Source organism: Salvia miltiorrhiza, chromosome 8 (assembly GCF_028751815.1).
Source record: "Salvia miltiorrhiza cultivar Shanhuang (shh) chromosome 8, IMPLAD_Smil_shh, whole genome shotgun sequence".
In the NCBI taxonomy this organism is placed as follows: Eukaryota; Viridiplantae; Streptophyta; class Magnoliopsida; order Lamiales; family Lamiaceae; genus Salvia; species Salvia miltiorrhiza.
In genome coordinates this window covers 32,409,076-32,481,164 of record NC_080394.1, presented here as the reverse complement: position 1 = coordinate 32,481,164, position 72,089 = coordinate 32,409,076, and the positions used below count along the sequence as shown (strand labels likewise).

The 72,089-nt window shown below is 38.3% G+C and overlaps 2 protein-coding genes across 2 annotated transcripts; both read left to right on the top strand.

The window, feature by feature from the left end:
• Positions 1 to 48,609: 48,609 nt before the first annotated feature.
• LOC130998342 (uncharacterized) lies at positions 48,610 to 52,374 on the top strand. The gene is made up of 4 exons (XM_057923768.1): positions 48,610 to 48,837; positions 49,337 to 50,554; positions 50,790 to 52,192; positions 52,251 to 52,374. The coding sequence occupies exons 1-4, from the start codon at positions 48,610 to 48,612 to the stop codon at positions 52,372 to 52,374; spliced, it is 2,973 nt and encodes a 990-aa protein (XP_057779751.1).
• A 17,927-nt stretch (positions 52,375 to 70,301) lies between these two features.
• LOC130998341 (uncharacterized) lies at positions 70,302 to 71,605 on the top strand. Its single transcript, XM_057923767.1, has 3 exons — positions 70,302 to 70,426; positions 70,641 to 71,297; positions 71,377 to 71,605. Exons 1-3 carry the CDS (start codon positions 70,302 to 70,304, stop codon positions 71,603 to 71,605), a joined length of 1,011 nt encoding a protein of 336 aa, XP_057779750.1.
• The last annotated feature ends 484 nt before the right edge of the window (positions 71,606 to 72,089 follow it).

Here is a 72,089-nt window from a genome sequence, read left to right as displayed (position 1 = left end):
TCAAAAATAAAATATTCCATATTAGTTCTTTTCAAAAAATAATTCGTTGAACTTTTTTCTTCTTGCATATGGATTTTTTTTCCCTACTTTTTTCTTCTTCTTCCACCCGTTTTTCCTTCTTCAACGATTTTCTTGTTGTTTTATTTCTGTTCCATTTTTCGTACTAATATCTTATTGTCTTTTCGCTTTTCTTCTTCATCCCCCCCCCCCCCCCCCAACAGAGTAAGTAATAGATTTTACAATGAATAAAATTAATTATGCTGAAGCCATTTGCGATGGCGGGAACATTATAGTAATTCTTTGCAATTTAACTGGGGTCTCCCTATAGCCCTTATTTCTCCCCATATCTTGGATGTTGATTATTTAGATTTGTCTGTTTATAAGCTTAAATTAAATATGATTGATTAATGATGAAGTTTGGGATTAGGTATTTTTGGTGTAATCTGCATACAGTGTGGCTCCCACTGGAGTATTCATCGTCCGTTTACTCACAATCACAAGTCAGAACAACATAGCAGTAGTGGTGATGCAGAGGGAGGGACACAAGTTTAAGGATAATTTTGTCAAAACTAATTTTACATATATACTTTTCATAATCCTATCAAATGTTCAGATTTTTCTTTTTATAAATATAAACAAAATTAATTTTAGATAATTAATACTATGGCTAGTATTGCTATATTTTTATTCTTACTGAATTTCCACTCAAGCAAAGTAGTTAATTTAACATTTGCCTCTTTGATTAAATTGTTATTTTTAGCATACAAATAGCTTTACGTGTTTTGTTGATATTGGAATAGCGCGGTAATTAGCATTTTGTAAGAACGCATGACATGATAATATACTCGGAGGAGTGGCTGCCAATTAATAGGAGGTAAGCTTCGTTATTTTAACATCAATTTAGTTGCTACCTAATTTCTTAATAATTGACTTGTGAATAGGTAATATATATAATTATATTTGCAATTAGTGAGGAATGGGTCCACGCACCAACAAGCCAACAACCTAGTATTGGAAACAGGCAAAAGTAAGTAGCACCACGTATAAGGGTACTGCTATTTAATTATATATATACTTTCTTCAATATCTGTACGTAGTTAGTTTTTGAATTTATTTGAGTGGATGCTTACGGGCAGGGATCTCAATATATCCATAATTTGAGAGGATTATGATTGAAATTTTTTAATTTAATAAAATTATAGTTTAAATAATTTGTAATTAATAATTTAATAGAATTGATCTAAAAATAATTTGATAGAATCCCCCCAACCCAAAAAAAAGAAGGGATTTGCGAATCGGGTGCGCGCACCCACGAATCGGGTGTGTTTTGGGTTCTTTTGCAATTTTTTCAAGGGGTTATTGCCAGAAAATACATATACTTTGTCAATTTTCTGGTTTATATCATGATCCTTATAATTTGGCCAGAAAATACATCAATTTCCAATTTAATTGCAATTATAACATGACTTTATAGTCTGACCAGAAAATACACAAAGTTTCAATTTATTCTCAATTATAACATGACCTTGTAATTAATTTAGTATAATTATTAAAATGCGGTTTTATATAAAAGGAAAAAGAAAAAGGATCTCATGAAAGCACAAAGACGCAGACTATGAGATAGAGACTCAAAAAGAGATCAAGGTAAAACAACGAACAAAGAACTCCCAAGCCTGAAACAAGGGGGCCGAAGTTCAAGAAGGAGCTCGTCAAAAGAAAGAAAAAAAATAAAAAGAGGAAACGCAGGAAGCCTAAAACTTCAGCGTACAGAAACTCAATCTCAAGAATGATCCATGTTGTTGCAGAAATCGTCCATCTCCATTTCATCCGACCAACGTCCTTTGGAGATATTATTCATAACACAGATACTAGCACTTCTGCTATTATCGATAACAAACTCCCTCGGCTTCGCATGACGGAGTCGATTCTTTATGCTATCTTCCAAAGGTTGTGGGACGCGCGGGCGCTCCATACCCTTTGGAGGACGTCCCCGTCGTTTAGGCGGTGATTGATCAACAAGTAATTGTATTCCCTGGCTAACCTGCTCCTCTAACCGATTAGAACGACTTGCAAAATCTGTAGTAGGATAGTCTTTAACATTCTTCCCAGACGGGGTCTCCATCTCAAGATCCTCGTTCACCTCCTCGTCACTATTAGCTGGCTGAATAATCGGCTTCAAAACAGCCGTATTCGGCCCGTAAACTGTAAGGTCAGCCATCTCGCTTGATTGCTCCGCCGTCACCAAAGGGGCAAAGGAATTCCCAGACTTCTGCTCTCCCGTGGTCTGCTCCACTTGAGCACGCTCCGTCAGAGCAGACTTCACCTCAAAAGCTTTAACAGATGCAACTTGCAAATGATCCGAAGAATCATTATTATCTACCGATTCCAAATCCTCAGTGTTATGCAATACCGAAGCTTGTACCACCGCCTTCCCGATAGCGTGCCATTCCGGTCCGTTGTCCCTCTTTTCCACCTCATCTGTTGTCTTTCTCTGTGATTTGTCACCCTTGCGACATTTCTCCATCGAATGGCCCGTAATCTTGCATCGATGACAAAAAATAGGTATATATTCATAACTGAACTCCACCGAAAACTCGTAGTCCCCTCCATCAATATTAAGCGTCATCGGCAAAAGCTGTGCCAAATCAATGTCCACCAACATACGCACAAAGTGTCCAACATCTTCAGTCATAGAATTTCCATCAATTTTCAACGGTTGTCCAAGCCAACTTCCAATACCCGAAATAATTTCAGGATGCCAAAACTCCACAGGCAAACAATAAATCCGAACCCACACCTGAGCGAGAGAAGAGGATTCCTTGTAGGGATTAAAGTAACGAACCCAATCACGTAACCGAAGCGATCCAATAGATAAATTCCATAAAAGATTAGCTTTGGCAGTGGCTTTATCCTCTTGCGACTGAAATCTAAGAGTATAGTAACCCTTTCCCATCGGCATCAAGTGCCAGGGAGAAGAAATTTTCCAAAGCGATTGAAGTTCCGCCTTTAACTCACGAGATTGCCTCGGCTTATCGCCTTTATTTAACAAAAGTCTGCCTATAAGAGCATGCTTAAACTTCTTCAATTGAGAATCCTGAATATCACGTGGTATAACAAGAGTACCTTGATCACCATGCCTAACCGGACGAAGGGCACAAAAATTATGCGCTGGTAAATCCGGCTGTCGAACCGTTTGAGGGGCAGTAATCCGAGCGTATGAGACGTTTTGTTTTTCAGTCAAATTCACAGAAACAGGTGCAGCAGGGACATCCACCGTGCTCTTGAGATTAACTTGAAAGTTTTGCTTAGAAACCTCATTTGAGGGTTTCAAATGATGTTCAAAATTTGCAGAAACCGAGGGGAGATTGAGGGCTCCTCTGTCTGATGTCGGAGCGGAAGCAATCGTCGCAGCAACACGAAAATCGGCGCTGGAGTCTTCAGCCTCACGCAGAGCAGCAGGATGAGGGAACTTCTGGGGAGAAAGAACAGTCGGGGGACGCTGCTGGGGAGACGCTCCCGATGTTCGTGGAGAAACATTTCCGGAGACCTCTGCCGTCGAAACCATCGGAAACTCGGCGCTGGAGCGTTCTGCCTTACGCAGGACCTCCGCCGTCAGCGGCGCCATCAGATCCCGAAGGAAAGATCAGATCGGCAGCGGAGATTGCAGCGGCGACGTCGAGTTCTAGGCGATGAGGCATCTAAGGTTGAGAGAGAGCAACGGGCGTTGAGCGACGCCCGCAGCCTTGTCGGAGCAGCTCGCGGTGGAGCTCGGGAGGAAGACAGATCGGGCGAGAGAGAGAGCAACGGGCGTTGAGCGACGCCCGCGGCCTTGCCGGAGCAGGTCACGGTGGAACTCGCGAGGAGACAGATCGGGCGAGAGAGAGAGATCGCGGTCAACTCTCTCCAAATCACGATCAGATCTCTCTCTGCGTGCAGGCTGCGTGCAGATCGTCTCTCTGCGGTGGCTGGGTGTGTGCCGATCGCCTCTCTGATGCTGCTGCTCGGAGGCAACGGAAAGAGTCAGGTGTCGGGGCGGCGAGGCTCAGAGGTGCGGCGGCTCGACGACTGTAGTCTCAGGCTCAGAGATGGCGTGCAGATCGGTGGCCGGCTGCGTGCAGATCGGTGGCCGGTTGCTAGCAAAGCCGGGCTGGTGGCGAGCAACGCCGGACTGGTGGCAGATCGGCGAAGGCGGGGTGGTCAAACGCCCGCTAAACTATTCCCATATCCTTGATGTTCAGATCTCAGCTCAACGCCGGATTGGTGGCAGATCGGCGAAGCCGGCGAGCAACGCCGGGCTGGTGGCGAGCAACGCCGGATTGGTGGCAGATCGGCGAAGGCGGGGTGGTCAAACGCCCGCTCTGTTTTAGTATAATAATACCAAGTTTAATACATTAAATATTTTTAATTTTATTTTCATCTCACAATATACTATACATAAATACATATATATTTGATAAATATACATCTATATGTAAATAATATATAATATTATTTACTTTTTAACATAGTTTCTATTATATACGTACGTAATTTTTTTATTGGTCCTAATATTTTATAATTTTATAATTTAAATAAATAAATACTTATTATATATATAATATATTAATAGAATATTAAAATCAAATTTATATATATATATATATATATATATATATATAGATATAACAAGATATTATATATATATATATATATATATATATATATATATATATATATATATATATAACAAGATATTATATTGATGGCTTAAAAATACATACATATACATATATATATATTATGAAATAATTAATCATCTAACTTAATTTTTATAAAAATTAATCAATCAATTAAAAATATTTTATACATAACAATTTAATATAAATACAATAAATATTAATACATCTATGATGAAAATAAATCTAAATAAGGTCATGTTATAATTGAGAATAAATTGAAATTTGGTGTATTTTCTGGCCAGACTATAAAGTCATGTTATAATTGCAATTAAATTGAAAATTGATGTATTTTCTGGCCAAATTATAAAGTCATGATATAAACCAGAAAATTGACAAAGTATATGTATTTTCTGGCAATAACCCCTTTTTTCAATCATTTTTGGGCTCTTTTGCAATTTTTTGACTTATATTTGCATGCAATTTGAAACTTTTACATGCAATTTATTGAAACTTTTACTTTGACTGTAATTTTTGAAAGTTTTATATTTACATGTAATTTTTACTTTGACTTATATTTGCATGCAATTTTTAACTTATGTTTGCAATGCTACTTTTTTCATTATTTTTGGGCTCTTTTGCAAATTTTGAAGAACTTTATTATTGAAACTTTTATTTTGACTTATATTTACAATGCAATATTTAATTTGTGAATGTTCTTTTCTTTTTTCAATTTTAGTGGTCACATATAATAATAAAAATATATAAATATAACGTACGTATCATTCACGAATCGCACCCTAAAATTTTTGAAAATCCGTATCCAGCACCCGAATCGTATCGTTCCCGCCCGCCCCTCGCACCTGTGCAACATAGTCGTAGACCAAATCAAACCAAACCGTATTTATGCGGTTTGGTTCGATTTACGGTTTAAAAAATATGGTTTGATTTATATTTTTAAAAAAATATGATTTACAGGTTTAGGTTTGGTTTTTTAAAATTATAGACCGAACCAAACTGTAAACTGTATATATTTAAAGTAATTATTATTAATATTATTATTATTACTCCTTCCGTCCACTAATTCATGACCTAGGAGAGGAAACACGAGTTTTAAAGAAAAAGTGTATTGTTTATTAATTGAGTGAAGAAAGGGACTCACAAAGTGTATTGTTTATTAGTTGAGTGGAGAAAAGGCGATCCGAGATCATTTTGAAGCTCAATTCAAACAAGGAGGGGGAATCAAACCTAATCTCCCGGTTGATTTTGTTCAAAAAAAGATCACAGCAGACATGAAACAACTTTTGGATGCTCAGTTCACCGAGGAAGAGGTTAAAGCGGCTGTGTGGAATTGTGACGGAAATAAAAGTCCCGGACCCGACGGCTTCAACTTCCATTTCTTGAAAAAATGCTGGGAAATTGTTAAAGAGGACCTGATGAAAGTTTTGTCTGATTTTCACACACATGGCACTATTCCAAGAGGATGCAACCCTTCGTTCACTGTTCTTATCCCGAAAAAAGAAGCAGCTTCGGTTTTGAAGGATTACAGGCCAATCTCACTCATCAATTGCCTCTACAAAGTGATTGCGAAAGTGCTCGCAACCAGATTGAAACAGGTAATGAACTATATTATTACCGATTGTCAAAGTGCCTTCATCGAGGGGAGATTTATTTTGGATGGGGTGATTGTGTTGAATGAAATTATTGAGGATGCCAAAAAGAGAAAGAAAGGGGTTACTCTTTTTAAAGTGGATTTTGCTAAGGCATTTGATACAGTTGATTGGGATTTTCTGGATTTTATGCTCGAGAAAATGAACTTTAGTCAAAGATGGAGAAGGTGGATTTCGGGGAGTCATAGATTTGCCACGACCAATGTTCTGGTGAACGGGAGCCCGTCGGGCGAGTTCCAAATGGAGAGAGGGCTCAGGCAAGGTGATCCCATCTCACCTTTCCTTTTTCTTATCGTGGCGGAAGGCCTTAACATTATCACGGGTAGAGCGACACAAAGAGGTTTATTGGACCCCGTTGTTATTGGGAACAAGGTCAGAATCTCTCATCTTCAATACGCCGATGATACTATTTTTGTGGCTTCCGGGAAAGAAGGAAATGCTTGGGCTTTCAAAAGCATCCTAAAACTTTTTGAAGTTTTATCGGGCCTCAAAGTTAACTTTGAAAAAAGCAATGTCTTTGGTATTGGGTTACCCAGTCCAGTGTGCTCCCAGATGTCGTCGGTCCTCAATTGTAAAGTCGGAACCTTACCCACAAAGTACTTGGGCATTCTCATCGGGGCTCGAAAGTCTAGAGTGGCAGATTGGAGTTATTTGGAGGAGAAGATAAAAAAGAAAATTGGCATGTGGAAGAATAGAAAACTTTCGCTGGCAGGAAGGATTACTCTAGTCAGATCGGTTATTTGCTCCATTCCGATCTATCACTTGTCGTTCTCTATCATTCCAAGACGCATCTTTGCAGGTATTCGATCCCTTTTGAGCAACTTCCTTTGGGGAGGGGATTGTGGAGAGCTGAGGAAGATTCATTGGATCAAGTGGGACACCATCTGTGCCGATATTGAAAATGGAGGACTTGGTATCAAAGATCTTGAAAAGTTCAATAAAGCCCTCATGGTCAAATGGATCTGGAGATTCTTTACATAGAGGGAGTCTCTTTGGGTTAGGGTGATGAGGGCAAGTAAAGGAGAGATTGAATGGGATGAAGATGGTTTCAAACTTCAAAGAAACTGGGCTTCAAATTCAGGCTGGTGGAATAAGGTGTTGGGTCTGAGTGCGGGGGTTGGAGGGAGTTGGTTTAGGGAGAATATGTCGATACATGTCGGGGAGGGAGCTTCGATCCTTTTTTGGCACCATTGTTGGGCAGGTGATAAGAGGCTGAGAGATCGTTTCCCTAGATTATTCCATCTTTCCAATAATCAGGGAGCAAGTATAAAAAACATGGGGGAATGGGTTGATGGAGTTTGGGTGTGGAAGTTGGAGTGGAATCGGGTGATACGAGACAGAGACGCACATCACATTAATAACCTCCAAGTTTTTCTTGATAATTATTCTGTGAACGTTGGTGAAGCAGATGGTTGGAAATGGAAGCTTACTTCAAATGGAATTTTCAATGTCAACTCCGCTTACAAAGCGATCTGCCAACACTCTTGCTCAAACACCCAACAAATTTCTACTCCAGAGTGCAGGAGCATCTGGAAAGCAGCAGCCCCTTACAAGGTGAAGGTTACAGCTTGGAGAATCTTGATGGGTAGGATGGCTACTTGTGATAATTTGATCAGAAGAAAGATCGAAATTCCAGCGCTGGAAGCTGTTTGTGTGTTCTGCCAAAACCAGGTTGAAAATAGCAATCATCTGCTCTTCTCCTGCCACAAATCCGCCGAAATCTGGTACGAGGTTATTTTTTGGCTTGGTAAAAACTCAGTTCTTCAATGCTCTGCTCGTGAACATTTCACCGCTTTCATGAACATTGGAGAAAAAGGGGGACGGTAATTTTCTGAGAAGTGTTTGGCTTTGCATTGTTTGGTGCATTTGGAAGTGTCGAAATGAATGCAAATTCAACCAGGGTCAATGGAACAAAGACAAAATGATCCGAGAGATTAAGACGAGGCTGTGGACTTGGAAGATGGCTTACAATCTGAAAAACTCAGCTGGCGATTTCAGATCTTGGCTGTCAGGTTTTGGAGTTCTGGGATAATTCGAACTGGTTGTTGATGCGGTTGGAGCTGTTTCTCCTTTTTCTTTTTGCTGTGGTTTTGTTTGTTCTTCTCTTTTTTTTGCTGCTGTACCTTTTTCCTTCTTTGGTACCCCTGGTACCTTGAGTTCTATATAAATTTGTCACCTTTTCCTGATCAAAAAAAAAAAAAGTTGAGTGGAGAAAAAGTGTACTCCCTCCGTCCCAGCTGAAATGTCTTGTTTCTTTTCGGCACGGAGATTAAGAAATGTGTATAAAGTAGATAAAGTGGGTTGATGAAAATTATTTAAATATTAAGTACAGAGAGAGAGTGTATTGCCAAAAAAGGAAACAGGACATTTCAAGTGGGACAACCCAAAAAGGAAAACAGGACATTTCAGCTGGGACGGATGGAGTATTATTTATCGGGACCCACCAATTAAAAAATGTATAAGTAGTTACTAAAAATGAGTAGGACATGAATTGATGGACGGACCAAAAAGGAAAGTACGTAGGAGTAGAACATGAATTAGTGGACGGAGGGATTATTATTATTATTATTATTATTATTATTATTATTATTATTATTATTATTATTATTATTATTATTATTATTATTATTATTATTATTATTATTTTTAAATTAATATATAATAAACAAACCTTAATTACCTTCAGTATATTACGAAAACACATATAATATTAACATAATTAGTTATTTGCAATAAACAAACTTTATATTAGCATTGTTATTATGTTTAATGCAATACTATAACACAGTAATTAGACTACAGAAACGACCCATGCATAAATGTTCTTAAAAGAATGATAATAAAATTGCTTATCCAAAATATTACCATTTAACACGTAGTATTTTGAAGGGAAAATTGCACCTAAATACACAAAGTTTGCCGAAAATCCATTTTTGACGCCAATTTTGAAACTTACATTTTAATACACGAATTTAATAAGTTGTTCAATTTTGACTTATTTTTCAACTCCGGTGACCGGCATTTCTGACGTGGCATATACAAAGCGAGGCGGCAGTCTTGACGTGGAATATTCAATTTTGACGTGGCATAGGAAGTCAGCCGGCAACAAAGAGGCGGCAATCTTGGCAGCGCCGGAGAAGGTCAGCCGGTCTTCCTCCAGATCCAGTCGGCCTATTGTCGGCAGGTCTGACTCCAGCTCCAGCCGCTCCTCCAGATCCAGTCGTGTTGGAAGGGCTCATCTTCCTGAGGAGCTCAACTGGATTTAGAGAGAGATGTTGGGCGGCGACGTGAATTGTGTGAGAAGAAGGGAGGGCATCGCCTAGGCCGAGAGGTGGCAACGGCGAGGTAGGACGTCTCGGCCGGACGCGGCGCTCGCTGGAGCATCTTGCGGCGGCGCTCGCGAAGCAGATCAGCGAGAGAGAAAAAGAGGTCGCGAAGTAGATCGGCGCTCGCGAAGCAGATCGATCGAAAGTGGAAAGCACCTTGGAGATGGAGAGACTATACTTCGCTGAATCGACCTCCATGTACACCTTGGACACACACACACTCCAACTTGCAGAGACTACTTCGCTGGTGGTGGGGAAGAGCAAGGGCGGCGGTGGAAGAGGCGGTGAGAGAGAGTGATAGTGGTGGGGAAAGCCGGTGAGGGAAGTGGCGGCGGGTGCGACGCGGTTCTAGGAGGGGGAAGTGGCTGACGGCGGGAGGGAAGGTTTGCGGATGGGGGCTCGACGACGGCGGTGCGACGCGGTTCAGGGGGAGGGGGAGGGTCCGACCGGGGGGGGGGGGGTGGGGAAAGCTGACGTGTGGAGAGAGAGAGAGAGAGTGGGGTGTGAGAGAGAGAGAGGGTGGAGTGTGTGTGTGTGTGTGATGTGGCGATTCCGGCAGCCACGTCAATATCCCGGTCGCCGAAATTCAAAATTGTGTCAAAATTGAAAAATTTATTAAATTCGTGTATTAAAATGTAAGTTTCAAAATTGGCGTCAAAAATGAATTTTCGGCAAACTTTGTGTATTTAGGTGCAATTTTCCCTATTTTGAAATGTCATTTATTATTTGAGAGGTAAATGACTGATCATCAATTCTGTCTTCTTCGTCTTTTTCTTTTGTAATCATAATTTTTTATGTTATTAATTATTATCATTTTTGTTTTTATTTAATATTCATGTTGGATTATTGGTTATATCACTGAAGTTGAAGATATGAAATTTATGCAACTGCTTGATCAAACCTTAATTACCTTCAGTATATTACGAAAACACATGTAATATTAACATAATTAGTTATTTGCAATAAACAAACTTTATATTAGCATGTTATTATGTTTAATGCAATACTATAACACAGTAATTAGACTAAGTAATTAGACTATAGAAACGACCCATGCTTAATGCTCTTAAAAGAATGACCAAAATAATAAAATTGCTTATCCAAAATATTACCATTTAACACGTAGTATTTTGAAATGTCATTTATTATTTGAGAGGTAAACGACTGATCAATTCTGTCTTCTTCGTCTTTTTCTTTTGTAATCATATTTTTTATGTTATTAATTATTTTCATTTTTGTTTTATTTAATATTCAGGTTGGATTATTGGTTATGTCACATAAGTTGAAGATGTGAAATTTATGCAACTGCTTGATTTTTTGTAAAGCCTACTAGTTTTTTCTTAAAAGACTCATGCAGTCATTTCATTTATGTCTTAGAATAGTTCTTAGTGTGTTTCGACTTTATTATTATTATTAAAAAAAATTCAATGACATTTTATTTTTATTATTTTCAAAGTTGTTAGATATTTGTTTTTTTTATTACTTTGAATCAGGAAAATAAAAAATATAAATAAACCGCAAACCAAACCGCATCAAACTGCAATAATACAGTTTGTTTGGTTTTTATATTAATACAGTTTGGTTTGGTTTCAAAAATTATCAAATCGTATTTTACGGTTTGATTTAGTTTTGCTGCCAAACCGCACCAAACCAAACCGTGAACACCCCTACATCCATATCCTCTAAGAGTTTCATATTAATTATTTAAGTATATCGATGTTGAAATATCATTTATTTATGTGTGTATTTGTTTGTGAAAAATATAAATTTGTCAAGAGAAGAATATTAGTAGTTATTTTTTTTATAAATTTTCTTGAGCCCGATACGCCCGAAACTCGAAAGTTTAGAGTTAAGATTGATAACTTATAGCTTGAAAAAATTCAACCCAAATAGCCCGCAACTCGTATAGCTCGAAATTCGATAAGATTGGCTCAAAATTTGATGGATTGATCCGATTGACATTCATAATTATGAGAAACACATATATTGAATTAGCTTAGTTGTAAAAGTGTTGGGAACTTAATGAAATATCCTAATCCTTGTTTAGATGATACCAAAATCAATAGGTTTCTTTTGTAATAGACTAGAACTGCTTGAACTCAAGTGTTAGAGTTCTTTTTCTAGTTTAGTTGTTGTTCTGAAGACTGAAGACTGAAGAACGAAGGACTGAAGACTGAAGTTGCCGACTGAAGCATAAGTCGAAGAATCAGTTTTGACTGATTACTTAATGCGAGCCACGTGGAATTAGCGAACTGATACTAAAGTCAAGTATCAGTTAAACATTCTTCCTCGGACTGAACCTCCAACGTTCAAAGGAAGCCACGCACTCCAGAAGTACAGCCGCATTAAATGCAGAGATCTCAAGATCGTCCTTTCTCTGCAGAGGTCATTCCTCTTTGGTGATTACCTTTTCAGAGATGTCGCATCTCCTGCTCTTCAACATAGCTGTTCTCACCAAACAAGGAACCTCGAAGATTGAAGCCTCAGCCCAAGTTCAAATTACTCTCTAACAGAAGAAATCTTGAAGACCTTCTTCGCCAACGTATCTATTCAAGACTTCTCCTATAAATAGCACTCGAGGATCACTTCAATCTTCATCGATTCAACGACATAAGCTGAAACGCTGCCAAAATTGTTTCTCAGCTAAAGCCCAGACTCTCCAAAGTTTGAATCGAAGAAGAGAATCCCAAAGCCAAAAATCAGTCACTGCTGATTACATATATTCTCTTAGACCTTAGGCAGATCTTGTTTATCCAAAGCCTAGGTCAAACTAACTCCAAAGAACTTGTTCTTTGAAGTTTAGTTGGTAAGTTTTCAAACCTCCCTTCAACCTACTGAATCGAGTGTTTGTGTTGTAAAGTAGTTTAGAAAGGTGTTCTGTCTCCGTGAGATCCTAGTGCCCAGTGCGTGCTAGGAGTGAGAAATCCAACAAGGTGTGTTGGTACTGAAGATTGGATCTTCAGTTGTTTCGGTTGTGTGCACCCGCAAGCACACGTTCAGGTTTGTTGTGCACCCGTAAGCACTTGCCGGTGAAGTTGTTGGTCTGATCAACCGACTGTGGATGTAGGACGTGTTTTCCGAACCACGTAAAAAATCTCTGTGTTATTTACAGCTTTCAGTATTTACTTTCTTACTTGTGTTATTCCCTTCGTAAACTGAAAACTGATTAATCGCAAAGAGAAACCTAAAGACTGACAACGTTCTTAACTCAAGGGTTATTTCGAAACAAAGTTTTTCGCTGCGTGTGTTATCAGTCTAACTGATCTATCTTCTGATAGTCAGTAAGATTTATAACATCTCTTTTTATCAAACTCGTCTGAAGCCTTACGTGTATCAGTTAAGGTCTTTGACTTACCTGATAACTCTTTACTGAAGAGTATTCAGTATCAGTCGTCAACCTTGTTTTGGTTAAAACTCTTTTCAGTAAACAGATTGTGTGAGTTTATGTTTTGAAGTTTCGTTTTGATCTCTTGTAAAGATAAAAAATAGCCTATAGGTTTATTCCCCCCCCCCCCCATACACCTATTCGAAACCCTCCGGACCTAACAAAAAGCTTAATTAGGACATGGTGATAATTCAATAAGTTTAGAGATCGGTGCAAAATTATACATTGTGTTGATGGAATTAGAATCTTAAACTTAGAATTATTTCAATTTGAAGGGAAGAAATAGATGTAGAAAATTAAAACTTATGTAAATTCCATAGAGTATATAAAATATATATTGCAATATGGAAAAAATTTAGTTTATCAGAGCATGTACAGTGGAGCTCGATCGATGCTAGTCTCTTCGCATTACCGCCCCTCGGGGGTTGAATAGGAGCTCCAAGGATTTATGTGGGACGTGTGCATAGCACGCGTCAATTAAAAAAATTAAAAATTAAAATCTGAGAATGAATTTGATCGTTTGAGTTTTATTTTTTATTCTTTTACTAAATAGCATTGTTGCAACGACAATTTTTACTTTTTTTAAATCTAATTTCTCCTATAAATACCTCCTATTTTCATTCATTTTTTACACCACATCTTAATCTATAATTTTTCATTTTTTCTTCTTCTTCGAATTTAAGTTTTGCTCTTGTTATTTGTTGGGGTCCCGGAGGGTTGACTGGACAGGTGTATGGGGGGGGATACACCTGAAGGGTAATTCTTTTTGAAAAACTGATTTACGAAAAGATAGTGAACTATCAGTTTTCAAAAGAGAAGGCTAGTGACTAATACTGATGAAACAATCAGTGAGTGACAAGTTAGCGTGCCCTGAAACTCTCGTGTCCACACAGCAAAACACTAAGGTCTATGGAGACAGAACCTTTAATCTGAACTCTCACTTTGCTTTCTGGGTGCCAAGGTAACCGAATCTGTTTAGTTTTAGATCGGTACTAAACAACTACCACTCCAACTCTCTTTTCGCTCGGTTGAAAAGGGATTTGGATTCTTCCAACTAGGATTATTGAGAACAGGCTCTCAAGTAATCAAAATCTTAGGCTTTGGGTAGAACAAGGATTTGCCTAAGAACTAAGAGAATATGTGTAATCAGTGATCTGATTTGAGCTTTGATGATTCTCTTCTTCGATTCAAACTTCTAAAGCAGTTGAAGGCTGAGTTGCAATTTTGGCAGAGTTTCAGCTTATGTATTTGAATCGGTGAAGATTGCAGAGTTTCTCGAGCTCTATTTATAGGCGAAGTCTTGAATAGATCTGTTGGAGAGATGGTCTTCAAGATTTCTGCCGTTGTGAGAGTAGTTGTGAATCTGGCTGAGTCCGCAATCTTTGAGGTTCCTGTTTTGTTGAAGAACGGTGTCTCACAATACGTCCGGTAGGGTGCCTCTGAGACATGTTGCATCAAATAGGAACTCTCTACATAGAAAGGACGATCTTCAATATCTCTGCATTTAATATATGCGGTTGCAGGAGCATTTAATGCCATCTTCAGAGTATCAATCCGATGAAGAATGTTAACGGATACTTGTCAGGAGTATCAATCCGCTAATTTCAGTTGCTCCGCATAAAAGCATTAATCATCACTGATGATTCAATGAAGCTCTCATACAGAGAAAACTGATGGATTTTTACTTGTCTTTTCTAACCTTTCTCAGTCGTGGTCTTCAGTCTAACTAAGGGCATGAACTCTAACACTTGAGTTCCAAAAAGTTCTAGTCTAAAACAGGAAGAACAAAGAGTTTTGGTATCATCAAAACTAGGGACATGATATTTCAATAAGTTCCCAATAGGGGGAATGCACCTATATGCTATTTTTCGCAAATCAAAACAAACTTAACCAAATTTCAGTTGGAAATAGGTTATAGACTAATACTAAAAAGACTTCAGTAATTTGACATTAGTTGAGCACTGAGCTTAACTGATATCCACGTAAGGCTTCAGTCTATAGTTTGTAAAACATAGTAGAGTTATTAATCTCACTGACTATCAATTGAGTTGTCAGTTGGATTAATAACTCAGCAGTGAAATTTAAACTTAGTGCGAATAGCCTTTAGAAAAGGTTTGTTACTCATAAAATCCTTAGTTGCACTTTTTAGTTAATCCAGTTCAGTTGAAAACAGTTTTAACACAGATAAAGAACACAAGGATTTTTACGTGGTTCTGAAATAACTTTCCTACTCCACGACCAGATGATTAGTCTGACAAACACTCTGGGCTAATGCTTCAAGGTGCACAGCAAACCCACCAATCCACTCTGAATTGGATTTTTCTCTGACACTTAGCACGCCCTGACACACTCGTGTCCAACCAGCGTCTCACTAAGGTCTTTGGAGACAGAACCCTTGGTCTGAACTCCCTCTTGGATTAACTGGTGCCATGGAAACTGATCTATTTAGTTTCTTGGTACTAAACAACCACTCAAACACTCTTTTCTCTCGGTTGAAAAGGGATTTGGACTCTTCCAACTAAGACTACTGAGAACAGGCTCTCAAGTAATCCATCATAGGCTTAAGATAAAACAAGAAGTGCCTAAGAGAGTTTAGGTAATCAGCTAGACTGATATTACAACGATTAGTTACTCTCTTCTTCGATTCGAAATCTATCTAAGGAGATGCTGGCTCTCGAATTTGACAGAGCTTCAACGTATGTCTTCGAATCGGTCCCCCAGATTGAAGGTGTTCCTCGAGCTCTATTTATAGGCGAAGTCCCGAATATATCCATTGGAGAGATGGTCTTCAGGATTTCTACCATTGTGAGACATTCCATGCTTTGGGCTGAGGCTTCAATCAGCTTGGCTCCTAATTGGTTAAGAGTTTGAGTCCTCTTTGTCCTAGGAGCGTGGTGCGTCTGTACTTTAGCACCAAAAAGGAAAGTTGGCGTACTGGAAATGACGATCTTCAAATCTGATGCATTTAATGCTATTGCAGGAGCATTTAATGCGGTTCACTGAGCTTTAGTCTGAAGAGGAAGGTTGGCTGATATAACTTCAATAATCAGTTATGCTTTTATCGTTTACTCGACCAGTCGTTTACTTTAGTAAAGTTTTCCTTTGTATCACCAGTGTCTTTCCTCAGTTGTTCAGTCTTCAGTCTTCAGTCGAGTTTAGATCTTCAACGTCTTCAGTCTTCAGTTTATTCGTTCTTTTTCATAGAGAAACTTCAGCTACCAGTCACCTTCAGTCTAGCTAAAAGATTGAACTCTAACAGTTGAGTTCAAACAAGAAGTCTAGTCTAGAGAAAGTAAATCCAAGGGTTTTAGGATCATCAAAACTGAAATATGATATTTCTTCTACTTTTCAACATTATTTCTCTTGAAAGAATGGAACATGACTCTTTAACAATTAGTTTTTCAAATCAACCAAATTCGTCACTGATCTCAAATTCTTTTCCTTTAGGCTTTTTGCCATTTTCTCAAACATCCAATGCATTCAATTCTCAAGGTCTTGAGACTATTAATTTGAATGAAACTCAATTTGTTCAAAATGATGACGTCGCCGAGATTCATGCGCTCCCCAAGATGATGAAGTTACGCACCGTCTACACCCCATTGGAGACTGAGCTAATTTGCTCATTATGGGCTGAGGCGATCCTCAACATTGTCAATGGTGGCGATCAAAAGACACTCGTCTATTGGGGAGAAATCACGAGGCACTTCAACGGATCTCATCCTCCCAATGCACCGACATGTGACAACAAATAAATAAAGTCACACTTCCAATGTGTGCAAAAGGACGTGAAGGTTTGGGAGATAGTTTACTACAAATGCCGAAGCAATTGGGGGAGCAGCATGAGTGATGATCAAATCACCCAACAAGCCCAAGAAATATATCAAAAGCAACATTGTGGCTCGTTTCAAATACATCAAGGCGTGGTGTATTCTCCATTCTCCACAAATCTCAACGATTTGCCTTCATCGACGATGACGTTCATTCGACGAAGCACACGGAGAATACATTCGAGGAGGGTTTACACGACGACATCCTCCGATTCGAGCATCACGACTATGCCTATAGGCCAAAATACGGCAAACTACGACAAAGAGAAAGTAAAAAGGTTGAGCCATCGTTGGCAGCCTCGGATAAGCAAAACTACATCAATATAATGGAAAATGTTGCTGAGAAGCTCGACGATATGAATAAAACGAAGTACGACATAATCGACACCCAAAGTATAACCCTCGACATTAGGCTATAATACTTTTTTGGGTTAATTGTAGTTTATGGCCTCAGCTTTAAAGCTATCTGTAAAAATAGTCCAAACTTTAAAGAATACAAAAAATTAGCTTGAACTTTGAAATTATTTGTAAAACTGGCCCAAACTTTAAAAATACAAAAAAATAACCCAAATTTTGGAGTCATTTATAAAAATTGCCCGAACTTTGAAGTCATTTGTAAAAATGCCCCGAACTTTAAAATTTACAAAAAATAGCAAGTTATTTATAAAAATGGCCTAAACTTTCATAAATACAAAAGTGGCTTGAATTATTTTCTTTCACAATTCTTTATCTTCTAGCATAAAGAATTTATTTTCTCTTCAATTATTTTTTGTCATGCTCGTGATAATCCAATGAATAATTTATAAAATAATTTATGTTTTCAACACAAATTTTCCTTCTTTGTCTGTGTGTAATTAGAATTTGATGAGCTCAAAATTTAAAATATATATATTGTCCAGAATATTTTGCGAGAGAAAAATTGCATGTGCCAGATTATGATTCATATGAGAACGAGAATTATTATATTTTTTAGGAATATTCCAAGCGAATTTAGAATTTCTACATAATTTTCAGTCAATTTCGAGTTTTTCATATTGTCATTATATGAGTCTAAGAGTGTAAACTCATGTCATTTTTATAACTTTTTTGAAAATTGAAACAATTTGTTGTAATTAATAGAGCTTGTGCAATTTTTACAAATAATTTTAAAGTTCATGTCGTTTTTACAAATAACTCCAGAGTTCATATTAGTTTTCTATATCTTTTAAAGTTCATGTCATTTTTACAAATGACTTCAAAGTTCATGCTATTTTTTTGGGCCATAAACTGCAATTAACCCTATTTTTTTCGTTCCAATTCAATGGTTCATAGTGTCTGGGCATTAATGTTAATAAATGAATAATTTATAATAAAATAAAAGAGAGAACATAATTCTTTTTAATTGTATATTTATCAGAAAAGTAGAAGAGAGAATGAAGATATTCTTTTTTAACTGAAAAGAGAGATAATTATTTATGGGCCACAATGACATTTGATATAAATAATGAGCAAAATGAGAGTGTTTGTCATATACTCCCTCCGTCCACCATTTCTTGACCCATTTGCTAATGGCACAGTTTTAAGAAATTGGCGTAGTATGTTGTGAATAGAATGAGGATCCCACCTTATTGTGAGTGAAAAAGTTACTGAAAATAGAATGGGTCAAGAATTGGTGGACGGTGAGGGAGTATAAATTTTTTATTTTAAGAAGTGACTTATTGAATTAAGACATTTAAATAAGAAAATGTGGCTTATTGAATTAGAACGAAGGGAATATAAATAAGGGTAAATATTAGTTTTTGGCCCATCATTTGGGCGTTTTCTTAAAAATATCTCACCCTAAGTATAATTACAAAACAATATCAACCGTTAAATTTTTTTTCTAATTTATGACCCGCAATAATAATCTGGCAACCGATATATGACGCGTTTTGGCCAAATGCCATGTAGGTAGTACACGCGGAATTTAAAAGAAAAGGAAAAAAACTTATGAAATCCACGTATTTTAAAATACACACCTCTTCATCTTTGAAAAAACGATTCTTACTTTGAAACTTCTCATTCCCCCTTCATTCAACTGTAACTCATAATCTGTGGAAAATCACAACTAATTCTTCCTCCATATCGTCAATTTTTACTGCAACTTCAGTTAATCCCTTCCTCCATTAGTAACTACCGCTGCATTTTACGAAATTTAGGCATCCTCATGACCGATAGTGATGACTCGGTGTATCCAAATCCAAGAGTTTAATAAAGTTTGTTATGATTCAAAGATTTAAAGACATGATTGTACATACAGTTAGCGGATGATGAGATAGCAGCAGGGAGCGGCGAACGAGATGGCACCTGGAATTAGCGGCGAATAAGATGGCGGGGGAGGGAGGAATCGACGGAAGAGATGGCACCTTTCATGGGGTGGCAAAGGATGGAGGAATCGACTGAGAAGTTGGCGATGGGTTGAATGAGCTAGAATTGAATGAGGGGGGAATGGAAGGAAGAAGAAGCGCTTTTTTGGGAGGAAGAAATCGTTTTTCAGCTGAAATACGTGGATTTTTGTTCTTTTTTTTTCTTAATTACGCGTGTACTACTCACATGGCACTTGATCGGAACACGACAAATACTGATTGTCGGATTATTTTTACGGGCCATAAATAAGAAAAATGTGAAACGATGATTATTATTTTGTAATTTGCTTAAAGTGGGATATTTAAAAAAAAACGTCCAAACGATGGGCCAAAAATTGATATTTACCCTATAAAAAATGAAATCAGCTCATACTGATCTAACGAAATCCAAAAAATAAATCATCGACAAATTAATTTGAAATTGAAAACTCACATATGATATTGGTGGAAAATGAATATTGATCAAACTCGTTAATTTAATTTTTTTTCAATTGCAAATTGACATTATAATAAAATGTTTTAATAGTGATAATTTTTTACAAATAGTGACACTTATAAATGTCACTAAATAAAATTATGACATATTGTAGTTGGATAGCTATTATGGGCGTCACAAAAATAAAGACATGTCACTAAATTTAGGGTGTTTGGCTGAGCTTATAAACTCTTCAAAACAACTTATAAGCTATTTAGAAGCTTATGAGCTACTTTAAAATGTTTGGTAAAATAAGTCTTTGAACAACTTATAAGCTCTAAATTAATATAAGTTCCCCAAAAAAATATTCTTCTACCCCAACTTATTTTTTTTTTAATTTTACATGCAACAATCATTTTACAAATATTTTTCAACTATAATTTGTTATTTTCATCATATACCCTTTCAAGTTCATTTCTTTCGATTTTTCCTCTCTAATAAAAAAATTCTCTGTCCAGCTTATAAGCTCAATTATTGAAATACTATGACAACTTATAAGCTCTTAAGAAAACAAATCTTATAAGTTGTTTAAAGGGTTATTAGCGCCTAAATACACCAACTTTGGGGATTGTTTGGTTTTGCACATGAACTTTAAAAGGTTTTAAAAAATACATAAACTTTAATGTTGTAACAATTTTATCACAAATTCAAATATTAGATATTCGAACTCCATAAAAATCTTACGATTTGCGGGTTTAGAGATGTCTTGTACGATATCTTTTAGAGATGTTTTATACGATGTCACAAATTCAATTTTTGCTCAAATTAAAGTTGACGTGGCAAGTCGAAATATCGATGTGTATTCATCGGACGTTTTAAAAAATGACATCGTATAGGACATATCTAAAAGATATCGTATAAGACATCTCTAAGCCCATAAATCGTAAGATTTTTATAGAGTTCGAATATCTAATATTTGAATCTGTGATAAAATTGCTACAACATTAAAGTTTATGTCTTTTTTTTACACCTTTCAAAGTTCATGTCCAAAATCAAACTATCCCCAAAGTTGGTGTATTTAGGCGTCAATAACCCTTGTTTAAAATAAGTTTAGCCAAACACCCTATTAATGACATTTGTAACTGTAATTATTTTTGTAACACGTAAAAGTGAAGTTATTTTTATGATGTGAAAGTATAGCTAATTTTTATGGCAATATATTTTAATTAGTTCTTTGAAAAAATTAATTTTATTAATATTAAAGTAATATAATAATATTAGTGTGTGTATGCATGAATTTGTGTGTGTGTGTGTGAGAGACACACATAGAAAATATATAATATATGAAAGCTATGTGTAACAAAAATATTTTGTGATAACTTTAGATGTTACAAAATTTGTTACATTTTCAATGTAATAAAATTTATTTGTATTTTTATGTGTAATTAAAATATATAAATACATGTGTGAGTGTACGTAGTTAAACTTTATTACACTTAATAATGTAATAAATTTTATGACACCTCTTTTGACGTCACTAAAATTATATCCTAATTAGATATATTTTTCTTCAAAAAATACATTTTTTTTTGAGAAAACACTATAAAGCGTGATCATCTAAATTTTGGGGAGTCTTCCCTTGTATTAATTTTTATATTTCAATCAGAAATTTTATTTTGACAATAATTACAGTTTATTTGGTAAATTAAAATACGAAGAAAAAAAAATCTAAATTGAATGGGAATATCTCATAGTAGTTGTTTTTTATTGAATTCTGATACTCCTTTCATCCACTAAAAAAGTTCTACTTACCCTATCTTTTTTACCACAAAAAAGAGTCTTATTTAATTTTTTGAACTATCACATCATATATTTTCGCCTATATTTAACTATAAATTGATTTTATTTTATTTTTTATTACTAATATATTTTTATTCTATTTTTTTGTACTAATACTATCTTTATAAATTGTACTTTTATTTTACTTACAACAATTTTAATAATTTCATTAAAAGTTGTGTCCATCATTAAACGGAACTCTATCTCGTGGATGGTGGGAGTAATAATCTTTTATTGACTTGTACAGTTAATTTCTATGTCAGCGTCTACACCCACTCCCTCTGCTGAAGAGGAAATTGCTAATCGAATTAGCAGGTTAGAAGAACAGATTAGTCAGTGGATGCAACTCCTTGTTGAGTCTTCGCAAGCGCCGTCAAAGCGCGGACGGAATCGTCCTCCAAAGGGTATGGAACTTGAGCACGTGCAACATGCTACAGAAGATAGCATAAAAGGTCACCTTGTTCGCTAATTTCTTAACACGCCGTAAGTGCACGGGTGCAATTATGTACAGTAGCAAGCAATGTTGTATTCCACAGAGATTGATTATGATTAACTACTACCCTAAAATGCTATTCTCTATCTGGAAAACAAGAAAAGATGGGTTTAGTTTCAACAAAGAAAATAAATAAATGGAAAGAAAAATAAATCAAGCTGCCGGAAAAAAAATCAAATGGAAATAAATTATCCCAAGGTAAAGGTATCAACAGATTCAGATATCCAACAGATTCAATTCAATAATCAAGATAAATTCTCCTAAGACAATCTCAAAGCTAGTCTGTACCCACTCTCGTGGCATACAAACAGTTGATTATAACATGCAAGACTACCGTCCCCAAATCACTCTTAAACATACAACTCCAAAAAGTCCTTAGGATTAATGTCCTCACACTGATCTCAACTCTCTCACGAATATCAACAAGTATGTTCTATGTTTTTAGTTCAGGTAATAATTATAATCTCCCGATATCAAATTAAAAACCTAAGATTATGCTAAATTGGTGGCCAATCAATTAAGCAAACAACTTGTTTACGCTCACGAACTTGTATTGAGAAGATCTACAACTTGTATTTCAGAAAATTCTTCCAAATTCTGCTTCGTTATTTCTGAAAATTCGCTCAAACAACAAGGAAGTAACAAGTTCTTGACAATAAATAAATATAAGCTCAAATAAACCATCAAACACACAAAATCTTCATAACTAAACATCAAATATGACACACCAAGAGACAAAAATGTATATTTTGTCACGCCTTAGAAATGCGGTGAGGTAGATTATAAGTCGATGGATTATGTTATTGATCATAGCAAATTATAATTTGAGGGCTATGACTAATATCGTCAATAAATGTTGATCGAATATCAATGAAATAGAGATGAAATAGAGATGGACGATATTCACACCACTACTAGCTAACACTTTTTATTGGTTAGTAATTTTTGTAACTGAGCACTTGGCGTACTGCAATTTTCGTTTATTTAAGAATATTATGTAATTTATTTCTTTTGGTGTTTTTGTTAGGCTTCTTTGTTGATTTCTCTTGATAGAGACCCTATGTCAGCACGCGAAATGTCAAATTATTATGGAGGTACTCTCCCATGCAATCGGTTGCACCGTGCAATTGGTTTCTGAATGACACTTGAAGTTTCAAGTGTCGTTTGTATGTTTCAAGTGTCATTTGTATGTTGAAGTAGTATCATTTAAAAATGTTCAAGTGTTATTTTCGGAATAACGGTGCAGCTGGTCGCACATGAATATTTGTGATTATTAGGTTTAGAATAAATTTAACTTGAAAAATGTAGATCAACGTTATAGTTGCAATCACACCTCCAACCACTTCAGCAATTTTCTACTGATTTGTATATTTTATTTTTTGTAGCCTATAAGCTTTAAAATATTTTAATATTATTTTTCCACGAGAATTAATAATGATTGGGTATAGATTAAAGAAAAGTTCCTGAGCGGTCAGTGGTCCCTTTGTCGCTGGGGAATCTATGTTATGTATCCTGCACCTGCATAGCATTACCCACACCTAACGTACATCACATTATTATTTTCTGAAATATCTTTCTGCTACTTCTTTAATTTTCTCTTTGGCAAAAACTATAAAAACTATATATATATATATATTATATGGAAGAAAGTTCAATAAAAAAATGCAAGTATTGTTAGAATGGAGAAACAATCTCAATCATTAAAGTAATTCAATTAAACAGTCAATAATTAAGAATAAATTCTGTGTCCAAATTTTGATTAACATATCAATAATTATGATGAATATGTCAATAATTATTATGAACGTGTCAATAATGTGAACGAACATATTTATTGAAAAGATGTATTTATTGAAAATCTCGCACTCAAATAAGTTTTTTGCGAAATTTAGAAACATTGAACAAATCAATAATTTTGATGAACATACCAATAATTTTATTGAACAAGCATTTTGGTTTGGGTTCGAATCTTGGAGTGCGAGATTTTCAATAAATACGTCTTTTTGATAAATACGTTCGTTCATCAAAAATCTCGCACTGCCAATTAGGACTGGTTGAAAAATATAAATTATTCAAAATAATTATTATTGTGATGAAAAGTAATAATCGACCTGAAGAAAATAATGTTTTTGAAACATTACATTTCTTTATATCAATAATTACTTTTCTTATAATCATAATTACTTTTATGGCCCGCTCATAAAATCAACCCACGACCCGCCCCAGCCCCAATCTCATCTATCTTTTTCATATACTTGAGGCCAACTCTAATAATAATAATAATAATAATAATAAAGACATAACATTTCCTGCAACTACAATATTAATTAGTAAGATTATTTCTCAGGCACTAATTTTACGAATAAAAAACTCCAAGATACTTCACACTCGACAAGTCTAATTAGTTCGCTAAATAATGGGATAAGATAATAATCTTTCTTCTTTGTTTGGCGATGTGACCTCAGATACAACTAAGGATATTGAAATATTCAACTGTTAAGTTTTGATTTGGATGCACTCCTTTTTTTCTCTTTTTTGGGGGTCCATTGCTCGCATTGGTATACGAAAAAATACGTGTAAAAGAAAAAAAGTAAAAGTATATTCCAATGTAACAATTATAATTGGCCATCATGCAACCAAAAGAAAAAAAAAATTATAATTGGCCCTCATCGTATATAAAGAGATGACGATGGCCTACTAGAAAAGAACTTATATTGTTGGGATGCGTAATCAATACTGCAAAATTATTATTTGCATATGTGGGGGAATTTCTAAATTATTTAACGACAATCGGAAGGTAAATAATTACCGATGTACTATATTGTCGCCAAGAGGGGCCAGGACATATACGGTTGAGTAGAACCGATCACCTACCCACCGTGGACAAGAATAACGTGTTCATCATTGATGTGACAATTATAATTAGAGTAAGATAATTTTAATTAGAGTAAGATTTATTAATTATCCTTTCTAATTAACATTGCCACATCAGTGATGGGCACGTTATTCTTGCCCACGATGGATAGGTGATCGGTTCTGTACGGTTGAGTCCCCATCGTTTTTACTTTTCATTTATTTGGAACAAATGTCTTTAGTGTTTGAAGAAGACCAAATTTCATAATTTCTTGTCTAAACCTTTTCTCCCCTTCATTTTGATTTCGCAACTTGTAGGAAAATTACATTCTCACTGGTTATATTTCCGTCGTCGTCCTATTAATAATATCCTAATTACTAAATCCCACTGATAATATCTCATATTATTTTAATTCAAAAAAATTTATCCCATATCATTTTTAATAAAAAAAATAACTATTTGAACAAAACTTACTTTATACACCAATTCACTTAAAATAATTATTAAATATCTTTCACCAATCCACTTTATACACTGCTGCCAAGGAGCAGCACTGTTGCCTCGAGTGATATAGCTTGACTATTGTTGCCTAGAGGCAGAACTACACACTCTAGATTCGATATACCATGCAGCAAGATCAACCCAGATTACGACTTAACTAGACTCCTCAAGAAGACAAAGCTTATTATTTGGAATGAGCTACCAACGACACATATATACTGTTTTGAAGCGCTCGATAAAGCCTAAGAGATGTTATGAGATGTTCTGATAGGGCTCAAACACCTTTTGGAGGTTTTCCACTATAGATGTAATAGGATTTGTCGCATCTCGCATAAGAATATCTTCTGATAATGTCACATAAGATTCTCCATCATCAAGACTTTCACCAGCAATACCATCACCTACTTTAAGTACCCATTTTGCAAATTTTTTTGTTTCTTCTACATCCGAAATCAAAAGCATTTGCCTGATTTTATGAAAAAATAATTATATGTAATATGTATATATAAGGGGTAATAGTCGTAAAATACACAGAGTTTTTTCATTTTCTGATTTATATCATCACCTTTTAATTTGAAAACAAATTACATAAATTTTTAATTTGTTCGCAATTATCCTACAACGAGGGCCTCCGACGAAATAAAAGCTAATGTGTCACTTATGTGGCAAAATCCTAACTGATGTGTCAATATTTAGATGAAACGACATTGTTTCATTTAAAATTAAAAACAAATTATATCTAACTAATAATAAAACACAAACAAAAAATTGGATGTTGTTCCATTTAAAATTAAAAATAAATTATATTTAATAATAAAACACAAATAAAAATTGGACATTGTTTCATTTAAAATTAAAAACAAATTATATCTAATTAATAATAAAACACAAATAAAAAATTGGACTTGGTCGACGAGGGAAATCAACAACAACAAAGGCTTTGCGGTAGAGGGTCTGCGGCGGCGGGCGGAGGAGGTTCCAAGGTTTGCTGGGAGAGGAGAGCGGTGGGGGAGGAGCCGTCGAGAGAAGGATCTAGAGTTTGCTGGGGAATGAGGACGGCGGAGAAGGAGCCGTGGAGAGAGGGATAGGTGATTGGCTTTCGCCTCCGCCGAGGGAGAGGCAGAGACTCTGTGTGTGAAGTGGAATATGGCGGAGGCTCTGCATGTGGAGTGGAATAGGGCGGAGGCGGTCAGGGTTTTGGGGTTGGAGATGAGCCGGAACAACAACGTTTTGAACGGCTGGAGAAGTGGCGGCGGTAGGGCTGGGGGGGGACTGCTGGAGAGGAGCAAGGAGATAGAGGTGACGTGTGTGTGTGTGTGCGTGTGTGTGAATTTTGTGTGTATGTGTGAGAGAGAGGAGTCTGTGTATGTGTGTGTGATGTGGTTATTCCGGCCGCGACATTGGCATTTCGGCTACCACATCAGATTTGATTTGGGTGAATCTGCAATTCATGGGATAATAACAAATTAAAAATTGATGTATTTTGTAGTAAAATTAAAAAGGTGATGATATAAACTACAAAATGAAAAAATCTTGTGCATTTTCCGGCTATTACCCTTATATATAATATGTATTTCGAAATCAAAATGTATATTTATCAAATGGTTAAATGCATTAGTCGAATTTCAAATTTAGCACGAACTTAAATGTTTCAATCTATATGGGTAACTTTAATCCGTGTTTAATTTTAGCACTGATTTATTTTTTGACATAAATTTCAGAATCACGTGGCAATGATGTGTCTTTCAAATGACACGTCATAATTAATAACTTAAAAAAATCCAATTTAAATGTGTAACTTTACTTCGTATTCAATTTAAATGTATAACTTTACTATGTGTTCAATTTTAGCACCGATTTTTGTTCTTCAACGGTCGACAGAGAGAGTGGCGGCGATAGCCGTCGTCTGGTGGTGAATGACCGCCGTTGTCTTGCGGCGGAGCTCGTCTCGTCTCCTCCAGAGAGGCGACAGATCTAAAGCCATAGTCATAGATCTAGAAATTATAGAACGTGATATTAAAATCGAAAGCCATAGTTCTAAGAAAATCATCTGCATATCTAAAGCTATAGTCCTAAGAAAAGCCATAGATCTAAGCCATAGTTTCTTGGGGAATGGGGGAGCTGTTGTAGCGGCGGTGCTAAAGAGAGCTGGTGGGTGGGGGCTGCCGGTGGCTTTTTTTGGGGAGGGAAGGTGGAGGAGGCAATGCGAAGGTGGAGGCGGCGCAGTGGAGGTGAGGGTGGAGGTAGCAGAAGTGCAACGACGCGCACAGGGTCGACGGGATACCGGACTAAGCACAGACACCCCTCCAATTTCGAGCCTCCGGCCTGACGACGTCCTCTCTTTCGATTTCGAGCCTCCGGCATGTTTGCAGTTTTTTCCTGGGAGCCGTTCATTCTCCGGCGTTTCAATGCGGCGGTGTCTCTCCAGCTGAGACGACGGCAATGGCGCTGAGGGCGGCTGGAGTGGTGGCGGCTGGATGAACGGGAGAATGCTGGAAGGGGCAGCTTGGGCTTGCGGCGGCTAGGGTTTTGTAACAAAACGCAACGTTTTGCTCGTCGGCTGAAAAATACTAAAGTTTGTGCCGGCAAACCAAGTAAAAAATTGGTGTTTAAATTGAACACGAAGTAAAGTTACCCATATGAATTGGAACTTTTTAAGCTCGTGCTAAATTTGGAATTCGACTAAAGTTCATGATATTACATGCATTTAACTCTTTAAATGATTAAATAATTATATTTATTTAAATATAACATGTAATACGGTATTATTAATTCTACAAAAGATTTAATTTTTCTAATTAACCCTATCGAATTCATCATGCTATTTTCTTGGATATTGCATTTTTTTAATTTCAAAATTCATAGGTAAAAAAAGTAACACTTGATCCCTACTTAATACTAGAATAAGACTATCTTCGTCCATGAAAGAACTTATTTTTTTCTTTTTGGGATGTCCACAAAAAACTTTCTACCTATTTTGAACTATAATTATAACATATTTTCACCACTCTTAATACACTCAACAACCTTTTTTCCACTTTCAATACACTCAACAACCTTTTTTTAAAAACTCGTGTCACTCCCTCCTAAGGAAGTTCTTTCATGGACAGAGAAAGTATTACGTTAATTGGGAAACAAAATAATATGAATAAATTATACAAGTAAAATACTTGTAATCTCATGTTCTTAGTTAACTTGAGAACTTGACACGTATTCCAAAGTTGAGATGAACTTATGGAGACATGCACGATGTCATGCTGACTTCCCTTCGGGATAACTAAGAATATATACCAAAAGTCGCCTCCTAAAACAACACCAAACCTCCAAAAGGTTTTTTTTCGCCCTATCAGAAGATATCATAACATCCCTTATAGGCTTCCATCAAACATTTCAAAACAGTATCTAATGGATACCTCGTCCCATATAATAAGCTTTGTCTTCTCAGGATTGACTTAACATATTTGCTTTACAATCTATAAATTTACTTATTATTATACATATTAATTATTACTATACAATACTCATTAAATTAAAAAGGTTTTGTTGGGAACTTAATGAAATATCCGAATCCTTGTTTTGATGATACCAAAATTCATAGGCCTTGATTGTAATAGACTAGAACTGTTCGAACTCAAGTGTTAGAGTTCTTTTCTAGTTTAGTTGCGGTTCTCAAGACTGAAGACTGAAGGACAAAGGACTGAAGACTGAAGTTGTCAACTGAAGTATCAGTTGAAGAATCAGTCTTGAACTGATTACTTAATGCGTGCCACGAGGAAACAAGCGGACTGATACTAAAGTCAAGTATCAGTTAAACATTCTTCCTCAGACTGAACTTCCAACGTTCAAAGGAAGCCACGTACTCCAGAAGTACAACCGCATTAAATGCAGAGATCTCAGGATCCTCCTTTCTCTGCAGAGGTTATTCCTATTTGGTGGCTACTTTATCAGAAACGTCGCATCTCCTGCTCCTCAACAAGGAACCTCGAAGATTAAACCCTCAGCCCAAATTCAGATTGCTCTCCAACGGAAGAATTCTTGAAGACCTTCTCCGCCAACAGATCTATTCAAGACCTCTCCAATAAATAGCGCTCGAGGATCACTTCAATCTTCACCGATTCAACAACTCAAGCTGAAGCTCTGCCAAAATTGCGACTCAGCCCAAAGCTTGAATCGAAGAAGAGAATACCAAAGCCAAAAATCAGTCACTGCTGATTACATACATTCTCTTAGACCTTAGGCAATCCCCTGTTTACCCAGAGCCTAGGTCAGACGGTGTAAAGACATGGAAAAACTCCATACGAGCTATCGAAGAACAGGAAGCCTTCAATCTCATATTTTCATGCTTTCGGTTCTAGGTGTTTCATCCACAACAAAAGAGGAGATTAGACACATTTGATAGCAAGGCTGATCCAGGAATCTTTCTTGGATACTCTGGAACTGAACGATCCAGCAAAGCCTATCGAGTGTTTAATTCTCAAACTCTTTGTGTTGAAGAAACACCACATGTTGTTTTTGATGAGTCTACTGATGATTTTAGGAAATAGGAAACTGAAAGAAGTGTTGAGAACACTGAAGTTTCCAGGACTGAAATAAATAACACCGAACCTTCTACAGTCTTGGTGTGGGAACCAGGAGATGAAGATTAAGATACTGAAAAGCTTCAATATCAGAAGATCAGTCAAAGGTCTGAAGAACAGACTGGAGCCACAGCAGATGGCATCAGTCAAGGGGGAATTCCAGTTGTCGAAGAACGAGTTGAACATGCCGAAGCAGCTCCAGTTCAACTCTCCCCTGCTCTAGAAGATGCTCAACGTTTCAGAACCATTCTGACTAAAGAACCTCCACCATCACCAGAAGAGATCAAGAAGTATCGAAGATGGTTTGAACTCCATTCAAAGGAGAACATCATTGGAGAACCATCAGACGGTGTAAAGACTCGAAGATTAATGTGCAATCTCGTTTTTGATATCAACCAGAACTGCATCAACGAAGATAAGAATTTTAGCTATTTCTTATCATCAACAGAGCCCAAGGACGTCGAAGAAGCTCTGAAGTCCACTCAATGGGTCATCGCAATGAAAGAAGAACTCAATGAATTCAATCGGAATTCAGTTTGGGAGCTTGTGGATCGACCAGACGATGCAAAGGTGATTGGTTTGAAATAGATTTTCATAAACAAGAAAGACGAAGAAGGAAATGTTGTGAGAAACAAAGCAAGCCTTGTAGCAAAAGGTTACAATCAAGAAGAAGGAATCGACTACGATGAAATGTTTGCCCCAGTTGCCAGATTGGAAGCAGTCAGACTCTTCTTAGCCTTCGCAGCTCACAAAGGATTCAAGGTACACCAAATGGATGTGAAGTGCGCATTCCTCAATGGAGTACTCACCGATGAAGTCTACGTGGAACAACCTCCAGGTTTTGAGGTTGCAGGACCAGAAAAGGTGTACAAGTTGAAGAAAGCGCTCTACGGCTTGAAACAAGCTCCAAGAGCATGGTATGATACACTTTTTGAGTATCTTGTTGAACAAGGTTTCAAGAAAGGATCAGTGGACAGAACGTTGTTCACTCTCAAAGAAGGAGAAGATCTTCTACTTGTTCAGATTTATGTCGATGACATAATTTTTGGATCCAAATCCCAACGCATGTGCAAGAAGTTTGCTAATGTCATGACAAACAAGTTGCAGATGAATTTCTTTCTTGGACTACAAGTCAAACAGACCAACGAAGGAATACTGATCAATCAGTCAAAGTACACCAAAGAACTGATAGCGAAGTTCGGTATTCAGCACATGAAATTAGTCAAGATCCCAATGAATACAAACTGGAAAATTGATCCAGGATCAGAAGAAAAATCTGTATCTTCAACCAAATACAGAGAAATCATTGGATCATTACTGTATTTGACTGCGAGCAGACCATATATCTCGTATGCAGTCGGGGTTTGTGCAAGATATCAATCAGATCCAAAGGAAGCTCATATGGATGCTGCAAAGCGAATTTTGCGATATCTCAAAGGCACACCCAACTTAGGATTGTGGTACCCAGCTGACGATGACTTCAAGCTCACCGGATATTCAGACTCAGATTTTGCAGGATGCAAAATTGACCGCAAATCAACTTTGGGAACTTGTCAATTCCTAGGCAACAAGCTCATCTCATGGTTTTCAAAGAAGCAGACTTCAGTCGCCACCTCCACAACTGAAGCTAAATATGTTGCTGCGGGAAGCTGCTGTTCAGAACTCCTCTGGTTAGTCCAACAGTTAAAGGACTATGAGATCGAAGAAAAGGAAGTCCCAATCTATTGCGACAGCTCCAGTGCTATTACAATATCCCAGAATCCAGTTCATCACACCAGAGTCAAGCATATTGCCATTCGACATCACTTCATTCGTGATCACGTCGAAAAGAAGGATATCTCTATTGAATGGATTTCGACCGCAGTTCAGAGAGCAGACTTGCTGACCAAAGCTCTTCCTGAAGAAAGGTTCAACGATCTGTGTGGAAGGATTGGCCTAATCAACCCAGAAGAGTGATGCTGTGTTTGAAGATCTCCTCGAACAGCCCTGATGACTGGTGGTCAACCGACTGATGCTCTAAGACTGCTGACGTGGAAAGCAATGAAGACAAGTCTTCATCTGAAGGAAACTCATCCTGATAAGTCAACCAGGATCAGTGGTATCGACTGACTACAATGATCAGTCGATCAACAAGTATTTTCAAACTTACTATTTAAAAATCAGTTATTTCAGTTATGAGTCTTTTGTCTGAATTCAAAAGTTTTCTCCAACTGATCAGTTTATTTCAAAATCTTTAACTGATTGTTGGAAAATGAAATATCCGAGAAGGACAAGTACTTTTTAAAAGGGAAAATTCGTATCTGATTTAACTTGTCCTGATCTTTTCTAAAAATCTTTCCAACCTTTTGCATCTGTAATCAAATTTCTTGAGAATCTCATTGACATGACATAATGCAATGATCTTTCTCACCTTTTGAAGCTTCCGTTCTCTCCAGTGACGTCGGACGTGAAATTTTACTTCAAAAACATTTTAGGCACTATTTTCGAAAAAAAATCATCTTCCTTCTTGGTAAAAATTGTGTATTTATACCTTGATGTCTTCACTTATTTTCTGCATCAACTAACAACTCTCCACAGCCTTCACTGTGAGAAAAATTTCCAATATTTCTAAAGTTGCAGAGAAATTTTATTCCGACAAAAGGAGAATTCAATGACTGCAAAGTCATGGAGTGGGAGAATGATGCTCACGTACTTGGTCTTCACGGGACCCTTCCACTGGATCTCAACGTCTCTCCGACGTCAAAGCTTGCTCTATTCTCACTTGTATCCAGCGAGGAGTGTGTCTTCCATCCTCATGCCTGGCGCCAAGAAGCTTCACAGCTTCTGGAGGATATCAACTTTATTTCAGATATCTTGTACACTTCCTTGGCATGCAACAACAACGAGCTCCCTCTTGTTGTCGGCCGGCATCTTCAGCCGCACAAGGTCCATTCTTCAAAGACCTCGTGCTGGCAAATCGACAGTGTAAGTTATCAAGGCTGCCACTATTTTGATTTTTCCCTTTCTCCATATTCTCCCTCTTTTTCCATCCCTGTCTCCTCTCACTTCTTCTTAAGCCTCTCTTTCTCCTTTCAAGGCAGCCTTCTCCATCTCTAAGGCAGCCTTCTTAGTTCTTCTTGTCTCCCTCATCCTCTTGCTCTCCTCCACTTCTCCGTCTCCCTTCTCATCCCCTCTTCTCTACACTGGCGTCTTCCTCTTCTGTATCTTTGGATTCATCCTCTTCTCAAGTCCTCCCACAAGTGCTTGAGAATCGGAAGTGAGTCCTATCCGATCATATCTTCCATCATCAGCTCTCTTTTTGATGTTGCCAAAAAGGGGAAAAGTAGGAAGTCAGAGAAAAACCTTCTCGAAGGTAATTCCCTGCATCTTCTCGAAGACTGAAGATGGTAAAGCAAAAGGATCACCAGAAGTTCTAAGGATGACGTTCCAGTAAAGACCTCAAGTCAACGGAAAACAAGTGTGAATGGAACAAGCTTAGGAACATGAAGACTGAAGATGAAGATCAAGAAGTTCAAGGCGCAGCCATGCAGACTGCTGGAGTCCATGGGTTTCCCATGTGTTTTTGTTTTGTTTTTTACTCCCTTGTAAGTCTTGCTCTGTACCTCAACTGATGTCTTATCAGTTATTTTCTTATAATGAAAAGAACTTCTTTTGATCTCAACCTGAAGACAATGACTATTTGTTCAGGCTCTGATTAATATTTTTCTGTCTTTCCCTCGTTCTGTATTAGTACTGTTGTGTTATTTCTCTTAGTACATGTTTTTAGGTTCTATTGTTAAGGGGGAATAGTATTCACCCTGTTTTAGAACTTGTACTCTGAGTTCAGTCTTTTGATTGTCTAGAACTGTTGTGTGGTTTTGGCATCATCAAAAATGGGGAAATTGTTGGAAACTTAATGAAATATCCTGATCCTTGTTTTGATGATACCAAAATCCATAGGCGTTGATTGTAATAGACTAGAACTGTTCGAACTCAATTGTTAGAGTTCTTTTCTAGTTTAGTTGCGGTTCTGAAGACTGAAGACTGAAGGACGAAGGACCGAAGACTGAAGTTGCCAACTGAAGTATCAATTAAAAAATCAGTCTTGAACTGATTACTTAATGCGTGCCACGAGAAAACAAGCGGACTGATACTAAAGTCAAGTATCAGTTAAACATTCTTCCTCGGACTGAACTTCCAACGTTCAAAGGAAGCCACGTACTCCAGAAGTACAACCGCATTAAATGCAGAGATCTCAGGATCCTCCTTTCAATGTAGAGGTCATTCATATTTGGTGGCTACTTTATCAGAGACGTCGCATCTCTTGCTCCTCAACATAGCCGTTCTCACCAAACAAGGAACCTCGAAGATTGAAGCCTCAGCCCAAATTCAAATTGCTCTCCAACGGAAGAATTCTTGAAGACCTTCTCCGCCAACGGATCTATTCAAGACCTCTCCAATAAATAGCGCTCGAGGATCACTTCAATCTTCACCGATTCAACAACTCAAGCTGAAGCTCTGCCAAAATTGCGATTCAGCCCACAGCTTAACCTCTCCAAAGCTTGAATCGAAGAAGAGAATACCAAAGCCAAAAATCAATCACTGCTGATTACATACATTCTCTTAGACCTTAGCCAATCCCCTGTTTACCTAGAGCCTAGGTCAAAACTAACTCCAAAGAACTTGTTCTTTGAAGTTTAGTTGACAAGATTTCGAACCTCCCTTCGACCGATAGAATCGAGCGTTAATTATTTTTACTTATTACCTATTTTTGGGACGTCCATAAAAAAACTTATTACCTATTTTTGGACTATACCCCATCACTTATAATTATTTTTACTTTCACTTTTTCACAACTCCCAATATTAATTATAACACATTTTCACACTCCTAATACACTCAACAACTTTTTTCCCACTCACAATACACCTAACAATATTTTTCTTAAAACACGTGTCACTCCCTCCTGGGAAAATTTTTCGTGGACTGAGGGAGTATTATACTCATTAAGTTGATAATATTATTTTAAATTAAATACTACTCCCTCAATTCCATTATTAATGGCTCGTGTTTCATTTTGGGTTGTCCCAACATAAATGGTTCGTTTCCATTTTAGAAAATAATAAGGGAACACATATGCTTGATTAATTCACTAATTATCCCCTAACAAACCCCACTAATTACCCCATCCCGGATTTCAACTAAAATCCCTCTCATTTTCTTTTTGCCTTTAGTTCTGCCGCTGTCTAACCCTAAATCTCTCTATCTCTCGAAGGTTCCGTCTGATGAAGGTCCATCTCTCTTCGTCTACGGCCACTCGTCGCCTTTCTTGGGTGTAAGCCGCCGCCATCTCTATATTCGTCTCTCACCGATTACGACTCACCCACCGCCCTATGTGAATAGATCCATTTGTGTAAACCCTACTCTCTCTTCGTCTTCTGCCTCTCGTCGCCTTTCTTGAGAATTTTTACAAAAATATGAGGGATTCAGTTTCATTTCATCGAAAATATGTCAAAACCCTAAGGAGATTCGTTTGATTTTGAAAGGATGGGTGCTTTGGAGGTGTGAATCGAAATCACTGTGATTGAAGATGGATGCAGAGATGCTCGCCGGGCTTTAGCCTAAGAAGGTAAACGACCGATTATTCCCTCTAGCCCCTGTCCTCTTATGAACTCCGGTGAACAATCAGTTTCGTCGTCAAACCCTATTTGTGATACTTACTCTGATTCATTTTTTCTTTGTGAGGAAAAATGGGAGCACATGTTCATGAGGGACAGTGTCTTGATGATGTTGAAGACTTTGCATCCTAACTACTTTTTCCCATCAAACATGCAGCCTCAATCACTCCCAAAAACTGGCCTACACACTGCACATATGAATATCACATTGGTGATGAACTTTTTGATCTTGCATGTCTTGTGAGGCTCTGTCTCTTCAGGGGTCAAGTAGAACATTTGTGATGCTTTTGTGATATATAACCACTTTTCATCAATGTGGACAGTGTTGTGCATGCTTTTAAAGGTAAAACTCCTAAGAATCCTATCATATTCTAGAGCTTCTAAGGAAAATCGTAGCCTAAGCAACTTGTTAGGAGCCGTAAGATTAGGTTTTATTGCATTAGAATGAGCTCTGATCAGCCCCGATTGTATCCATCTGCCTACTGTACTTTTAATTCATTGAATCCCACATGCTAGCCTTCTAATGGTAGATCTTTTTGTCAAGTCTAAGCTAGCAATTAATGTTAAATCAATTTCTACTCTTTTCCTCCTTGTTCTTAACATTTTACAACTCAAAGAACTAATTACCTCACCACTTTGATGTTGTTTTTTTACAGCTGCCCAAAGACTACTAATGGTTCTCCTCGAACTGCTCCATTTTTGCACTGCTGCACTCATTTTGCCTCTTGAAGGTTTACCATCCTTGCTATCTTCAAGTAAGAATTAAATGATTGATTCTCTTCCAAACGAAGATAGGTCTTTTCTTCTGCATTTTTTGGTTTGTAGGTGTTGTAGGAATAGAATGTTTTAGAAATATGAATCGTATGCCCTATTTATAAAGGGCTGTTGTTACTTTTTTATTGTAAGAATTGTAGGAAATTTGAAATTCCCTGAAATTTCAATGAAAGTTAAGTTTCAGATTTCAATTTTGGCACCACTTTTTTTTCATTTTGATTGTTTTAGTTTTTAGTTTTTTTCCTAAGTATAGATTTTGAGAATATGTTGGAACTGAGTACAGTTTTTTTGACTAAGTACAGATTTTGGAAAAATTTAAGTTTAGTGTATTTATGGTATTTATAAAATTAAAAATTTAAATACATGTAATTTAAAATTTAATCAATGAATAAATAAATAAAGTCTTTGTTTATATTGATAAAGTGGGAATATTAAACAATCCCCTGAACACATACTTAAATATGACCACACACCTTTAACACCTAATTTTATTTTCCTTAATCTCCGTGTTCAAAACCAACGTGTCATAAATAATGCGACAGAGGGAGTAATATTTAATTAATATAATTTTTATTATCAATTAATCTAACTCATAAATAATAATATTTTTATATTTTTATATAATTTAAAATTTTAAAAATAAATAAATATATCGTGATTCGTGAATTTGACGGGACTTGCCAGTTACTCCCTCCGTCCCAATATTGTTGGCCACATTTCCTTTTTGGTCAGTCCCATTATTGTTCGCCACTTTCTTAAAATGGAAACATTTAATTTAATTAGGGCCACTAATTAATTTACTAAGTAAACTCTAATTTAATTAAAATTTGGAATTAAATCTAAATCATCTTTACAATAAACACACACAAACACACACACAACAGCCCCACCCCCATGGCCGCCGCCGCCTCTCGCCCCTCCGGCTGGACGCCGCTGTTCTAGCCTCTCCCTCTGATTCTAGAAGAGAGCCCCAATTTTGGAGCAGCGCGGGTCTTCTCCACCGATTCCGGAAGAGAGCCCCAATTCTGGAGGGCCAGCCGTGTGAATTGCACATCTCGAGTAGCACATCGACTCCAGCGCAGGTCTTCCCCCCTTCTCGAGCAGCGCAGGTCTTCTCTCTTTCTCGAACCGCGCAGGTCTTCTCCCTACCGTCAAATTCGACTCCGGTTTGGGTTCCCTGGCCTCTCGCATCTCCCTCTGTCTGCGCCGTGATTCCATGGCTGCCGCATCTCTGGTCTGCGTCGTGACCCCATGGTCGCCTCTCCGGTCTGCAATCGAAGTTATCTCCCGCGACCCCATGGCCACCGCCTCCTTCGGTACAGAGATCCCTATTTCTTGCGCCGTTGGAGTTTGTAATCGTAATTAGGGTTTTGAACTGAGTGATTTGGTAGTTTTCCTCTGCGATTTGCAATTTGGGGTTTATTTTTCAATTTTCGTGTGTGCGATTTTGGGCTCTATTTTTCGTCGATGTCGCCGGCGTCGCTGCTGCTGCCGGAGAAGAAGGTGAGAAGAAGCAGTAGCGTAGAGAAGAAGTAGCTCCAGATTTCCACCTTTTTTCTTAATTAACTTATTAATTTTGGTGGGCCACACTCAATTAAAACATAACACTCAATTTCTTAATCTTCGTGCCGAAAAGAATGTGGTAAACAATTGTAAAGAAAAACGACGAGAAAATTGCGATGAACACAAAGGAATTACGTGGTTCGGGTTGAAACCCTACATCCACGGGACCAAGAACATGGAGCTTCTGTTATTGAATTCACAAACAGAGAAAATTACGAAGTGTTACAAGTGTTAGAGTATGAGACATTCAATCACTCATTTTGTAGCAAACTTAGAATACAACGAACAAAACAGACTTCCAAAAACAGCTCTGCAAATGAGCTCTGACTTTCAGCTCTGCAAGTGAATTTTTAACTCTGTGAGTGAACTCTGCCTTGGCTACTCTGACTCTGACTCTGCCTTGGCTACTCTGACTCTGCCTGGACTACACAGCCCTGGCTCTGAACTCTGACTCTGGATTGTGAACTCTGTAAGTTAACTTTGGAATGTGAACTCTGAGAATCAACTCTGACTCCGGCTCTGGAGTTAGCTCTGACTCTGACGACTCCACCAGAGTAAACCACTCTTCATCAGAGTATACAAACTTGATTATGAGCTTATGAAATCATGAACAACAAATCTCCACCTGATTTTTAAGACAATAATCGACAACAACAACAAACTCCGATCCTTCCTCCGAAACACTTTAATTCTGTATCAGACCTTAAACTAGCAGATCACCAACTCAAGGCAATGCTCAAACTTAGCAGTAGGCAAAGCTTTAGTCAGTGCATCAGCTGCATTCTCCTCTGTCCCAACTTTCTCCATCTTCACTAACCCTTGATCCACTATATCTCTTATAAAATGCATTCTGACATCAATATGCTTAGATCTCTCATGAAACGTTTGGTGTTTAATGAGATACAAAGCACTCTGACTGTCACACTTCAAAATTACAGAGCTTTCCTCAATGCCAAAATCATGCACTAAACCTTTGAGCCACACAGCTTCCTTGACAGATTTTGTTGCAGCCATGTACTCTGCTTCAGTGGTTGATAATGCAACTACAGACTGTAGTGAGGACTTCCAACTAAGAGTTGACCCAAAGAGTGTGAAAATATAACCGGACTGAGATCTTCTGTTGTCTAAATTGGCAGCATAATCAAAGTCAGTATATCCCATCAGAAATGGCTTACTGATATCTTCCTTCCTCTGGAACAATATAGCTCTGTCTGCACTGCCTTTTAGATACCTCAACACCTTCTTGAGAGCTTCCCAATGCTCTCTTCCAGGATCCACCATATACCTACTCATTACACTTACATCTTGTGCAATGTCTGGCCTAGTGCAGACCATTGTGTACATCAAGCTTCCCACTAGATTTGAGTAAGGTATTTTCTCCATTTGGTGTCTCTCTGAATCATTCTTTGGTTTCTGGTTATCTGAGAGTTGAAGATGAACAGCTAGGGGCACTGTGACAGCCTTTGACTCATACATATTGAATTTCCTTAACATCTTCAATATGTAATCCTTTTGACATAGCCACAGTTTTCCAGCCTTCCTGTCTCTCATGATATCCATTCCAAGAATCCTTTTAGCTGCACCAAGATCTTTCATTTCAAACTCTTGATTCAAACCATCTTTGATTGCTTTAATTTCAGCCTTATCCTTGCTAGCTATTAGCATATCATCTACATATAGTAGCAAATATGCAACAGTGACTTCATTCATTTTCTTCAGATAAACGCAGCTATCATATGCAGATTTTGTAAATCCCATTAATTCCGTATGCTCATCAAACCTTTTGTACCATTACCTTGAACTTTGTTTGAGACCATACAAACTTTTCTGAAGTAAACACACCTTATTGCTTGTCTCTGGATGTATAAACCCCTCTGGCTGAACCATATAGATCTTCTTCTCTAACTCTCCATGTAGAAAGGCAGTTTTAACATTCATCTGTTCAAGCTCCATGTCAAATTGGGCTACAACTGACAACATAACTCTGATGGAAGTATGCTTAACCACGGGTGAGAAAACTTCATTATAATCAATTCCCTCATTTTGAGTGAAACCTCTTGCCACCAATCTTGCTTTGTACCTGGTCAGCTCTTTCCCAATAACCTCAACCTTTTTCTTGAAAATCCATTTGCAGCTTACTAGTTTCTTGTTCAATGGCTTTGAAACTAGTATCCAGGTACCATTCATTTCAAGAGAATTCATCTCCTCCTTCATGGCTAAGAGCCATTGCTTTCTCTCTGGTCCCTTCATGGCCTCTGCATAAGACTTGGGCTCCTGATATTCCAGCTCCTCTGCAATGCTCAGAGCAAAATATACCATCTCAGCTTGGTTGTATCTCTGAGGTGGCTTGATCTGCCTCCTTGCTCGATCCCTTGCTAGTTGATATGAACTCAGATTATCAGAGCTGCTCTCATCATTTTCACCATCTGCAACTTGTTGAGAGACTTCAGTTACTCCACCTGATTCATTATCTGCAGATTTTCTATCAAGCATTTCATCCAACAGAATCAGACCATCTTCATTTTCCTTCTTTGAATCAGATCCTACTTTATAAGGCATGAGAGCTTCATCAAAAACTACATCTCTGCTGATGTACACTCTCCCAATTCAAGGTTCAGTGCACCACAACTTATACCCCTTTACACCCTTGGGGTAGCCCAACATCACATATTTTAAGGCTCTTGGTTCAAGTTTCTCTTGTCTGTCATGTATGTATGCTCTGCACCCAAAAGTTTTTAAGTGTGAATAGTTGGATGTGGAGCCATACCAGAGCTCATCTGGGATTCTGAAATCAACAGCGGATGAAGGAGATTTGTTGATCAAATAAGCTGCAGTAACAGCAGCCTCTGCCCAGAGTCTCTTGGGCAACCCTGAATCAATCAACATGCACCTTATCCTTTTAAGGATAGTCTTGTTCATCCTTTCAACAACCCCATTCTGCTGTGGAGTACCTGGGACTGTCTTGTGTCTCTGGATTCCCTTTCCAGAGCAAAAATCATTGAACTCCTTTGACACAAATTCCAAACCATTATCAGTCCTCAAACACTTCACCTTGGTTGACTTTTCAGTCTCCACCTCATTACACCACACTTTGAATTTCTCAAAAGCTTCAGTTTTGTCCTCTAAGATAAAAATTCACAGTTTTCTCGAATAATCATCCATTATGGACATATAATATCTCCTTTTTCCAAGACTCTCAGTTTGTGTTGGTCCCCACAAATAAGAGTAAACATAATCCAGAGGAGCTTTAGATGTATGTTTACCTGTATCAAATGAGAGTCTCTTGCTTTTGCTTAAAATGCACTGTTCACACATGTCCACCTTGAATGGAATTGGATTGCTGATCTTGTTCTGTTTCAGCAACTGGTTGAGTCCCTTTTCCCCAACATGAGTCAATCTCTTGTGCCACAAGATTGATTCATCCTTCTTCATGGAGTCAGATTGTCCTGTGATGGCTGTAGCTTCTAAGTAATACAAACCATTCCTCCTTATCCCCTTCAGAATAACCTTGTTGTCTTTGGTGACAACAACTCCACCTTTTATAGATTTCCATTCATACCCCTTCGTTTCAAGAGATCCAAGAGATATCAGATTCCTTTTTAGACTAGGAATGTATCTTACCTCCACCAATGTTCTGATGGTGCCATCATGCTAACCTGAACTTTATGCCCACTTTCCTTTGATTTCACAGGTCTGGTTATTTCCAAGAACAATTGTCCCTTCCGATTGATAATGTAAATCAGTAAACCAACTTTTAACTGGGCACATGTGGAAGGAGCAACCTGAATCCAGTATCCATTGGTCATCCAAATCACCTTGCATCACATTCAAAGCCTCTGCAGTGTCACATTGTTCTTGCTCTTTGGGCTCCTGCTTCTTAGTAGTATTGGACTGCTTTTGGCTCATTTTTCAAATATTGCAGTCTATTTTCCAATGGCCCGGCTTCTTGCAGTGATAGCAAGTTTGAACATCATCATCAGAGTTCTTGTTTCCCTTTTCCTGTTTCCCCTTCTTGAAATCCTTCTTGGGTTTCTTGGGTTTATCACCCTTCTGTTTCACAGTCAAACCCTCACCAACAGCCTCTTTCTTGTGAGATGATGTTGATGATGCCTTCTGCAATTCCTTGGATTTCAGAGCAGACTGAACCTCTTCCACAGTGATGTCACTTTCTCTCCCATACAACATCGCATCCTTGAGTTGATCATATGAACTTGGGAGAGCATTGAGTAGGATAATAGCTTGATCCTCATCTCCTATTTACACATCAACATTCTCAAGATCATCAATGATCTTATTGAACGCCTCAAGTTGATCATCGATAGGTTTTTCATCCAAGATTCTGTAGGAGTACAGTCTTTGCTTCAAGAACAATCGATTCGCAAACGATTTTGTCATATAAATCACCTCCAACATTGCCCAGATCGCCGCTGCAGATTTTTCCCTGGCCACCTCCCTCAAAACCTTATCACCTAGGCACAGAATGATGAGGCTGTGGGCTCTCTCACGCATCTCTGCTTTCTTGAGTTCTGCCTCCGCAGCTGCCGCGATCTTCTCCCTTAAATCGGAATCCTTTGCAGCCGGTGACGAAGATTCATCATCCTCTCTCAGAGCCGCCGCCAAACCTTTCTGGGTCAGCAATGCGTGCATCTTGATGCGCCATAACCCAAAATCATTTTTCCTCGTAAACTTCTCGATCTCGATTCGTGGCATCGACATTTCTACGTCGGTTGTGGATCAAAATTCCTACAGATGGCGCCGCTTGTAAAGAAAAATGACGAGAAAATTGCGATGAACATAAAGAAATTACGTGGTTCGGGTTGAAACCCTACATCCACGGGACCAAGAACACGGAGCTTCTGTTATTGAATTCACAAACTGAGAAAATTATAAAGTGTTACAAGTGTTAGAGTATGAGACACTCAATCGCTCGTTTTATAGCAAACTTAGAATACAATGAACAAAACAGACTTCAAAAAATAGCTCTGCAAATGAGCTCTGACTTTCAGCTCTCCAAGTGAATTTTGACTCTGACTCTGTGAGTGAACTCTGCCTTGGCTACTCTGACTCTGCCCTGACTACACAGCCCTGGCTCTGAACTCTGACTCTGGATTGTGAACTCTGTGAGTTAACTCTGGAATGTGAACTCTGTGAATCAACTCTGACTCTGGCTCTGGAGTTAGCTCTGACTCTGACGATTCCACCAGAGTAAACCACTCTTCATCAGAGCATACAAACTTGATTATGAGCTTATTAAATCATGAACAACAACAATATTGGGACGGATGGAGTATTTATTAAACGTGAATCCGCTTGCCAATTACTCCATATTTCGACCACATGTCTCATTCAGGTCGCTGATCCTTAATGACGTATTTCATCTAATAATGTACTTTAAATATAGTGTCGATCGTATTGTCATCATTATATAAGGGAATAGGTTCAATCCCGCTTGCGTGCGGTGATGTTTTGAATTCTTGGACATAAACAGAGATTTTTCTTCCTTTCTCTCTGTGGATGGGAAAACCCTACCTACGCCGCCGATGACTGACACCTCTCCCGCCGCCGTCGCTGCCGCGAGGGACCTTCTCGCCCCCCTCCCTGCGGCTCTGGAGTTTTCCCTTCTCTTACTAGCAATTTTCAGCAGCCGCCGCTTTCTAAGTCTAGGGTTTCGTCTGCGACTGCTATGCCTATTTCCCAGAATACGGAGATTTCCTTGCATTCTGCAGGGGGCATGAGTTCCAATACCCAAGTTTCTAATCCGTCACAAGCCCTGGCCACTTTTGACGTTGACGTTACAGCCACCAAGGGGAACCCTAACCCTAAGGCTACTACGGCTTCTTTTGCCCACGGGGTGAAGCACTCCGCTTCTAAGCCGGCGGATGTGTTTGCGCATGAGTTTGTTGCTCTTCAACCGATCAACATCGGGAATAAATCTATTATACGCATGCCAGAATCTATGTATCAAAGCAAGTTGAAAGAATTTGAGTTTGCTATTCATGCACGTATTATGCTCAACAAAGGAGATGCTCCGCGGTTTGCTTCGGATATCAGACAGGAAATTATGAACTTATGGCAGGTCACTGATCAGGTCAGGGCTGTTCCATTGGGTAAAGGGTTCTATTCTATAATCTTCTCTTCGGAAGAGGAACTCTTGAGGGCTAAATATAAGAGCGCGTGGAAGCTCAGTCGTGGAATCATGAGAATCAGGGAGTGGGTTCCTAATTTCGATCCGTATAAGGACTCCTCTAATTTCTCTCAAGTTTGGCTCCATATTTATTATCTTCCGCATGAGTACTGGGATCCTGAACTCATTACGGGGATTGCTCGTTCGGTAGGGCTCCCCATTAAGCTTGATGGCGTTACCTTTGCGGGTCATGTTGGTCACTTTGCTCAGGTTCTTATTGAGCTGGATATCTCCAAACCACTGCCTGAAACCTTGACGGTGGAGAAAGGTAGCAAATCCTTTGACGTTGAGTTCTATTATGAGAATTTACCTCCGTTCTGTGGGTTTTGCAAACTTACGGGGCATAGTATTATGCATTGCAGGTGTTACAAGGCTAAGATTGATACGGAGGAGACGGCTAAAACGGAGGGGGAGGTGGCTGCACCTCTTCACAAGGTGACTAATAAACCCTCGCTTCCACAAACTGGGGAGGTGGTGACGAAGACTTTGGCTCGGGACACCAAATAGCAACAAAAGGTGGATACGGCTAACTCTTTTCATGCTTCGGAAACGGTGGAGGTTGATTCTGAGGTGGATGAGGATATTATAGCTGAAAATCCATATGTCGAGCATATTAAAAATCATTTCGATGCTGCAGTGCATGGTCCTCATGACACTCCTAATCCTATGAAGGAAGATGTTGGTGGGCATGTTGAAGGGACGATGGTTTTGGTCAAATCGGTGGATCAATTTCAGACGGATGACGTTTCCACCTCCAATCCTTTCTCTGTGTTGGATAATTTTCAGGAAGAGGTCGCGGACGAGGTGGTGGATGTTCGGCCTTCAGCGACGCAGATGGGTCGGGACGTGATGAGACCTTCTTCTAAGGCTGGTAATGACAGTTCTAAATTGGTGAAGGAGCACCGTTATGCAACTTCCATGGCGGTTCCTTCCACAGCTGCCATGGGCTCTATGACAGCTGAGGCAACTTCTCCACAATCGATGAATACAACTATTGTTTCTGTTACACATAATGATGCTGGTAGCCCAGATATGGCTTTGATTGTGACACCAGGAAAGGTGACGATGGAGGATCCCCCCATTACTCGTGGCCGGGGGCGTCCGAAGGGGGCTATCAAGAAGGGAAAGGATTTCAGATTCATCTATCAAGCACCGACTCCGATGTATAATCAAGAATGGTATGTCTTCGGATTCCCAAAAAGCAGTTGGTCGTGCTGCTGGTGCCATGTTACAGGGCGCCGTTCTGGACACCCCGTCGCCGATGGAGTTCTTGAATAAAGTGCAAAATGCTCAGTCTGGAGGCGCGATTATGCAGAATTTTGTGGTTCATGCTCATTCCGATGCAGCTCGAGCTATGTCAGCCGTGGCTGGAGGGGCAATGTTTCATTCTCCTCCTGACACTGCTCGACCTAAGAAAAAATGGGGTGACATGTTGGACGATGAAGCTTCTTTGGATGAGGACAAGTGACAACCTTTTAGTTTTTTGATCTTTTGCGGGTGTCTTTCTTCTGTTTTTTTTTTTTTTTTTTCTCGGCTCATTTATGATCCGGCCCCTTGTTTGCATCTGTGCTCTCATGGTTTTTTCGGTTTCGTTTCTTTCTTTCTTTTTTAATAAAATTTCTATTTCAGCATTATATAAGGGAATATAATAAATTAAAACCAACAAAACAATGAATAAGGTGGTATGCTTAACAAACATATCTAGTATTCCGGTTTCAAAAAAAAAGAAAACATATCTAGTATTCCTGAGCATTTGATTTAGGGGTTCCGGTTCTATTAAAATTCAGCCAAAGATAATAATGTGAAATATAAGATCGAAAAATTCATTATAGAAAATGAGAGAAGGGGATAATATACACCTTTATTTGATGTACTCGTAATAATTAAGGTCCATGAGATTAGTTGAAGTGTTGACATAACATTGAAATGTGTCTATTATGGACAAAAGCACTAATAGCTAATTATCCTCTATAATAATATAATAAAAGTAATAATTGAAATTTTAAGCATCAAATCCATTTCCTCAAAAAAAAAAAAAAAAAAAAAGCATCAAATCCATCATCGTGCGAAAAATATGCCATTCCCTCATCATGGCAGACAACCTAGTACCAAACAAAACTAGCGTCTCTCTCTTTCTCTCTTGCAAGTTGTAATTAATGATTTGTATTCTTATTTCAAAGTATTATGAAGAAATTAAAATCATAATGAATCTCTATTTAAATAAAAAGATACATTGTCTTTAAAAAAACATACTGTCATCATTATATAATATGGTTGGAGATTCTTGACTTCTAAGGTCCTACGTGGCACTATGAGAGAGCTTTATTTCAAATCTCTGCAATTCTAGAGCCTTTAGCATAAATTTAAATATGGAAATATCTTCAATATGGAAATCTCAAACTAAACATAGATTTTTTTTTTGGTTTAAGTACCAAATTTCCCCCTATCGATGGCGTCCCTATCGCGTACATGACCATATAGTCAGGGTTAGAGCTGTTTACTATCTCAACGTGGCAAAATCGCACCAAATATCCCCCTACTTTTTAACGACGGTTAACACTTGGTACTTAACCCTTTTTTTTTACTTTTTTCTTTTTATTATCATTTTTATCTTGCTTTTTTCCTACAAAATATATTTTTTAGTAAATAAAAAAATATTCAATATACATATCAAATTAAATATCGTGGCAAGAGCTTTAATTTGACATATAATATGTAAATAATAAATTTAAACTAAGCAATTCATACAAGCTAGAAGTGTTAAAATAATACATTTTTCTTTCATCTCTCTCATTTTTTACACAATATAATTTTATTTTATTTGAAAATATTATATATACATGTAATATTTGATTCATGAAATTCTAAGACTTGGTGAAATAAAATCAATATAACTATTCAAAAAGTAGATAGTTTTTAATATTATAATTTTCTTTAAACATATGTTACAATTTTTATGTTTCAATAATATTCACAATCTTAACTTTGAATTTAAATTAAAAAATAATTATAAATGAGCTTGGGTAATAAGTGGGTATTATTATACGAGTTCGGGACAAGAACGAGTTGTAAAATCAATTTTACTTTTTTTAATTACATTTGAGATTGGTATGAGTTTATAAATTGTAAATTGGTTCAAACATTAACCAATATGACTACATATATATATATATATATATATATATATATTACCTTTTTAATCTTAATTTTTTTATTTAATTTATTTATATTAATATTTACTTTGTAATGTCATTTGTTACTGTGACAGATAATCAATTAGTGTAACAATATATTTTTATAAACTCAAATAGACTCAAGCAAATAGTGAGTATTATACACATGTGTTTGAGATTAGAATTAATAGTAAAATCACTTTTAAGTGGTTTATGACGGGTACATGTATTTATATATATAATCTAGACGGGTTTTGAGTAGTTGAACTCTAACTTCTTAATTCTAATTGTAAATCATAAATAATTTAGAATATCACATGTATTTTGATTTATACTATTTATCAAGTTTGACAAATAAATAAGGTTTTCAAAATAAATAATTTTTGGTGGTACCTCTTTTTAATTTTGGTGATAATAAATGTTTAGAATTATTAAAATATTACTTAATATAAACATCAAATTACATAAACTATTTCGTATTAATATAACATTGTAATGCCTTTTTGATTTTGGTGGTAGTAAATGTTCTAGATTATTAAGATATTACTTAAATACCAGATATTACTGTTGAGACTGAACATGGATATAAAAATATTTTAGATAATTGCATGTTATTAATACATATTATATGCGATGAATTAATATATAATAATATTGTTTAGTCGATATTGTTTTAATACTTCGTATAATATTATAGTACATTTTCAATATTCCCGTAGTAAATGTTGAGATTATTAATACTCCATTTGTCCACCAGATAACTTCCTAAGAGGGAGAGACACGGGTTTTAAGGCAAAATTGTTGAGTGTATTGAAAGTGGTGAAAAATTATTAGACTACAATTATTCACAATCGGTTGTCAAAAATTGTAACTAAAAGACAAAAAAATTGTAAAAACAAAAGGACAAAATAAAAAAATAATGAATAACATGTCATGTGCATAGTGCACACTGCACAGACCAACCTTAAACACCTTAAACAATCAATTCTCTCGCTTATCATCATGACATGTTAATTATAAAAAATATATATAACAATATAATAGTATAATAAAATATATTTTAGGTTGAAGTAGGTTATTGATAAAATATAATAGAAAATATTTTTTTATTAAAAGATTACCTCCAGCGAGAGAATTCATGATTGGCAACAACCGAGGGAGGAGAGGCAACGGACTTATAGCAGCGATGTGAACACCTTTAATTCCCCCTTGGATATGCAGCAGCCGAGCATGGAGATGCAGCAGCAGTAGGTGAAGTTTTCTGATCAGCTGCAGCAGGTGACGCCCGATCAGCAGCAGCAGCAGGTGAAGTCTCCAGATCAGCAGCAGCAGATGAAGTTTCCTGATCAGCAGCAGCAGGTTATGTCTCAGCAGCAACAGCAGGTGAATGCCGATCAGCAGCAGCAGAGGACGCCCGATCAGCAGCCTCAGCATCAGTCCGATGCTAAGATCGCAGTCGATGATCAGAACGCAGTGGCTAAACAACAGGATCAGGGGACGACTTTGGATAGTCGGCGAACGACGGGTTTGGCTTTTGAAAATCAAATAAGAGTTCAGAGAGTTACCTCTTTGGCTTTGCAAAATTCTTTGGAGCAACCTAAGAGGCCGAGATGAAGACCTCCCAAGTCGGAGCAAATTCGTAAGCCTTTTGTGGAAAATAGTATTAAAGGACGCTTAAGGAAGCCTCCGGAGGTGCCCAATGCCAGATCTGAACAGATTATTCAAAATAAGCTCAAAGCTTCCTTTGATGCAGGCAATAATCCTAGAGATTATGTGGTGGATAGAAGCGGATCTTCCAGTGCTAGATCTATGAGCAACATCGCGTCGCAAAGTTGGGCGGATGAAGTGGAAGCGGGGAATAACCCCGCCTTCTTTTCTTAACCTCGTGAATGTTATTGCTTGGAACGTCCGGGGTATGACGGACGAGTCTAAGCGCCTCCTTTGGGTGCACTGTCGTACTTTTTCTCCTATTATTGTGGGTATTATTGAGCCGAAGGCGAATATCAGAAATTCTAACCACAATTATTGGTCTTCTCTTAATTTGGTCCCTGCTTTTCAGAATGAGCGGCACGACAGGTGCTCGAACATTTGGGTTTTACATCATCCTGACGTGGCGTTCAGATTGGTTTTTTCTTCGGAGCAGACGGTCATTGCGGATTGTCATTGGAACTCTTTTGATTTCTGGGTTGCGATTGTTCACGGTGCCTCTACTCATGTCGAGAGGAGGTCTTTGTGGGCGGATCTCATTAATTTTACTGCTGACAGCATGGTGATTTTAGGGGATTTTAATGCTGTTAAAGGTGCCCACGAGAGGATCAGTAGTTGTATGCCTAGTCAGGCTTCTTGCAGAGAGTTCTGTGACTTTATTGATGACACTGGTTTTATTGAGTCGGCTACTTCTGGGCTTCGGTTTACTTGGTCTGGTCGACGTTTTATGCCTCGACATGTGGAGTCTTTTCTTGATCGTGCTTTATACTCGGAGTTGTTTTCTTCTTTGTGGCATTCTGTTCATACTCTGAACCTGGCTAGATTGACTTCTGACCACTCTCCGATTGTGTTTCAGTGCAGTTTACCGCCCCAAACCAGACATAGGTTTTTCAGATTTTTAAACATGTGGGCGATGCATCCGACTTTCCATGCTTTGGTGGAGGATTCTTGGAGACAAGATACTGGGGTCCTGTGTCCGATTTATAAGGTTATGTTTAAGCTTAAACGGCTTAAGAAGGAGCTGAAGATTTGGAACAAGAACGTTTTTGGTAACGTTGATGCGTTGGTGGATGACACTCAGAGGGAGTTGATGGATATCCAGATGAGTATTTCGCTTCATGGTTATACGGATGAGTTGTTTGACAAGGAGGTTCAAGCCCAGGCTAAAATTAATGTTGCCTTGTCTCGCAAAAATTGTTTGCTTCAGCAAAAAAGCCGAGTGCCGTGGCTTACGGATGGGGACAGGAACATTGCTTTTTTTCATGCTACACTACGCTATAAGCACAAGCCTAGGGAGATATCACATTTTATGATTGATGGGACCAGAGAATCGAACCAGGAACGAATCGGTGGGCATATTGTGGATTATTTCACTACTCTTTTTACTGAGGATAGTGGCTCTGATGTTGGTATTGAGGCGATTGAGGCTGTTATTGACCCTGTTATTTCTGATGATCATAATGCGGTTCTTTCGGCTTCTCCTTCGGAGGAGGAGATTACAGCTGCTGTTTTTAGCATGGATGCTGATAGCTCGCCTGGACCTGATGGTTTTTCTGGGAAGTTTTTTCAGGTTTGTTGGGATATTATTAAGCATGATGTTTGGGCGGCGGTTCGTATTTTTTTTCTAAGATCTTACCTTCCGTCGGGATGCAATTCCAGCACTCTCATTCTCATTCCGAAGAAAGAGAATGTCATTTCTGTTTCTGACCTTAGGCCAATTGTTCTTTCCAATTTCTTGTTCAAGATTATCTCGAAGGTGTTGGGCAATAAGGCTCACCGGGATTGCAGCGCTTTATGTTTCTCAGAATCAATTTGGGTTTATTAGCGGTCGTTCGATTCATAATTGCATTCTGATGGGATCTGAAGGTTTTAACTGTTTGAAACGTACGGGCAGAGGGCAGAATATAGCCTGCAAAATTGACATCCGCAAAGCCTTCGATACTCTTCGTTGGGGTTTTCTGTTGAATGTTCTTAAGGTTATGGGGTTTGATGGGAGATTTATTGTTTGGATCAAGATCATTCTTACTTCTGCCCGGCTCTTCATTCTTTATAATGGGAAGCTTTATGGTTACTTTGGTTGTTCGCGCGGTGTGAGGCAGGGGGACCCTCTCTCTCCTATTCTTTTTGGGATTGCTGAGGATGTTCTGAGTGCTCTCTTTCGCAACTGTGTTATTTCTGGTCATCTTACTCCCATGTCTATGACTCGTTCGCAGCCTTTTCCCACCCATCTTCTTTACGCGGATGATATTCTGGTCTTCTGTAAAGCCTCTGTTCGGAATGCAAGGACGATTAAGAAGATTCTTGATTACTACAGTTGGATTTCTGGGCAAACTTGTAGCAGTGAAAAGTCTCATATTTACTTTTCTGCTAAAGTTCATGCTGTAACTCAGCGTTCTGTTCTGAGAGATTTGAACTTTGTGAAGGGAGTGGCTCCCTTTACGTATCTGGGGGTTTCGATATTTGATGGGCGTGTCCGTGCTTCTTATTTCAGGCCGATTCATGACCGGATTTTAGCAAAGTTTTCCAGATGGTGTGGGCGTCTTCTTTCTATGGCTGGTCGTCTTTGTCTGGTTAAATCGGTCATTCAGAGTTCTATCACGCACTCTATGATGGTGTATAAATGGCCCCGATCCTTATTGAAAGATTTGGATGAGAAATGCCGCAATTTTATCTGGACGGGTGATGTTAGAAAGACACCTTCTTGTTCGGTGAGCTGGAACCGTGTTTGTGCCATCAAGGAGGAGGGAGGGCTCGGTATCCGGTCATTTTCTTTAATGAACAAGTGTTTCTTGATGAAAATGGCGTGGAAGCTTATTTGTGGCAAGAGCTTCGGGTTTTCGATTCCGCAGGAGAGATACTTGAATAATTTCCGACAGGTGAGATGTGATTCGATCTCGTCGTCTGTTTGGCTTGGTCTTAAGGAAGAGGTGAGCGATCTGGTTGACAATTCCTACAGCTATATTGGTGATGGCACGGCTACGAACTTCTGGTGCGATGACTGGCTGAGTTACAGAATCTATGAGAAATGCAGGGTTCCTCATTATGTCCAAGATTTGCTTAGACATTCTGTTGCTGACTACTTCTATGATGGGGTGTGGCATTTCACCCAGGATTTTATTAATGCTTTCCCTGAGATTGTTGGTGATATTTTGGTGCTTCCTATTGGAGAGGATTCTGACACTTGTTACTGGAAGTCTTCTATTCATAGGTACGGTCACTGCTGCCCTTGCGTTTTCTAATCAATGCCATTGTTTTCCTCGTGTTAGCTGGGGTTCTTGGATCTGGAAGAATTATATTCCAGTTAGACGCTCTTTAGTCTGCTGGCGGATTCTCCATGATCGTCTTCCTACTTATGATCGCCTGATTAGATATGGTATGATCATGCCCTAATCACTGTGTTTTTTGTTTTTCCTCGGGTGAAACTATGGATCATGTTTTATGGTCTTGTGGCTGCGTTAGACCTATTTGGATCGAGTTCTTGAGTTGGTTTCATCTATCCGAGGCTGTTGATGCTGCTGATTTGCACAGTTTTTTGGTTAGGGCCTGGGGGTACAAGTTGAGTTCTCAGCTGGACAGTTTCTGGCGTGCTGGCATTATCACTATTCTTTGGGCGATTTGGACTCAGAGGAACTCTTGCATCTTTGATAACAAGCGGTTTGATCAAAGGCGGATCATACAAGTTGTCAAAGTCGCTTTTAAGGAGATGGAGAATAATTTTAGTCTTGGTCATATGAATAATTCTTGGAAAGATTATACTATTCTCAGATCTATTGGTGTTGCTACACGTGCTGCTCCTCCTCCGGATTTCATCGACGTACACTGGTGGCCTCCAGCGTCCCCTTGGATCAAAGTTAACACGGACGGCTCTGCGATGGGTGCTCCGGGAAATATTGCGGCTGGTGGAGTCTTCCGAGATAACTTTAATTGGGTCCGTGGCTGTTATCATTATAAGGGTGGCGTTGGTTTTGCCTTTGAAGCGGAGCTTCTTGCGGTAATTAGAGCCATTTTCATTGCTCATGATCGGGGATGGCTTCATTTATGGGTTGAGTCTGATTCTATGTACATTGTGCATCTGCTTGGGGAGCGTTCTACTGCGGTGCCTTGGCGTTTCATCGCATTATGGCGTAAGGTTCTTTGTCTCCTTCCTGCGTTTAAGCTTCAGATCTCTCACATTTATCGGGAAGGAAACAAAGTTGCTGATATTATGGCTAACTATAGTAGAGATGAAGGCTGGTGGCCTTATGCAATTGTGATGCCCCGCTCTTTTAAATACATATTAGAATAAATAGTTGCATTAATTACGATATTTCTTTTGCATATTTAATTATCACTTGAGATTTTTATATTAAGATAATATTATTTCAGCAAAAGTCGGTATAAGAGATACAGAGCTGCGATTTAATATTCAGCCATGAATCAAACCAATAATTAAAATTATTGGTTTGGTTACATGTTTGAGACTTTATTTTACCTATTGATGGATTCAATCAATATTATTAGAAATTCCAGGCTTATAACTGATTTTAAAAATCGTGTTACTTAGATCAAGTTGATAGAATTATAACTTGAGCATATGCGAATAATAATTTTATTTACTTCGCACTATATGAGTTAATATTAAGTCGTGAATTAATTCCGACTTTCAAGTATTAAATCCCTAGTCTGAGGATTTAATTTAGATAAATACGACGAGTATTTAATCATCGAGAATTGGAGAATTATTACAGAAACAAGTACGAACTATGAGAAATTAGATCACGATAAATAGTCGAATCACTACACTATTACACCAACCCCTCCAACATATATCATTACCACAACTATTCATCTTCAAAACTGCATTTTTCCGCAGTAAATCCTATCCAAATAGTCAAGATTTCAGCAAGGGAAAATCACGACAATATCCACAATTTTCACAGCTGCAATATCTTCCATGCAATCCATCACTCCCAAAAAGCCCCAATTTCAGGAGAAGATGATCACGCCGAGAGCAAAGTTTTCAAAGGCGGCTGAAGAAAATCTCAGCAATCTACAATTTTCAAAAGCTGCAGATTTCCATCGTGTGCAATCCAAAATCTTCAAAGGTTCTACAGTAATCTTCTCCAACTCCCTACAAAAATTTCCACCATTTTAAATTCCGTTGTCTACGGAATTCCTCTTCTAAACATCCAAAAGATTCAGCTCAAAACCAACAACTTTATTCAGTAAATTCTAAGGTACAGAGCTATTCTCTTGACAATATTCAGTGAAGCCAACAAGCTTCAAATCACAACTTTGCATATTTCTTAAGCTCAAGTGAGCTCCCTTCGCCGGCCCGTTTCTTCGCCGACCAGCCACTAGGCCGTGAACCGGGAATGTGTACTTGTTCCTCCATCTTCAGGCTACCAAATCCAACAATCGAAAGGCCGAAACCTTCTCTGTATTTTCCTGACCGAAGGCCGCAATATCCTTCGGCGGCCAACGTCGAATTCCCGACTTAGCAACCGGCCAACTTACGGCCTTCGTTTCACACCATCCTTACGACGAAAAAGGATTGAGAAACCACCTTTTTGTAGCCTGATCTACCTCGCACGAGGACAACTAAGTCGTAGACCTTCGCGGCTAAACACCATCGCGGAACGAGGACCGGAAAACCCCCGGCGAACAACTTCCATTAGTGCTCACTTGGATAGGGGTAAGTTGACGCCCTTGTTTCGATGCGTTCATGTTTCTATAATATTATGGGAAATTTCTAGGGTATATATGAGAGTGTGGTAAATATTCGTGCAAAGTTTCATGTTATTTGAACTTCGTTTACTACCCTTTTAAAATTCGAGAAATCTACTGCCCGTATCTGTTGAAACTGTCGTGAGGCAGATGATTAAGTTAACTATTTCAGTAACCATATGTTGATATTTAGCTCTCAAATTTTTATGGTATGAATTTATATGCGTTATCTATCTGCATATAAAATTTGAGGTCATTCCGGAAACGTTTGCTATTTTTCAAAAATCTGGACTTTCAGTTGGCAGAAACTGCCGAATCTGGTACGCGAAGGGAAAATCGCTATATCTCTTAAACTACTTGGAGTTTTGCAACATACTTTTTTTTAATTAAACTAGACTCAAAGAGGTTTCTATTGATGTAAAATTCGACTCCATACGAGTTCGGAGTAAAAGCAGTTTATTAGTTGAAGTTGAGTCTATACAGTTTTGTGGAGATTGAAATGATTCAAAATAATTCATATTAAGCATTTTAAAGTTTTATTGTTGATAAAATATCACTTTTAGTTTATAAATGAACTATTGAGATACATTAATATTTACTAAATATTTTGAGAAAGATTCCATGAGAATTTGTTGGTAGAATTATATTAGATGGAATAGTTGATAAATGAATAATATAAAATGGGATTTCCTACATCCTCAAAGGAACATGAAGTACTTCGATAAAGGAAGGACGATCGTATATGAGTTAGATACAATCGTTTAAGGAAATATGGGTAGTTAGAGAAGGAGTGAATAGTGATTCACTGCACTTGTTGTTATCTTTTCTATTATTCACTCGAGCACATGTTTTCGTGTTATCGAAGGTTCAAATAAACAAAAGCGCCTGAGTAACCTATCGCGCTAAGGAAAGAGAATCATTATCTTAAGTAGCAAAACACTGCAACCAGGTGGGCATTACTTTCATATATATCAAATGAGTTTAAATGTTACGTTCAAGCAAGTTATTTCATGACAAAATCTTTGAATTGAAGTTATTTCAAGTATTGTCTTGCCATAAAATGTTTCAATTTCAGTATGATATCTATCTGATATGGCTTTGCCAGTTATCATGTAATCGAATTCGGGTCCTGAGCAGTTGATAGCTATCCTGCTAGGACTAGTGTACACCAGTGACCGTGAGTCATCTAGCGGGTTGGCCGGTCAAGTGACCGTGAGAGGTGGCCACCTCTCCGGCACATAGCTTCAGATATGATGGATTATGAGAACTTAGTCTGCAGACGAACTTTAAGAATCACAAATGAATTTAGTAAGCTTGGGCCTTTTTAGCGAAAAACCCCCTTGTTGTACTGTTTATGATGGCATGACAATTTACAACTTTACGAAGCATGTTATATTTCATTATAGGCTTATGTGCCCACTGAGTACCTTTGTACTCAGCCCTGCATGTATTTATAAATGTGCAGGTTGAGCAGTAGCCGATGGTGATGAAGTGACGAGCGGAGTCTTTTGTCTTATCCTTATGTATTAATGAACTCTGGGGATACATGTCTTCATACATGTAATCAGAACCTTATTCCGCTGCGTACTTAGAAGTTTTATGTTATTTTGGCTAAGTCGGAGTTATCCGAATTTACTAGTTATTTGAGTCTATACGACTAAACCTCCGTTATATTATAGATACCCCTTTTGTTAAAAATGATGAAATGCGATCCTTCCTTGTTTGATTATCCCCTTTCTACCCCGCTTCTAATCTCCCTCCATTAGTCACGGTTTTCCCGGCTTAATTATCCTTAATTAGGGCCGGTCGTGACAGAGTGGTATCAGAGCAGTTTATTTGCTCTGAACCCTAGAGTTAACCAATTTTTCCTAGTATGATTACTGTATTAAAGAGTCAGTCGACAAAAGCTCAGCACTTCATCACACCGCCAAGCTCAACAAGAAAGAAAGCGGTAATGATATTCAAACATTGAAAAGTTCATATTTCATACAAATGTACTGATGCTTACATTCAAGATTATGCTTTATTGATTGATCAAATATCTCAATGAACTTAGATACGTTAAGAATGCATGATCACTGTTACGAGAAGAACAATACAAACTAGAAACTCAGTTATCTCTCACTATAATTATAGAGAAGAGTCAAGAAAGAGGAAGAAAATCGAATACCACTTGAGGAGATGCGAATATTCAATGAGAGAAATGCAATGAGATGAAAAGATGAGTGTCACGCACGAATCAGCGACATGAGCATAGTTCTTTATTCGGACCATTCATACGTGATAGAATACCGAACCAACTATGCCTTACCCGACAAAAACATACTTGAAACATTGCTCATAGCGATGCATGTGACCTATGCAATTAGCTAGCAGTTGTGTAATGTGCTAAGCCTCATTTCAAACCTTAGTTATCACCAGTTATGGCATGAAGAGAACCTTTATGATTTATGTTCAACCTTTAGAGTTAGACTCGCATCGGGTCATAACGCTTTGTTTAATGATGATATAGTATTGCGATTAGAACTTTCAGCTTGCAATTCCAGATGTACGGAACCTTTTACATTACCTATTACATTACACGGGACATGGTTGAGAACCCTTATTGATTATGATCACCTGCTACGAATCGGAAAGACGAGATGTGACATGGATACTAGCAGTTACCAACCATTATGATTGATAAAAGAAAAACCTATGCAAATGCATAAAATGGGATAAACTTCCAAGGATGGTTGCAAGTTAAATAAGAGCTTGAATCGTCAACAACGGTTCGACAATGGGGTTAAAGGATTGAGATTCTAATAAGACCCTAAGAGTATACTCAAGTTAAGTATACATACCTTAGTCTATCAAAGACATCGCCCCAATTACAACATCTCAGGTTAGACGATCAACATAGTGACCAGAATGAAGGCGTCGACTAAAGTCGTTCCATGACTTAGTATTATGTGTAGCGATCCATACTATATAAGATGCTCAGAGAAGCAAAATCTATTTCATTATGAAAGATGTTATGATTCAGAAGGTCCTTCACAAGAGCACGTTAGTGTTTCAATTTACATGGTCGCATTTCAAGCATTATGAGAAAAAAACACTCAATGCTAGAAGTACCATATTAAGATCGTTTAGATTGTTGAGTAAGTTTGAATAATGTTGAAAGGTCTTACTTCGCTCATAGAAGATTTTAGGAAAGGATGTTGATTATAGAAAATAGACTTCAATCTTGAGAATCTCTAGAACATTCTCAATGATAGATTTTAGATATTAAAAAGGAAGTGGAGATTTTATAACAGAGGTACCTTTTGCAGCTAGTGATCAAGACTTACCAAGTTCGGAAAAGTATTTCCGTGTGACTGAGAAGTAATTGTGTTGGACCTGGCCAGTCCACATGATCGATCATAATCTCAGTAGTCGTCATATATGGGTTTCTAAACCTTTATATTTTAACTTTTATCTGAAAAGCCAAACGGGTGCAGACTACCAGGTCATTTCATTTCGACCTTTTAGTCAATTCATTTCTACCCTATGGTCATTTATTTCCAAACGTCAGACAAACTTTTTTTTGAAACACTTTTCCTAATTGTCATTTATGATTCCAATCACTGTGATTTATTAGCCGTTAGCAGATTTCCTTTGACCTAAAGACAAAAAGGGTATCCACCAGATTATATCAGTCAGACACTTATGATTCAACCTAAAGGTTAAACACCTGAAGTAACTAGACCATCCCTTATGTGTTTAGTAGGATGTTATTCCAGAAATAATGATTGTTCTGATGTTTTTATATACCCCTATGTTGATTAGTACTAGCACTAAAACGTTGGTCCACCAGACGTAACGTGACTGAGTGCTTTTGCGATGACTATGCTAGAAAACCAGACTATCATGAGTAGGGCTTGAGTGGATCAACAGATCTAGATCCAGAAATTGATGTAAAATTTCTCATCAGGGCAACTTCCCATGCCTATTTAGCGATCTTATCGGTCATTTGCGACAGGCCACTCTTGCCACATTTTACGTACCTGTTAGCATGAGAAGGAGTATAAGCGAGTTTGAGAATCAAGAAACAGTGTTGAGAATTACTGATATGCATTAATGCACTGATGACTAATGCCAACTCATTTGAATGCCACCAAAATGAGGACATCCAAGAGGAGGGGGAGGGAATCCCCGAAATGAGGATAGAGGCCCGGAAGCAGGGCCAGAACCAGAACCAGAAATAGTTCCAACACTTGTGCAACCAGAAAGGCGAATTGATGAGTTATTCTTGCGCCAAAACCCACCTATTCAGGCTCTACATTTGCGAGAAATCCAAGCTCTGCCCCCACCACACCCTGGGCAACAGCAACAGATTCAGCAACCTCAGCATCAACAGATGCAATACCAACGCCTACAACATCAGCCTCAACAGCAACAACCGTTTCAACGACAGCCTCGACAACAGCTGCAAAACCAGCAGAGGCAGCACGGGCGACCTTATCACACTATGGCTTATGCTATGGGACAGAAGCAGCCTGAGAACAACCAGGAAAACCTGGCAGGTATGGGCATGCTACACAATACTCATGTAGTACTTTTATTTGATATAGGCGCATCACATACTTTCATTTCAAGCACATGTGTTGACACCTTAAGGCTTAAAACGGAAAGCGCCGATCAGGAGTTGAGTATAACATCACCCATAGCAGGGATCACGACAGTAGACCACATGTGCTTGAACCTAGAACTGAACATAGGGTCACTCACGATTGTAGTAAATAACTCGTATGTTATACCAATAAGAGACGTGGATATGATCCTAGGAATGGATTGGCTAGCTGAGAACTACGCCACCATCCTATGTAATGAAAGACGGATATCCTTTCGACCCCAGGAAGGGAACCAACACATTTCCACGGGACCAGTATGGAGAGACGAAATATGATCATCTCTGCCCTGCAAGCAACGAAAATAATGAAGAAGGGATACCCGACCTACCTCGTGTATCTGCACGGAGAACCAGGAGCTGAGGAGAACATAGAAGATGTAGCAATCGTTCGGGACTTTCCTGATGTATTTCTGGAGATCCTACCAGGACCACCACCGGATAGACAGATCAAGTTTACCATTGATTTGGAGCCCGGATCAGCTCCCATTTCAAAGGCACCATACCGAATGGCTCCGAAGGAGTTGGAAGAACTTAAGATACAACTTCAGGAACTTTTGGATTTAGGATTTATTAGACCGAGTGTGTCACCTTGGAGTGCTCTCGCACTCTTTGTGAAGAAGAAGGATGGCACATTGCGAGTGTGCATAGATTATAGAGAATTGAACAAAGTGACACTCAAGAACAAGTATCCTTTACCAAGGATAGACGATCTCTTCGACCAGCTCAAAGGAGCAACCGTATTCTCAAAGATAGACTTACGGTCTGGTTATCATCAGCTGAAGATTCGTCCAGAAGACGTACCTAAGACAGCTTTTCAAACTAGATATGGCTACTATGAGTTTGTGGTTGTGCCCTTCGGGCTAACCAATGCACCAGCCATGTTCATGGACCTAATGAATCGAGTGTTCTATCCGTACTTAGACAAATTTGTCTTGGTATTCATAGATGACATTCTGACATACTCAAAGAATGAGAAAGACCATGAGGAACATTTGAGGATTGCCCTACAAATATTGAGGACGAAGCGCCTTTATGCCAAATTCAGCAAGTGTGAGTTTTGGCTCAACGAAGTCACGTTCTTAGGGCATATTGTGTCATCAGAAGGGATTAAGGTAGACCCTGAGAAAGTGCAATCAGTACGTGAATGGAAATCGCCTACCAACCCCAATAAGATAAGAAGTTTCTTGGGATTGGCATGTTACTATCGAAGGATCACAGAAGGATTTTCCAAAATCGCAAGACCAATGACGCAGTTACTCAAGAAATGGATAAAGTATTCTTGGACAGAGGAATGCGAGAAAAGCTTCAAAGAACTCAAGGAAAGGTTGACCACCGCACCAGTATTAGCTGTTCCAATAGCCGACAAGAAATACGTGATCTATACAGACGTGTCCAAAAATGGACTTGGTTGCGTGCTAATGCAAGAAGGAAAGGTGATAGCGTACGCATCACGACAACTTAGGCCACACGAACTTAAATACTCGACTCATGATTTGGAGTTAGTTGTAGTGGTGCACGCACTAAAGATTTAGAGATACCACCTATATAGAGTTAGGTGTGAAATTTTCACGGACCACAAGAACCTGAGGTACTTTTTTTCGAGTAAAAGGACCTTAACATGCAACAAAGGAGATGGCACGAACTAGTGAAAGATTATGACTGTGGTATTAATTACCACCCGGGCAAGGCCAACGTAGTGGCCGATACATTGAGTCGTAAAACTCAATCTAAATTGGGATCTCTCGTCACCCGAGAGGAGGAGCTCATAAAGGAATTTAGAAAAATGAGCATAGAAGTGGTTAAACCACCGGGGACAACAGCAAGCGTTGTCGCGACAATACCTAACTTGAGGAAAATGATAGTAGAAGCACAAAGAAAGGACGAGAAAATGGAAAAGCTTCGAGAAGCAATAAGGAAATGAGACCTCAAGAACTACAAGGAAGTGACAGATAATGTTATCTTCTTTAAGGAAAGGATATGCATTCCCCACGACGATGAGTTTAAGGATAAAATCATGAGTGAAGCTCATGATACCCCTTATACTGCCCACCCAGGCAGCACTAAGATGTACCAAGATTTAAAGAAGCATTCTTGGTGGGAAGGCATGATAAGACCTAGCATGCCAACAAGTGAAAGCCTTACACCAAAGACCATATGGAAGTTACAACCATTGAAAATTCCGGAATGGAAATGGGAGCCCATTGCGATGGATTTTGTGACCAATTTACCCAAGACAAAGAGAGAAAACACCGCCATTTGGGGTAATAGTAGATCGACTTATGAAGTGTGCTCATTTCATACCTATACCGATCACATACGGGTCAGACAAGCTGGCCCAGTTATATGTTCGGGAGATCGTGCGCTTACACGGTGTGCTCGTGTCGATTACTTCAGACCGGTACTCAAAGTGCACATCTAGATTTTGGATAAGCTTATAGAGAGAATTAGACACGAGACTAAATTTCAGCACCGCCTTCCACCCGCAGACAGATGGGCAATCGGAAAGGACGATTCAGACCCTCGAAGATATGTTAAGGACAATGGTGTTAGACAGGGGCGGAAGTTGGGAAACGGTACTACCGTTAATCGAGTTTGCCTACAACAACAGTTACTAGACGACCATCGATATGGCGCCTTATGAGGCGTTGTATGGAAGAAAATACAGATCACCACTTTATTGGGATGAAGTGGGTGAAAAAAAAAAAAAAATTCTAGGACCGGATGCGGTCAATGAAATGATTGAGATAGTCCGCCAAATCAGTGGCCAAATAAAAGAGGCACAAGATAGACAAAAGTCGTACGCTGATGCGCATCGAACCGAGTTACATTTTGAAATAGGGGACAAGGTCTTCCTAAAGGTATCTCCCTCCAAGGGGATAACTAGGTTCGGTGTCAAAGGAAAGCTTAGACCCCGATTTGTAGGACCATATAAAATCCTAGAGATGATAGGTCCAGTAGCATACAGATTGGCGTTACCGCCAAACTTTGGAAACGTTCACAACGTCTTCCACGTGTCACAACTCAGAAAATACATTTTCGATCCAAAGCATGTGATCCACCAAGAAGAAATTATTCTTAGCCCAGACTTGAGCTATAAAGAAAGACCTGAAGCTATCTTAGATCGAAAAGTGCAACAACTCAGAAATAAATCAATCACCTCAGTAAAAGTTCTTTAGATGCACCATGCACAAGAAGAAACTACGTGGGAGCTCAAAGACAAGATGAGAGAAAAATACCCAGAGTTGTTTAACGAAGATATGCAAATTTCGGGACGAAATTTATTTTAAGGGGGGTAGTATGTGATGCCCCGCTCTTTTAAATACATATTAGAATAAATAGTTGCATTAATTACGATATTTCTTTTGCATATTTAATTATCACTTGAGATTTTTATATTAAGATAATATTATTTCAGCAAAAGTCGGTATAAGAGATACAGAGCTGCGATTTAATATTCAGCCATGAATCAAACCAATAATTAAATTTATTGGTTTAGTTACATGTTTGAGACTTTATTTCACCTATTGATGGATTCAATCAATATTATTAGAAATTCCAGGCTTATAACCGATTTTAAAAATCGTGTTAGTTAGATCAAGTTGATAGAATTATAACTTGAGCATATGCGAATAATAATTTTATTTACTTCGCACTATATGAGTTAATATTAAGTCGTGAATTAATTCCGACTTTCAAGTATTAAATCCCTAGTCTGAGGATTTAATTTAGATAAATACGACGAGTATTTAATCATCGAGAATTGGAGAATTATTACAGAAACAAGTACGAACTATGAGAAATTAGATCCCGATAAATAGTCGAATCACTACACTATTACACCAACCCCTCCAACATATATCATTACCACAACTATTCATCTTCAAAACTGCATTTTTCCGCAGTAAATCCTATCCAAATAGTCAAGATTTCAGCAAGGGAAAATCACGACAAGATCCACAATTTTCACAGCTGCAATATATTCCATGCAATCCATCACTCCCAAAAAGCCCCAATTTCAGGAGAAGATGATCACGCCGAGAGCAAAGTTTTCAAAGGCGGCTGAAGAAAATCTCAGCAATCTACAATTTTCAAAAGCTGCAGATTTCCATCGTGTGCAATCCAAAATCTTCAAAGGTTCTACAGTAATCTTCTCCAACTCCCTACAAAAATTTCCACCATTTTAAATTCCGTTGTCTACGGAATTCCTCTTCTAAACATCCAAAAGATTCAGCTCAAAACCAACAACTTTATTCAGCAAATTCTAAGGTACAGAGCTATTCTCTTGACAATATTCAGTGAAGCCAACAAGCTTCAAATCACAACTTTGCATATTTCTTAAGCTCAAGTGAGCTCCCTTCGCCGGCCCGTTTCTTCGCCGACCAGCCACTAGGCCGTGAACCAGGAATGTGTACTTGTTCCACCATCTTCAGGCTACCAAATCCAACAATCGAAAGGCCGAAACCTTCTCTGTATTTTCCTGACCGAAGGGCGCAATATCCTTCGGCGGCCAACGTCGAATTCCCGACTTAGCAACCGGCCAACTTACGGCCTTCGTTTCTCACCATCCTTACGACGAAAAAGGATCGAGAAACCACCTTTTTGTAGCCTGATCTACCTCGCACGAGGACAACTAAGTCGTAGACCTTCGCGGCTAAACACCATCGCGGAACGAGGACCGGAAAACCCCCGGCGAACAACTTCCATTAGTGCTCACTTGGACAGGGGTAAGTTGACGCCCTTGTTTCGATGCGTTCATGTTTCTATAATATTATGGGAAATTTCTAGGGTATATATGAGAGTGTGGTAAATATTCGTGCAAAGTTTCATGTTATTTGAACTTCGTTTACTACCCTTTTAAAATTCGAGAAATCTACTGCCCGTATCTGTTGAAACTGTCGTGAGGCAGATGATTAAGTTAAATATTTCAGTAACCATATGTTGATATTTAGCTCTCAAATTTTTATGGTATGAATTTATATGCGTTATCTATCTGCATATAAAATTTGAGGTCATTCCGGAAACGTTTGCTATTTTTCAAAAATCTGGACTTTCAGTTGGCAGAAACTGCCGAATCTGGTACGCGAAGGGAAAATCGCTATATCTCTTAAACTACTTGGAGTTTTGCAACATACTTTTTTTTAATTAAACTAGACTCAAAGAGGTTTCTATTGATGTAAAATTCGACTCCATACGAGTTCGGAGTAAAAGCAGTTTATTAGTTGAAGTTGAGTCTATACAGTTTTGTGGAGATTGAAATGATTCAAAATAATTCATATTAAGCATTTTAAAGTTTTATTGTTGATAAAATATCACTTTTAGTTTATAAATGAACTATTGAGATACATTAATATTTACTAAATATTTTGAGAAAGATTCCATGAGAATTTGTTGGTAGAATTATATTAGATGGAATAGTTGATAAATGAATAATATAAAATGGGATTTCCTACATCCTCAAAGGAACATGAAGTACTTCGATAAAGGAAGGACGATCGTATATGAGTTAGATACAATCGTTTAAGGAAATATGGGTAGTTAGAGAAGGAGTGAATAGTGATTCACTGCACTTGTTGTTATCTTTTCTATTATTCACTCGAGCACATGTTTTCGTGTTATCGAAGGTTCAAATAAACAAAAGCGCCTGAGTAACCTATCGCGCTAAGGAAAGAGAATCATTATCTTAAGTAGCAAAACACTGCAACCAGGTGGGCATTACTTTCATATATATCAAATGAGTTTAAATGTTACGTTCAAGCAAGTTATTTCATGACAAAATCTTTGAATTGAAGTTATTTCAAGTATTGTCTTGCCATAAAATGTTTCAATTTCAGTATGATATCTATCTGATATGGCTTTGCCAGTTATCATGTAATCGAATTCGGGTCCTGAGCAGTTGATAGCTATCCTGCTAGGACTAGTGTACACCAGTGACCGTGAGTCATCTAGCGGGTTGGCCGGTCAAGTGACCGTGAGAGGTGGCCACCTCTCCGGCACATAGCTTCAGATATGATGGATTATGAGAACTTAGTCTGCAGACGAACTTTAAGAATCACAAATGAATTTAGTAAGCTTGGGCCTTTTTAGCGAAAAAACCCCTTGTTGTACTGTTTATGATGGCATGACAATTTACAACTTTACGAAGCATGTTATATTTCATTATAGGCTTATGTGCCCACTGAGTACCTTTGTACTCAGCCCTGCATGTATTTATAAATGTGCAGGTTGAGCAGTAGCCGATGGTGATGAAGTGACGAGCGGAGTCTTTTGTCTTATCCTTATGTATTAATGAACTCTGGGGATACATGTCTTCATACATGTAATCAGAACCTTATTCCGCTGCGTACTTAGAAGTTTTATGTTATTTTGGCTAAGTCGGAGTTATCCGAATTTACTAGTTATTTGAGTCTATACGACTAAACCTCCGTTATATTATAGATATCCCTTTTGTTAAAAATGATGAAATGCGATCCTTCCTTGTTTGATTATCCCCTTTCTACCCCGCTTCTAATCTCCCTCCATTAGTCACGGTTTTCCCGGCTTAATTATCCTTAATTAGGGCCGGTCGTGACAGCAATTGAGGAGATTAAGGACGCTGTGAGGCTTGATATGGCAACTCACAGTCATATTCGTATGCGCTGATGGCTGGCGTTGGCGGTTGTTTGTGGGAATGTTCCATATAGGTCTTTTTCAGTTTTCTGGTGCGCTAGATACTGGGCCATATGGAGTCGGATTCCGTTGGTTGCGTCGTGTTTCAGACAGCGACAGGAGTTTTCTGGCAAGATCTTTGGTTTGGTCTTTGCTTCTGCCGTTTCCTTCGTTGATGATGGTGGAGCTGCCTTTTGGTTTGTTTGCTGCGGTTTTCTTTTCTGTTGCGTTTGTTCGTCTTCGAATTTGGTTCTTGTTCTTTCTTCTCTTTTTCGTGATGGTTTTTTCTTCTTTGCCCTCTGTGGCTCTGGTCTGCGTTTTTTGGTTTGGGAAACAAGCCGGGACTGCTTCAGGACAATGGTTAGGCCGGAGTTCTGGAAGCGGTTCCACTTCCGCTTGTTTCCCTCTTGTTGGTTTCGTCGTAGACGAGTACTCTTTTTCCTCTCTAAGGTTTTTCCCATTGGGTTTTCTTTAGAGAGGTTTTAATGAGGCTCGGCCCTTAGTCTGCTCTCTTGTGCTTTCAAGGGTTCTTAGGTTTTTTGCTTTCTTTCTTTAATAAAATCGCAATTTAATAAAAGATTAGGTTAAGATGGGTTGTTGATAAAGATCGTCTTATAATTAGTATTGAAAATTGTGAAAAGATGCAAAATAAGAATAATTAGGGTATTATTAGTGTTGGAGTAGTGTCCCAAAATGGATATGAAGTTATTTGGGGGACGATCCAAAAAAGAAAGATAGAAAATTATTTGGTGGACGAATGGAGTATATTGTTTAAGTGGTGGAGATTACTATAAGAGATTGAGACATGAATGGGTATTAAAATATATTTTAATTGAACTTAAAATTAATATGAGTATATAAAGTATAAACGAGAATAAATATAATTTATAACAGCTTATATTTATAAAATTAAATGAGTTCGTGTAACTAATCAAAATGGGGACGAGTATGAGTATATACATTTTAGACGGGTAAGAACATTTATCAACATGTCTTCGTGGAATTTTTTCATATTTTAATTACTTTGTTATTCAAGTCATTTGAGTATGAGTAACATACATTTTTTACGGGTACAAACGTTTTATCAACAAGTTTACATGATTTTTTTTATAATTATCTCTTAATTTTGTATATTGATGTTTATTCTTCAATATTCGAGTCTCTAATGAGATGGATAATCAATTATTGTGATAAGTTATATTTATAAATGTAAATATGTGTGAATATTTAATACAAGTTATTATATATTGTTGTGATGAGAACAAATTGTAAAATCGTTATTTGCATAGAAAATTCATTACTTTAATATAAATATTATTTTATTTATTATAATTATAAATATAAAATCCGTCGAACTTCGACGGATTACGCACTAGTAACTATTAAAGAGCTATAATCTTCTGAGAAATAGTTAGCATTTTATATTTGTGGGAATTATCACTTTTAGCCATTTTTCATAAAAACATAAGTTATATATCCCCTCCTTATGAAACATAAGTTAAACAACCCTTTTTAACTTAAAAGACTAGAGTGCCCTTTGACTTTTCAATACTTTTATTTCATACTTATATTATATTTTTATTTAAACTTTATATATAAATAAAACAATAGAAAATCAACAATTTTCTACCTTCTCATTCACGTCTGCAACGTAGTAATAGGGCTGGGATTTTTCACACCAAAGTGACGCTTGGAATTCACGTCCGCCAGCCGCCAAGTCATCGTCGGCGTCCACTCCAGTCGCCGTCAGCCACAGCCGCCAGCCGCAGCAACAGCCTCGCCGTCCAGCAGCAGAAGTCGCGGCGAACAGGAGCCAGCGAACGGCCGTCCGCGTCGCCGCCAGCAGCACCAGTCGGCGCCACCGATCGCCGCCGTCCGCGTCGCCGCCAGCAGCAGCAGTCGCGCCACCGATCGCCGTCGTCCACATCTCTCTCTATCTCGGGTCTCTCTTTTGCTCTCTCTCTCTCTCTCTCTCCACCAACCCATGAACCACCATTAATGTCCATCTACGAAAATAGCTATATGAAGCTATATCTTTTGTAGGGAACAAATTACTTTTGAAATACATACTTGATTGAGTGAATGTAATATAAATGAAGCCACCTTTTACTTAATTTCTTGGAAGAGAGTAGTTGAAGAGAGTTGTTGGAGACATACTTCAAATTCATGCAAAGAAGGAAGAAGAAAACTATGAAAAAAGCTCTTTCGTTTTTCCTCAAGAAGTCGTTCAAAGTTGTATAAAATAGAAGCAAATACTCCCTCTTAGTGCACTATTCTCGTAAGAATTTACAAAGGTACGTAAAAAATCTTTTTCTTGATGATATATTGAAAAACCTAGGGTTGTTCTTCAGTACTCGGTCGTGTACTCGGTCTTGTACTCGATCGTGTACTCGATCGAGTTCTTTTATTCGATAGGAGTCACATGACGAATATATGATTTGTTAATGACAAAAAGGTTTTAGTATTTGATGACATGCAAATACCTTTCCAAAATTATGATTATAAAGTAGTTAAAAAAGGTTTATCGTGATAATATTGAAAAAAAAATAGGGTTTTTCTTCACTACTCGGTCGTGTACTCGATCGTGTACTCGATCGAGATTCTTCATTACTCGATAGAAGCCACGTGACGAATACATGATTCGCTAATAAAAAAAGGTTTTAGTATTTCATAAATGAAAGTACCTTTACAAAAGCATGATTATAAAACAATGTTTATTGTGATAATATTGGAAAAATTTCGTGTTGCTCTTCACTACTCGGTGGTGTACACGATCGAGTTTTTGATTACTTGATGACAATTTGTTTAATTTGATTTTGTGTTGTAATATCAATCATTGGTAGACTGTAACTACTCGATGGTGTACTCGATTGAGTTCACCACTCGAGTACACGATCGAGTAGACGATCGAGTACTCAATCGTGTACACGATCGAGTACTCCATCGAGTAGTTACTAGAAACTGTTTCTCTTGTTTTTTTTTATTCGTTGATGCTAAATAGTTGTATTTTCTATCTAATATAATTACAGATGTCGTCGTGGCAACGTATTATTATACGACACAGTGGTCGTTAGCATGGAACGGAGTATGTAAATGGAGATACTGTTGCCGTATTCATGGTAGTGGATCAGATCAGTCGTGATCGTCTTATGCATCAGATTAGGGATGCTATGTGTCGTTCGTCGAGTGCAGATTTATTGGTGTTTTACTTGACAGGAAACACTGACGGCGAAAGATTGAAGGTTTCTTTGCAAAGTGATACAGATTTATTTCGCTTACTTTATGAGCAAAAGGACAATCCAATGGTTTACGTCACCATTAGAGATGAATATTCTTTACCCAATGTAAATGTGAACGTCGCAGGCAGCAGCTCGGCGCCCCTACATGACACAACGCCACATTCTGAATCAGGTGAGACAATGTTATTTTGTGTTGTGTTATGTTTAATTGTTGCTATCTCGATGGAGTCACCAATCATTGGTGGACTGCCCACTACTCGATGGTGTACTCTATCGAGTACTCCATCGAGTACTCGATCGAGTACACCATCGAGTACTCCATCGAGTAGTTACTAGAAACAGTTTCTCTTATTTTTTTTATTCGTTGATGCTAAATAGTTATATTTTCTATCTAATTTAATCACAGATACTCCAGACGAAGAGTTCGATGCTTCAGACGAAGATGAGGAAGCTAATTGTCGTGCTGATTTGCTTCAGAGTATGCAAACTGAAGATAACGCTTGGATGCGTTAGCCACCACAGAAAAACTTCTCGTCTGATGATCAGGCTAACCGAGAGGATCCTGACGGTGTAGAGCGTATACAGCGCAATTGGATTATTTCCGGTTCCAGAACTTGATAGTGTGCCAACACTAGGATGGGAAGAAGTTCTTGCACCAGACATTGGAAGCCTTGTAAAGGATGCCTTATTTCGGTCCAAGAATGAGTTGATTGTTGTTGTAGGAATCTATCACATGGAAAATCGAGTGGAATATGCCACCCAACGTTCTAGCAAGACACGTTTGGCATTCGTATGCAAGCATAGCGAAGATTGTTCGTTTAAGATGCGTGCCAAGAAGGGTGAATCAATGTGGAGGATTACAAATCTGACGTTGGATCATAGTTGCTATACGGACTTGGATTGAAGGGTTGCAAGACAGGTGACTGCAAAAGTTGCAGCTAGTTATTTTGCTCGCAGATTGGTTGCAGAGGGGTGTGTTTTGAGGCCGAAGGAGATGGTCGATGAGATGCTTCGATTACACTGGGATTAAAATGATGTATAGCCTTGCTTTGCGAACTCGAAGCTTAGCTATAGACATGACATATGGCGACTTCGAAAAGTCATATCAGAGGATCCCGTCGTATCTGTACTTGTTGAAGGAGCGTAACCCTGGGACTATATATGACTATCAAACGACTCATGAAGATGTGTTCCTCCACATGTTTGTTGCCCTTGGTCAGTGTATTCGTGCATTTGAAAGCTCTCTACGGCCGATTATTGTAGTAGATGGGACCCATCTGAAGGGAAGAAATAGAGGCCGTATTATTTGTTGCTGTCACGAAGGACGGGAACGAAAAAATCTTTCCTCTTGCAATTGGTTTGGGTCCGATAGAGAACGATGAATCTTGGACATGGTTTCTCTCTAACCTGCGTAGGTGCTACAATCCTCCTGAAGGTCTCATGATTGTGTCCGACCAGCATAAGAGTATCCAAAATGCTATTGGGTCTGTATATCCAAATGCAGCGCATGGATTGTGTTATCACCACTTGCATAAAAATTTGACACGAATTGGCAAGGAAGCATTAATCCACTTCAAGAATGCGGCATATGCTTATCGAGTTGAAGGTTTTGAAAAATTCTTTTCGGAGTTGGAGTTGCAAAGCCATAGCGCTCATACGAGACTTTTCCTTATTGGGGTTGAGAGGTGGGCTAGGTCGAGAAGTCCAGTACCTAGGTATAGTTTCATGACATCTAATGCTTTCGAGGTCTTGAATTCTCGTCTACTGTGGGCAAGACGGCTTCCAGTATCCTCATTGCTTGAGACTTTTCGCACTATTGTGGAAAAATGGTTTGATGAGAGACGGGCCAGTGCTATGTCCAGACAACATGAGTTGACAGAGGCGGCTTACAACAAGCTGGCGGTGCAAGTCGAACTCAGTCATCACCTAAGAGTGTATGAAACCACTACACATATTTATAAGGTCGAAGAGGAAAAAAGAATTCACCAAGTTGACCTTGTGAGTCGTACATGCGAATGTCGTGAGTTTGATGAGGATAAGATTCCATGTCGTCATGCTGTTGCCGCTATTAGGTAAGTTATCACTATTTCTTCATGTTTTTTTTTATTTAATATTATTATCCTTTGTGTGACATTAATATTTTTGTTACAGACGTGCCGGATTAAATGTGTATGATTTTGTTAGTGGCTATTTCAAAACAAGCAACTTAATCGAGACTTATGAAGCTCCTATTAGAGGTATCCCACATCCCGATGAGTGGAATGTTCCCTCAGAGATCTCATCAATCGTCGTCCACGCCCCGGCTCACATCCGTCAATCCGGACGTCCGAGTATGAGTCGTTCTAGGACTGCATTTGAGGAGGAGTCGATAAGAAGATGAAAACAGGTGTGTGGAAGGTGTAAGGAAAGTGGTCACAACAGGCGCGTTTGCACAGCCCCTACCCCAATAAGTGGCATCAATTTGAATGAACCTCCGGAAGAGAATGAACCTCCGGAAGAAAATGAACCTCCAGAAGAAAATGAACCTCCGGAAGAATCAACCACAAATCAAAAAGGGCAAGAAAGACGTCGACGAGCCAAGAAATGTAGTGTTTGTCGTAGTTCGGATCACAACAAATCAAAATGTCCGGAGCGCACAGACCAAAACAATTCATGAGGCCTACTTCATAAGACTATGTCACTTTTTTTATCCTCGTAGGGTATGATTAGCATATTGGATTGATGGTTATTGGTTTTATAAATTTGTTGGTGGGATTTTGCTATATGTCTGTCAACTACTCGATCGAGTACTCGTTGGAGTACTCGATGGAGTACACGATGGAGAACACGATCGACGATCGAGTACTCCATCGTGTACTCCATCG

Coding starts and splice junctions, on each gene's coding strand:
- LOC130998342 (XM_057923768.1), top strand. CDS start 48,610: ATGAAGTTTCCTGATCAGCAGCAGCAGGTTATGTCTCAGCAGCAACAG. Junction 48,838..49,336: donor ATCAAATAAGAGTTCAGAGA/GTTACCTCTTTG, acceptor CCTGCTTTTCAG/AATGAGCGGCACGACAGGTG. Junction 50,555..50,789: donor TTTCTGGGAAGTTTTTTCAG/GTTTGTTGGGAT, acceptor TATGTTTCTCAG/AATCAATTTGGGTTTATTAG.
- LOC130998341 (XM_057923767.1), top strand. CDS start 70,302: ATGACATATGGCGACTTCGAAAAGTCATATCAGAGGATCCCGTCGTAT. Junction 70,427..70,640: donor GAAGATGTGTTCCTCCACAT/GTTTGTTGCCCT, acceptor TAACCTGCGTAG/GTGCTACAATCCTCCTGAAG. Junction 71,298..71,376: donor CATGCTGTTGCCGCTATTAG/GTAAGTTATCAC, acceptor TTTTTGTTACAG/ACGTGCCGGATTAAATGTGT.